Below are 72,089 nucleotides of genomic sequence, written 5' to 3'. Positions count from 1 at the left end.
ATTTCAACCCGAGTATGACTATTTATAAAATCTCAACCCTGGACACACCTGAATACCAAACTTTACTTACCATTCAAACTTGTACAGCTGCCAGATCCTTCTGAATTTTACTACAAACTATGATCGGATGTTTTGTGTACGACTCCTCATGGACTCTTATACCACCAATCCCACTGTTACCAATCCACCCTGGGCATCAGAAACAGCCACGACTCCAGTGGTTTTTGGCAATATGTTTCAACTATACCTTAAGTATCAGAGGGGTAGCCGTGTTAGTCTGGATCTGTAAAAGCAGCAAAGAATCCTGTGGCACCTTATAGACTAACAGACGTTTTACAGCATGAGCTTTCGTGGGTGAATATGAAGAAGTAGAAGAAGAAGTGGGTATTCACCCACGAAAGCTCATGCTGCAAAACGTCTGTTAGTCTATAAGGTGCCACAGGATTCTTTGCAACTATACCTTACAATTCCTCAGAATAAAGCCTGCCTCCTCCAGCCTCTGCTGTTGGTGCCTGACCCCAAAATCTGCTTCCCTAGGCATTTGATACGGTTCCACATGGGGAATTATTAGTTAACTTGGAAAAGATGGGGATCAATATGAAATTTGAAAGGTGGATAAAGAACTGGTTAAAGGGGAGACTACAACGGGTCATACTGAAAGGTGAACTGTCAGGCTGGAGGGAGGTTACTAGTGGAGTTCCTCAGGGACTGGTTTTGGGACCAATGTTATTTAATCTTTTTATTACTGACCTCCACACAAAAAGCGGAAATGTGCTAATAAAGTTTGCGTACGACACAAAGCTGGGAGGTATTTCCAATACAGAGAAGGACCGGGATATCATACAGGAAGATCTGGATGACCTTGTAAATTGGAGTAATAGTAATAGGATGAAATTTAATAGTGAAAAGTGCAAGGTCATGCATTTAGGGATTAATAAAAAGAATTATTATTATAAACTGAGGACGTATCAATTGGAAGTAACAGAGGAGGAGAAGGACCTCGGAGTATTGGTTGATCACAGGATGACTATGAGCCGCCAATGTGAAATGGTCGTGAAAAAAGCTAATGCCATCTTGGGATGCATCAGATGAGGTATTTCCAGTAGAAATAAGGAGATGTTAGTACCGTTATACAAGGCACTGGTGAGACCTCATCTGAAATATTGTGTGCAGTTCTGGTCTCCCATATTTAAGAATCATAGAATCATAGAATCATAGAATCTCAGGGTTGGAAGGGACCTCAGGAGGTCATCTAGTCCAACCCCCTGCTCAAAGCAGGACCAAACCCAACTAAATCATCCCAGCCAGGGCTTTGTCAAGCCTGACCTTAAAAACCTCTAAGGAAGGAGATTCCACTACTTCCCTAGGTAACCCATTCCAGTTCTTTACCACCCTACTAGTGAAAAAGTTTTTCCTAATATCCAGCCTAAACTTCCCCCTCTGCAACTTGAGACCATTACTCCTTGTTCTGTCATCTTCTACCACTGAAAACAGTCTAGATCCATCCTCTTTGGAACCCCCTTTCAGGTAGTTGAAAGCAGCTATCAAATCCCCCCTCATTCTTCTCTTCTGCAGACTAAACAATCCCAGTTCCCTCAGCCTCTCCTCATAAGTCATGTGCTCCAGCCCCCTAATCATTTTTGTTGCCCTCCGCTGGACTCTCTCCAATTTATCCACATCCTTCTTGTAGTGTGGGGCCCAAAACTGGACACAGTACTCCAAATGAGGCCTCACCAGTGCTGAGTAGAGGGGAATGATCACATCCCTCAATCTGCTGGAAATGCCCCTACTTATACAACCCAAAATGCCATTAGCCTTCTTGGCAACAATAAATATGTTGACTCATATTCAGCTTTTCGTCCACCGTAACCCCTAGGTCCTTTTCTGTAGAACTGCTGCCCAGCCATTCGGTCCCTAGTCTGTAGCAGTGCATGGGATTCTTCTGTCCTAAGTGCAGGACTCTGCACTTGTCCTTGTTGAACCTCATCAGATTTCTTTTGGCCCAATCCTCTAATTTGTCTAGGTCCCTCTGTATCCTATCCCTACCCTCCAGCGTATCTACCACTCCTCCCAGTTTAGTGTCATCTGCAAACTTGCTAAGGGTGCAGTCCACACCATCCTCCAGATCGTTAATGAAGATATTGAATAAAACTGGCCCCAGCACTGACCCTTGGGGCACTCCACTTGATTCCTGAATTCAAACTGGAACAGGTACAGAGAAGGGCTACTAGGATGATCCATGGAATGGAAAACCTGTCTTATGAAAGGAGACTCAAAGAGCTTGGCTTGTTTAGCCTAACCAAAATAAGGCTGAAGAGAGAGCTGATTGCTCTCTATAAATATATCAGAGGGATAAATACCAGGAGGGAGAGGAATTATTTAAGTTCAGTACCAATGTGGACACAAGAACAAATGGATATAAACTGGCCATCAGGAAGTTTAGACTTGAAATTAGATGAAGATTTCTAACCATCAGAGGAGTGAAGTTCTGGAACAGCCTTCCAAGGGGAGTAGTGGGGGCAAAAGACATATCTGGCTTCAAGACTAAGCTTGATAAGTTTATGGAGGGGATGATATGATGGCATTTAACTGATCTTTGACTATTAGAGGTAAATAGGCCCAATGGCCTGTGATGGGATGTTAGATGGGGTGGGATCTGAGTTACTACAGAGGATTCTTTCCTGGGTGTCTGGCTGGTGAGTCTTGCCCACATGCTCAGGGGTTAGCTGATTGCCATATTTGGGGTCGGGAAGGACCCTGGGATTTTTTTGCCTTCCTCTGTAGTCTGGTGCACGGGTCACTTGCTGGAAGATTCTCTGCATCCTGAAGTCTTTAAACCATGATTTGAAGACTTCAATGGCTCAGACACAGGTTTGATACAGGAGTGGGTGGGTGAGATTCTGTGGCCTGTGTTGTGCAGGTCAGACTAGGTGATCATAATGGTACCTTCTGACCTTAAAGTCTATGATTCTATGATTCTTCTTCCTTCTAGGTACCTGACTCTGTTTTATGAGTTTATTGGATAAAGTCTGCCTCCCGAGGCTTTCTGCTCCATCCTCAGTGCCTGACCCCAGAACCTGCCTTCCTTAGACCTTAGGCACCCAATTCTGTTTCTTCTTGTCCTTCTTTCAGCCTATTTACCTAGGTTATTTTAATTCAAAACTTCAACAACAATTAATTCTTAACAGGTGCCTTTTAAATAATTAAAAAAAACCCTTTTACTTTATAGCTGCAGAATTATTTTATTGACTGAGCCTTCCACCAGCCCTTAAATGCTTTACCCAGGCTTTCCAATTTTTTTAGGATTAAGGCTCAGTCTATCAGTTTTAACAGTAATTCTTTTAATAAGATCTTATAACTAAAAACTTTTCACTTACCTTCTAGCATGCTTTATGAAAAAGAAACCATGTTTTTAGTGTGTGAGTATATATGCATGTGTGTGTATGTTTTGGGTGTGTATCAGTGTATGGGTGTGTGTAATGTATATGCTGGGCATGTAGATGTTAGGTGTGTGTTTTATGTATATGTGCGGGGTGAGAGTGTTAAGGGATGTGTATATGTATGTGAGGGGTGTGTGTGTATGTATATGTGGCATATGTGGTGTATGTGTGTGGGGTGTATGAGCTATGTATATATGTTGAGGGTGTGTTTGAGTGTGTAGGGTGTGTGTATGAATTGAGTGTGCATGTGTGTGTGTATAGATTTATCAGAGAAAGAAAGAGAAGAAAGGAAGGGGGGAAAGAGGGAAAAAAGAGTAGGAAGAAAAAATGACTGTTTGATGTCAACCATCCTTTTATCTAATAGGGGATGCTAAATAAGGCTTTCAAGCTTCAGGGTTTTAAAATAGCACCGGCTCAAGACCACCAATACAGGCTTGGCGTCAGGCTCTATCAAATAGCACTTAGCCCACCCAGGGACACCAATTTGTTACCCTAAGATTTAGATGACAATTATGTCCCCTACAACTTTGTCTAATATAACAAAAGGGAAACAAGCCTGTGGCCCACCCTAAAGGAATTGCCTGAGGCCTCCCCAGAGTGAGCTACTCTTTCCAACTCCTGAAAAGACACAAATACAGCCTTCTGCTCAAGGATTGACACACACAGAAGCAGCCAGCAATACTTCAAAAATAAAATAATTACTTATTTTAAAAATAATTTATCACAATTTATTTGATAAAGCAAGAAAAAGTATATAGAAAATAGTAAAATACAATAGAATTACAGTTAGAAAGAATCATATAATTAAAGACACAGACTACATAGGATATCTAACACATTCAGGAAATACGGTAGTTTCAATGTAGCATGCACCTTAGAAATAATAATAATAATAATAATAATTATTATTATTATTATGATTATTATTACATAATATCAGGGTTCTATATAATCTCCTTTAATATCATCACATTTCTTTACTAGTATTTATTATCAAATTCACAATTAATGGGTGTTATTCTTAGACAGATGAAATTTTATCCCACTTGAAATTGTCTGTGCTTCGTAAGATTATTTAACAACTTCAGCTGTTTGTTTCTAAAAGCCGAAGGGAGTTTAGCATCCATGTTAACTCCCTGAGGTTCCTTCAGAAATATCCAGCTGACAGCCCAGATATGGTGTGAACTAGAGGGCAAACATTGAAATTTCATTAATTCCAAAAAGAATAAGATATTCTTCATGATGTTTCTATACACATTGTAGTGAGGCGACCTGGCTCCCAGCTGCACCTGAAAGGGCCGAGCCAAAACAGCCGCTGAAGTGGGCGGAGTCACCGCCCCCTGTCCCCGCCCCCCGGAAGTCAAGGGGCGGGACAGGAAGTATAAAGTCCCGGCCCCAACGCTCAGTTGGGCCCCGGCCGCTGGAGAGGACCGATGCGGGTGCCCAAGCTCCTGTTGAACTGAGCCTGCCCCGAGCCTGGTACCCTGAGGAGGACTGTCCGAGCCTGCCCCGAGCCCAGTACCCTGAGGAAGACTGGCCGAGCCTGCCCCGAGCCCGGTACCCTGAGGAGGACTCGCCGAGCCTGCCCCGCTCCCACTACCCAGAGGAGGAGTCGAGCCCTCCCGTGCACCCGTATCCTGAGGAGCCGATGCTGGTGGACCCTCCTGCCGAAGCCACGACAACACAGGTACCAGTGGAGGGGAAGATTGGAAGTGGCCCGGGGATAGCTGACCCCAGTCTGGCTGCAGCAGACTCTGAGCCTATGTCAATGTGTTGCGGCCAGGATCCCCATTGACTGCAGCGGATCCCCACCGCTGCTAGGGCCCCGGGCTGGGACGCGGTGGAGTGGGTGGGCCTGCGTCCCCCCTGCCACCCTCCTCACGGGTGGCAGTCTCCCCCTCACCCCCAACGTTCAGGCTTAGAAGCCTGGACTTACCAGTTCCTGCTCAGCCCTGCCTGAGGGTCTGAGCCCTGTATCTGTTGCTGCCCCGCCCTGAGCTAGGGCTTGGGCTTTGACAAACTGAACTGCTGTGTGTTTCCTCAGCCCCTGCCAGAGGGTCTGAGCCCAGGACTACTGTTTGTTGCCCCGCCCTGACCTAGGGCGTGGACTTTAAGACTGAACAGCTACTCAGCCTCCTGTAGTGGGGCGGCCTGATTCCCAGGCGCCCCGAAGACGAAGAGCGACCCCTCATCTGACAAGGAGACCCATACACGGACCCTTACACGTGGCACCTGACCAGGGACCCTTGCCCAGATATGTTGGCACGGGCCCTCGACCCCTCTGAGAGGGGACCTGGGGGGGAGCGAACCCCACCCCGAGACATGGATCTGTCTCAGCTCTTCGCCTTCCTGACCGAAAGCCAGGAGCAACAGCAGGCGGCCCAGCTCCGGCAACAGCAAGAGCAGCAGGCCGCCCAGCAACAGCAACAGCAGCAGCTGGTTGAACAGCTGGGAGCCCAGCAGCACCAGCTGATGCAAGACCTGGCCACGCAACATCAGGACTTCCAGAGGGAATGCCTCCACCAGTTGGCCGCGGCACTGCCCCGGCCCGCGGAGCCCCAGCTGCGGGGCTCCGAGGGGGCACCGCGGCCGAACCCACCCATCCGGCTGACCAAGATGAGCCCCAGTGACGACCCAGAGGCCTTCCTGGTAACGTTCGAGCGGGTTTCCGTCGTCGCAGGGTGGGCTCTGCACCAGTAGGCGTCCCTCTTGGCCCCTTACCTGACGGGGACCGCCCAGACGGTCTACCGGGGCCTGTCTACGGAGGCCGCCCAAGATTACCACCTAGTAAAAGCGGCAATTCTGAACGCCCTGGACGTGAGCCCGGAGACCTTCCGCCAGCGGTTTAGGGGCTTGACCTACCCCACAGGGGGCCGGCCCCGGATGGTGGCCCAGGAACTAAGGGAGACATGTAAGCGGTGGCTGCAACCCGAGACCCGAACGCCGGAGGAACTCACGGAGCAAATAGTGTTGGAACAGTTCCTCCATATACTCCCACCACGGGGGAGAGCCTCAGTCCTCCGCCATCGGCCCTCGACACTGGCGACTGCCGTCTCCTTAATGGAGAACTTTTTGGCGGCGGAGGCGGCTGTGGCCCCGACCCCGCGAGTCGCCACCCCCGGGGTGGGTCGCCCCAATCCTGAGAAGAGGGCCCCCCTGGCCCGGATGGACTCCCGAGAGTCCCCCCGGGGGCCCGAGCCCCGAGGCCGACCCACAGAGGCCCCGGTGTGACCCGTGCCCACCTCGCCTCCCGTAAAGCGGGGGACCCCCCGGGACTCTCCCGGGGGAGCTGCAGGAAGACGTCCCCAGCCAGGCCGAACTGACCTGGGACCCTGCTTCTCCTGTGGGGAGTATGGACACCTACGCCGGGACTGCCCGACGATGGAGTGCCACTTCGGCCAAGTTTACTCCGGGGAAGGCCGCGCCCGGCGTCCCCAGACCGCCAGAATCACCGTGCCCGTGGTCCTGGAGGGGTCCCCAATGATGGCTCTCATCGACTCTGGCTGCAGTCAGACGCTGGTCCGCCAGAGCTTGGGGCCCCGGGCCGACCCCCACTTGGGAACAATCCAGCTGCAATGCATCCATGGGGATTTTCGGCCGTACCCCAGTGCTCAGGCCCAGCTAACGATAGAAGGAGTCACCCGACTGATGGTAGTGGGCCTTGCCCCACGCCTGGCGTACCCAGTGATCCTGGGCCGCGACTGGCCTGAGTTTTTGGATGTCCTCCACCGCCGCGCTGGGGAATGCCCGAGGATTATGCCGGCCTGGGAAGGAGAGCCGCCGGAGGCCGTAGAGGGCGAGGAGGAAACGTCCGAACCCCCCGAGCAGCTGAACGAGTCAGGGGACTCCGCTTCAGGGACCCTAGAGGGCCCCCCACTCCAGACGGACTTCTGCCGCGACCAGCGGGCAGACCCCAGCCTCAAGCGGGCGTATGAACAGGTGGCCGTCGTCGACGGCACCATCATAGACTCTTGCCAGGCCACCCAATGGCCCCACTTTGAGTTACGGCAGGAACGCCTGTACCGGGTTGAGAAGGACCCCCGGACAGGGGAGCTTCAGACCCAGCTCCTCGTTCCCCAGTGTCACCGACGAGCCGTCATGAAGCTAGCCCATGACGTCCTGGCGGCTGGACACCTCGGCCAGGAGAAAATGTTGTCCCGGATTTTGACGCACTTCTTTTGGCCTGGCGTGCATCAGGAGGTGTGGACTTACTGCCGGTCCTGCCCCAACTGCCAGTTGGCTGCGCCGGCCCAGACCCCGAAGGCACCATTGATTCCCATGCCATTGATCGAAACCTCCTTCGAGTGGGTGGCCATGGACTTGGTGGGCCCACTCCCCAAGAGCGCGGCCAGCTTCCAGTATATACTGGTCCTGCTGGACTATGCTACCCGGTTCCCCGAGGCAGTACCCCTCTGGACTATCATGGCCCGTAGCATCGCCAACAAGCTCGTGAAAATCTTTGCCCGCGTCGGTTTGCCCCGTGAAATCCTGATGGATCAGGGTACCAACTTCACCGCTCGGCTATTACGGCAGGTGTGTGAAGTCCTAGGGATTAAGCAGCTGCATATGTCCGTTTACCATCCGCAGACCAACGGGCTGGTCGAACGCTTTAATCGGACCCTTAAGAGCATGTTACGGAAGTTTTTCCCAGATGACCTTCGACGCTAGGAACAGTTACTCCACCACTGCTCCTGGCGATCCGGGAGGTCCCGCAGTCTTCTACGAAGTTCTCCCCATTCGAGTTACTATACGGCCGACGGCCCCGAGGCCTCCTGGACCTGATGCGAGAGACATGGGAGCAAGCTCCTCCTTCACCTGGAGAACTCCCTTGCGAAACTCCCTGTTAGCAGCCCCTGTTCGCAAAGCTCCCTGGTCGCTTGTGCGCGGCTTTATAAAGCCCTGGCCAGGTTTCTGTGATGCATATTATATCTATATCCTCCTTTATCACAAGGCACTCTAGTTCACCCATCTTATTATTTAGACTTCTGATTCCCAAACCTGAGCTGGCTTTTGTAGGTGACAAATCTGAGGAACTGTCACAGATTGAAGTGTCACTAGAGGAGGTTTTGGAATTAATTGATAAACTCAACATTAACAAGTCACCGGGACCAGATGGCATTCACCCAAGAGTTCTGAAAGAACTCAAATGTGAAGTTGCGGAACTATTAACTAAGGTTTGTAACCTGTCCTTTAAATCGGCTTTGGTACCCAATGACTGGAAGTTAGCTAATGTAACGCCAATATTTAAAAAGGGCTCTAGGGGTGATCCCGGCAATTACAGACCGGTAAGTCTAACGTCGGTACCGGGCAAATTAGTTGAAACAATAGTAAAGAATAAAATTGTCAGACACATAGAAAAACATAAACTCTTGAGCAATAGTCAACATGGTTTCTGTAAAGGGGAATTGTGTCTTACTAATCTATTAGAGTTCTTTGAAGGGGTCAACAAACATGTGGACAAGGGGGATCCGGTGGACATAGTGTACTTAGATTTCCAGAAAGCCTTTGACAAGGTCCCTCACCAAAGGCTCTTACGTAAATTAAGCTGTCATGGGATAAAAGGAAAGGTCCTTTCATGGACTGAGAACTGGTTAAAGGACAGGGAACAAAGGGTAGGAATTAATGGTAAATTCTCAGAATGGAGAGGGGTAACTAGTGGTGTTCCCCAAGGGTCAGTCCTAGGACCAATCCTATTCAATTTATTCATAAATGATCTGGAGAAAGGGGAAAACAGTGAGGTGGCAAAGTTTGCAGATGATACTAAACTACTCAAGATAGTTAAGACCAAAGCAGATTGTGAAGAACTTCAAAAAGATCTCACAAAACTAAGTGATTGGGCAACAAAATGGCAAATGAAATTTAATGTGGATAAATGTAAAGTAATGCACATTGGAAAAAATAACCCCAACTATACATACAACATGATGGGGGCTAATTTAGCTACAACGAGTCAGGAAAAAGATCTTGGAGTTATCGTGGATAGTTCTCTGAAGATGTCCACGCAGTGTGCAGAGGCGGTCAAAAAAGCAAACAGGATGTTAGGAATCATTAAAAAGGGGATAGAGAATAAGACTGAGAATATATATTATTGCCCTTATATAAATCCATGGTACGCCCACATCTCGAATACTGTGTACAGATGAGGTCTCCTCACCTCAAAAAAGATATTCTAGCACTAGAAAAGGTTCAGAAAAGAGCAACTAAAATGATTAGGGGTTTAGAGAGGGTCCCATATGAGGAAAGATTAAAGAGGCTAGGACTCTTCAGTTTGGAAAAGAGAAGACTAAGGGGGGACATGATAGAGGTATATAAAATCATGAGTGATGTTGAGAAAGTGGATAAGGAAAAGTTATTTACTTATTCCCATAATACAAGAACTAGGTGTCACCAAATGAAATTAATAGGCAGCAGGTTTAAAACAAATAAAAGGAAGTTCTTCTTCACGCAGCGCACAGTCAACTTGTGGAACTCCTTACCTGAGGAGGTTGTGAAGGCTAGGACTATAACAATGTTTAAAAGGGGACTGGATAAATTAATGGTGGCTAAGTCCATAAATGGCTATTAGCCAGGATGGGTAAGAATGGTGTCCCTAGCCTCTGTTTGTCAGAGGATGGAGATGGATGGCAGGAGAGAGATCACTTGATCATTGCCTGTTAGGTTCACTCCCTCAGGGGCACCTGGCATTGGCCACTGTCGGTAGACAGATACTGGGCTAGATGGACCTTTGGTCTGACCCGGTACAGCCTTTCTTATGTTCTTATGTTCTTAAGCCCCGTCCCCTAACCAAGGCCTCTTGAAGTACATGTTGCAGCTTCAGGAGCGCCTGGCCCAGGTGGGGGCCCTCGCCCGTGAGAATTTGAAAGACGCCCAGGCGTCTCAGGTGCAAACCTACAATCGCGGGGTGCAGACTCGCAAATTCCAACCCGGGGACCGGGTCCGCCTCCTCCTCCCGTCTAGCGAATCAAAGATCCTGGCCTGGTGGCAAGGGCCATACGAGGTGATCCGACGTGTCGGGCCTGTCACGTATGAGATCTACCAGCCCGACCGGCGAAAAAGGAAACAACACTACCACGTAAACATTCTGAAACCATGGCGAGAGCGAGAGGGGCTGTTGATTACCCCCTACCCGCCAGACCCTGAGCTGGGCCCCCAGGTGGCAGAACCAGTGGACTCCGAAGGCCCCCAGCTCGGACCGACCCTGACGACAGATCAACTCAAACAAACCCAGTCTCTCCTGTTGGCATTCCCCCACACCTTCACAACCCATCCGGGGTGCACCACTCTGGTCCAGCAAACCATCCAGACAGAGCCAGGCATGGTGATCCGAGGTGCAGCCAGGCCTTTGCCCTACCACATGCGGCCGATCGTCGAGGAAGAGGTACGAGCCAGCCCAGAGTGAATGGCGCAGTCCAATTGTCCTAGTCCCCAAGCTGGATGGCAGCAGATGGTTCTGCATTGATTTCAGGCGCCTCAACGCCATCTCGAAGTTCGATGCGTACCCAATGCCCCGAGTAGATGAGTTGCTTGGCCGGTTGGGAGAAGCCCGATACATCACTACTCTGGATCTGAGCAAGGGGTATTGGCAGATCCCCCTCGAACCGGCCTCCCGGGAGAAGACTGCTTTCGCCACCCCCACGGGCCTATACCAATTCACCAGAATGCCCTTTGGCCTCCATGGGGCCCTGGCCACATTTCAGTGGCTGATGGACTGCCTCCTCCAGCCCCATCATGACTACGCCGCCGCATACCTGGATGACGTCGTCATTTATAGCCGTCAATGGGAGGTTCACCTCAACCGGGTGGCCACGATCCTGAGGTCTCTACGGGCTGCTGGGCTGACAGCCAACCCGAAGAAATGTTGAATCGGGTGGCAAGAAACAAACTACCTGGGGTATACCATCGGAAATGGACTGGTAAAACCTCTCATAGGGAAGGTTCAGGCTATTGCAACCTGCCCCCCGCCAACTACCAAGCACCAGGTACGCCAGTTCCTGGGGCTGGCTGGCTACTATTGATGTTTCATCCCTCGGTTCGTGACCATTGCAGCCCCCTTGACCGGATTGCTGGCCAAGGACAGCCCCCGACAGATACGGTGGACCCAGGAGTGCGACGTGGCATTCCAGACCCTCAAGGACAGCCTCTGCCACGAACCCGTCCTCCGCAGCCCTGATTTTGATCGGGCCTTTATCCTCCAGACCGACGCCTCGGAGGCGGGACTCGGCGCGGTCCTCTCCCAAGAGGTCGATGGGGAAGAACACCCGGTCATCTATATCAGCAGGAAGCTGTTCCTCAGGGAGAAGAACTACGCAGTGGTGGAGAAAGAGGCCCTCGCTATAAAATGGGCGTGCGACGCCCTCCGGTATTATCTCCTGGGAGCCCCTTTCACACTGGTTACAGACCACGCCGCGCTCCAATGGTTGGCCCGAATGAAAGACCACAACATGAGGCTGCAGAGGTGGTATCTGGCGCTACAGCCTTACGCCTTTACGGTCCTCCACAGGGCCGGGAAGGACCACGCGAATGCGGACTTTCTTTCCCGGCTGGGAGGCATGGACGGGTCCGGCCCCGCCGCACAGGAGCCGGACTTGCGTGGGGGTGTGTATAGTGAGGCGACCTGGCTCCCAGCTGCACCTGAAAGGGCCGAGCCAGAACAGCCGCCGAAGTGGGCGGAGTCACCGCCACCTGTCCCCGCCCCCCGGAAGTCAAGGGGCGGGACAGGAAGTATAAAGTCCCGGCCCCAACGCTCAGTTGGGCTCCGGCCGCTGGAGAGGACCGATGCGGGTGCCCAAGCTCCTGTTGAACCGAGCCTTCCCCGAGCCCGGTACCCTGAGGAGGACTGTCCTAGCCTGCCCCGAGCCCAGTACCCTGAGGAAGACTGGCCGAGCCTGCCCCGAGCCCGGTACCCTGAGGAGGACTCGCCGAGCCTGCCCCGCTCCCACTACCCAGAGGAGGAGTCGAGCCCTCCCGTGCACCCGTATCCTGAGGAGCCGATGCTGGTGGACCCCCCTGCCGAAGCCATGGCAACACAGGTACCAGTGGAGGGGAAGATTGGAAGTGGCCCAGGGATAGCCGACCCCAGTCTGGCTGCAGCAGACTCTGAGCCTATGTCAGTGCGTTGCGGCCAGGATCCCCATTGACTGCAGCGGATCCCCGCCGCTGCTAGGGCCCCGGGCTGGGACGCGGTGGGGTGGGTGGGCCTGCGTCCCCCCTGCCACCCCCCTCATGGGTGGCAGTCTCACCCTCACCCCCAACGTTCAGGCTTAGAAGCCTGGACTTACCAGTTCCTGCTCAGCCCTGCCTGAGGGTCTGAGCCCTGCACCTGTTGCTGCCCCGCCCTGAGCTAGGGCTTGGGCTTTGACAAACTGAACTGCTGTGTGTTTCCTCAGCCCCTGCCTGAGGTCTGAGCCCCTGAACTGCTGTGTGTGTACTCAGCTCCTGCCTGAGGGTCTGAGCCCAGGACTACTGTTTGTTGCCCCGCCCGGACCTAGGGCTCGTGCTTAAAGTACTGTTTGTTTGCTCAGCCCTGCCTGAGGGTCTGAACCTAGGACTACTGCCTGTTGCCCGCCCTGATCTAGGGCGTGGACTTTAAGACTGAATGGCTACTCAGCCTCCTGTAGTGGGGTGGCCTGGTTCCCAGGCGCCCCGAAGACGAAGAGTGACCCCTCACCTGACAAGGGGACCCGTACACGGACCCTTACAACATCAAATAAAATCAATATAATAATAATTAAAAAAAAATATTAACTGTTTTCAAGCAATATTTCATTTTTATTTTTAAAATGGAAATATATGTGTAACAATAATATAAAGTACGATACATTAAATTTTCAATTTTTGCAGAACAGATGGCAATGTTGAATTTCATACTAGTTCTTATTTCCATCAGTATTGTCAGATTTTTCATCAGATATAGAAGGAAATATTTTGGTAAGAATTGAAGCATGAAATAATATGAATTGTTATGATGAAGATATTCAAAATATATAGGCAATCTTAATTCTGGCTTTACCTAATTTTTGGGTGCTTAATTTCTGAGCCTTAACAAGATTATTTTTATAGAGTTGTTGGTTTTTTTTTTTTTTAAATAAAATCTGTTATTTTCAAATGTAATCTTATCACTTCCACATCATCAGCCTTTGAACTCTGGGCCTTCAGTATGTCAGCACAGACTTCTAGAAAATTAGCTAGAGGATTAACTATAACAGGTGGCATAAGGAACAGATTATAATCTTCTAAAGATCAGCCATGTTATGCAATCTCATTGGGGCGGGGACAAGCTTGTGCCTCCAAGGAAATACAGTTGTAAAATTGGGACAATAGTTTTTTGTCCTTGCAATTGCACCCATTAGGATGCAAAACTACCTGAATTTTGGGTGGTTTTGCATGTGCATTTAATGATGGGATTAAAATTTCTCCTTTGGTATTGGAAAACACATTCAGAGTTGGGTAAAACTCAGGTCCATTAAGTTCTAACTATTCCTCATGGTCATAATAGTAAGAGGTGTCTTGTCTGACTAGCTTGAAAAGAACAACCTCATGTAGTTAATGTTATGTACTTGATCCTGACTAGGATAAGTATCAGAGGGGTAGCCGTGTTAGTCTGGCTCTGTAAAAGCAGCAAAGAATCCTGTGGCACCTTATAGACTAACAGACGTTTTGCAGCATGAGCTTTCGTGGGTGACTTGCAAGTGACTTGCATCCGACGAAGTGGGTATTCACCCACAAAAGCTCATGGTGCAAAACGTCTGTTAGTCTATAAGGTGCCACAGGATTCTTTGCTGCTTTGACTAGGATAACAATTTTGTAATTGAGACAAATTGGAAAGCAATTCTATCCAAACTCCTTGAAAAACACAATAGTTCGCTCAGTCTTCAAGAAGTCACCACTCAGCTTCTGCGAATATAGCCCTGTCTTCCATCTTCCATTTCTGGGCAAAATAGCTGAGAAAGAGCTAAATACCAAGTTCTAACAATATGTAATATTAGCCAACACTCTAAATGCCTCACAATTACAGTTCAGACTGGGGCACAATGTAAGACCCTGCCTGTGGTGTGGGTCAGAGCTCAAGTCCTGCTGTGACTTGTGTGCAAGCCCTGTCATTTTGCAATGTGGATGCAGGTCAAGCCACAAACCCGAGTTAGAAGATCTACATAGTGCAGTATGGACGCATTAGCATGGTGGTGAGACCTGGATCCAGTAAGTGTAAACACAGGTTTAAATACTGTATGGACACTAAAGCACAGGCTGGGAAACAACAATTTCACAAGCCCAGATCCCTCAGACCTCGGCTTGGACTGCAATGTAGACATACCCTTAGCAGTAGCAGTGCAGTGCACATGCTCAAAGGCAGGACTATAGGATCTTAGGGAAAGCCTACTGCAAAAATTTATGTGCCAAGCAAATTACAGGATTAGGCAGCAAATGAGGGGGAGTTTTGTGGATTATAGTGTTGCCTAAAAATGGGATTTAGGCACTAAAATCTGGAGGTTAGCATCTAAGTACCTTTGTGAATCCCCCGCTCCCCGTAATTAGCAAACTCTGCCAAACCTTTGTCTATGAAAAGGCCTTTCAACTATAAAAATGACATTTGACACAGAAACCCCTTTTTACCCCCGCAAAAAACCCAACCAGCCAAAAATAAAAAAAAACTAATACAAATAACTTAACAATAATTAATTAAATCTAATTCTTAAAAAAAATTACCCAAAAAAGAATTTTTATCACATAAAGGGAAAAGTATCAGAGTCCCAGTAAATTCCACCAAAGAGTTTGCTGTTGTTTCTGATTTTATATGCAAGGCACTCAGATATCATAATGATGTGTTGCAGTAAAAAACCTATAGAGGGATATCTAGTATTGCATTTCTGTTTACATTATAGCATCAACAGCAGAAATATTATAATTAAGGTTCAAAAGCTCCATTGTGTTAAACCCCTCATTTCTAGCATTCATGTCTATTTTCAAAAATAAGTAAAATTAGGATTGTATGTAGTATAGAATCATAGAGTCATTGAAGACTAGGGTTGGAAGAGACCTCAGAAGGTCATTTAATCCAATCCCCTGCTCAAAGCAGGACCAACAGCAACTAAATCATCGCAGCCAGGACTTTGTCAAGCTGGGCCTTAAAAACCTGTAGGGATGGAGATTCCACCATCTCACTAGGTAATCCATTCCAGTGTTTCACTGCTCTCCCAGTGAAATAGTGTTTCCTAATATCCAACCTAGACCTCCCCCACTGCAACTTGAGGCCATTGCTCCTTGTTCTGTCATCTGCCACCATTGAGAACAGCCGAGTTCCATCCTCTTTGGAACCCCCTTTCAGGTAGTTGAAGGCTGCTATCAGATCCCCCCTCACTCTTATCTTCTGCAGACTAAACAATCCCAGTTCCCTCAGCCTCTCCTCATAAATCATGTGCCCCAGCCCCCTAATCATTTCTGTTGCCTTCTGCTGGACTCGCTCCAATTTGTCCACATCCTTTTTGTAGTGGCGGGACCAAAACTGGATGCAATACTCCAGATGCGGCCTCACCAGTTACAGTTGTAGTCCTGTTGGTTCCAGGACATTAGAGAGACAAGTTTTGTGAGGTAATACCTTTCCCAGGCCTGAAGAAGAGCTCTGTGTGGCTCGATAGCTTCTCACCAACAGAAGTTGGCCCATTAAAATATATTACCTGACTCTCATTGCATCTCTAAAGTTAGGGTTAGCAGAATTTAATTTTTATTATTTTATAATTTCAACAGATAATGAAATTTTTTTAATTTTAAGCGTTTTTTATTTTTATAAATTTTAATTTTCACAGTTGTGAGAAATTATGGGAAGTCAAACAATAGTGGATGTCAGCAATAAATATTTAATCACAGTAGACACTGAGAGTCAAAAAAGGTTTTGTAGACATTAAAGCACAAAGTCAACATCAGACGTGAAAGTATACAAATTAAATATGCTTAAATCAAATGCTAATAAGTTCCTCAACCAGCATTTTTCTTACTTTGCCTATCTGTACATTTGGATTATTCAAAGGAAATATTTTTGCTTGGGTTTGTGTTAAGGTTTCCAATTTTGATTGGATATATTCCTGGAGGTTTCATCACATGACATAATCTTTAATTAAAAATTAATCTTTAATTCTTGGAGATTCCAGGACAAACCTGAAGAGTTGGAAATCCTAATTTGTGTGTGTCTGGTGAAATTGATATTTGCTGACTTTTGCTGATAAAAGTATAGTATTTTCTTTTGTCAATTTACAGGGACTGCTCCAGTTCTTCAAAAAGGAAAGTCAATAACCTGAACCAGCCATTCAAACTGTCTGGTTATTCTCTTAACTGCTTTTCATCAATAATTGTTTTTGTAAGATCTTCATTACTTGCTAACTTCCTAAATTTGATCTCTTTTGCCCAGATCATTCATTCCTAGGGACAGACCCATGGGATGGGAACTCAGAGGCCTCTGATATATTACTAAAAGCTCTTTTGCATTCACTCCTTTCAGGAGTAGTGGGGAGATAAAATGATACTTTCCCCTTATCCTTTAAAACTGACCAGATACTGCAAAAGCTTTTATCAAGGGTAAGAGCCCCAGCGATGACCTCTTTGAGACAGGTTCCAAAGACAACTTTCCAGTCTCAGCTACAGAAAAAGAAAACTGTCAGCAACACATAAGTCCCTTTTTGGAACCAGACCTAAGACAATAATAAATAACAAACTTTAGCAGTCAGTATTCCTTCTGTAGACCCAGGCTGGCTCACTGACTTTATATGAGTGTGGGACTAGGTGTTGGAGTTAGATGAACAGGATTTAGTTTACAATATTTAATTCTAAACGTTAAGGTGTTTTAAGGTTGCTCAATGATAGCTAGTGCAGTGGTGATTTTTTTCATTTCCATGTATTTCTGTGTCTGTCTGCCTCTGTCTCTGTTCTCATATTTAAGTTGTAAATTCTTCAGGGCAGGGACTGGCTTTTTGTTGTGTGTCTGTACAGCGCCTAGCACTGATCCATGCTATGGGTTTCTAGTTGCTAGATAATAATAATTAATTAAATAATTAATTAATTGAAATTATGATCCTGCAAAGTGCTCTAATTTCATTAGGAGTACTCATGTGCTTCAAGTTACTCACATACTTAAATGCTTTGCTGGAGCAGAGGGCTTGGCATCTTGTAGGGTTCTGTGCTAGGAAGACTAGAAATTCAGCAGGTAAAAAGACAGAATGGCTCATGAACCATAAAAAACACAAGGCAAATGGCACTGTTTTTTATGTGTGTGTGTGTGTGGGGAGGGGAGGAGGATAAGAAACTGTGAGAAGCAAAACAATTACCTGCATTCTTTAAGGGTTTTAGAAACTACAACAAACACATAACTAACTAACTAAATAAATAAATCTACAGAAAAGTACATGACATCATTGAGCAAGTTCTAATCTGAATCAATTAAATTTTTTTAAAATTACTTAGTATATCTTAATCTTTATTTTTCAGGTCATACATTGATGAGAAATATAAATTGGACAAAAATGAAGAACAACATATGTTCTGTGCATCCTGTTAAAGGAGGACTCTGCTTTATTGTTTTACTTTTGATCGTTGGAATATGTTTTCTTTCAGGTTAGCTTTCTTACTGTTTTTTTATCATTATTGGTGACAGGCAATTAAAAAAATTAACAAAAATCTTTATGAATGTTACAATGTAGCTTCCTTGTAATCTTCTACACATACATATCATAGCACTTTCATGCACTGTGAACCTGGAAATCTAGAAAATTCCTCTCAAGTAAAAAACATGGAAAATAAGTGACACCAAATTAGACAGATAGACAGCACCATAACTCCAGCTGCAAAAACTAAATGGGTGAGTATGGTCAGACACACTGATTAGTGACCTGCCCCAGTACATACATATGTCTACAGAAAGTAATGTCGGGATGGAGTAAGACTCTGACAAGGAAAGAAAATGAATGAATCTGCAGCAAAAGAAAGACTCTCTAGGTCTTGCTTGACAGAAGACAAAAATGATAAATAACCTTTCTCCACGCTATCAACTGCAAACCATGGCACATGTAGCCTGTAGGAAGAGGCAATGACCTCCTAGGTGCATAATCTCTCAGAATCCACAGGTGAATGGATAAATCCAGATACTGAAACGTCCCTTTAAGGGGTGACACATAGGGTAGGTCTACACTTACCGCGTGGGTCGACGCGGAGAGTTCGACTTCTCGGAGTTCGAACTATCGCGTCTAATCTAGACGCGATAGTTCGAACTCCCCGCGCGCTCCGGTCGACTCCAGAACTCCACCACTGCAAACGGCGGTGGCGGAGTCGACCTTGGAGCCACGGACTTCGATCCCGCGGCGTCTGGATGGGTTAGTAGTTTGAACTAGGGTACTTCGAATTCAGCTACGCTATTCACGTAGCTGAATTTGCGTACCCTAGTTCGACCCCCCTTCTTAGTGTAGACCAGGCCATAGTGTTTCTTTCCCCTACACCCACTTCCTCAGGGGTAGAACCAGGGTTTGTTCACTTCCTGTCTCTCCCCAGTCCTCATGAGCACTGTTCTGCCCTGGGTAGAAGATAGAAAAGTACAAGAACCACAGGAATTTTTATCCTTCTAGGCCCTTTAGCAGGCCATGCAAGAGAGAAGTTTCTTAGCCCTCTCTCTCCACTGTGCACCTTTGTGAGAGTGAGGCAAAATCTCGCTCTGAATGTGGCTCTGTTCTTATGACCTTAATATTGCAGGAATATGATGTGATTAACTTGTGAACATGCACAATTACTAAAATATATATAATCTACCTTCTGGCTGTATTCTTAAGATGGGGCTGCAACAGGTGAGACCAGCGTTTACTCTGGTAAGTAATCTCAGAATTGCCTTTGTACTATTTGTGTCTTATCTGCATTTTATTGTCACAAACAGATGCATTTAGTTTGGAGAATTAAATCTGCACTGGGGTGAATTGCACCTACAGAGAACAATGTTACTATAAACATGATAATTACTGGTAAGTGAAATTGTAATCTGTGAAGAATATCATAGTTTGTAGGACAAATATCAGAAGCTGGAGGATCAGAACAAAGACAATGATCAATACATTTCACTTGGAGTCCAGGCATTTTAAATCCAGTTTTTTCACACCACAGTTACTTCATAGTTTTATTTTGAAATATACACAGCTAGCAAAAAATGCATCAAAAAGTGTAACTTTGCAGTAAATATAGTGTAAACTTTCTGCCAGATGGCGCCAGCAGCAATGAGGGCTGGGTTCAATATCTAGGGGATCCTTTTCAACATTATGACACAGAACTGGCTTGAGCCTCCACCCAGTAACCTGGGGAAATTACACACCACCTCTAAGAGGTAATACTTTCCCATTTGCAAGTACAGAGTCTGAGTGTAGAAAAGAAACTTTTATTGACATTAATTAGAGAAAATACCAAAAGCAGGATTCATAAACCTAAAACTGTGAGCAGGACACCCATGCCAGTGTGCATGGGGCGGTGTCTTCTGCTTCACGTTCTTGAATTCTACAACCAACAGTTCCTTTTCTGTGCCTCTCTCTGATCTCTGGCTATACCCCATTAATAGTGGTTGTCCTTGGTTAGTGAGGACCCAGGTTTCAGAGGTGCATTTCTGTGAGGTCACCTCTCATGTGGGGAAAAAGGCATCTTGCTTGCTCTAACATCTGAGCACTTGCTGTGACTGGCTGCCCTGCCAGCTGCTGTTTCTCTCTGCTGGGTGCCCCACCAGCCACTTTTTGTGCTTCACTGGCTAGCTTGCTAGCCACTCAGTCTCTTGAGAGTCCACCCAACTCTTAGTGATGCAGGCTGGGTGGAAATGCTGTCCCACCACAAGTGATTTCAGTTCTAGTGAGCACTTAATATAACAAAAGACTCCTAATGGAGCTTATTTAGCTCTGTCTTTGAACAGGTTAAACCAGACTGGGGACTCTTAGAAAGAGGCCACACTGCCTGGCTGGGACACTTATCCCCACCCCTCTTAGTTTCACAGGGATCTGGCATTCAAGCCCCTGGTTTAACGAGTCCCTTTTAACTGAGGGTGACCCCTCAATAAGAATAGGCTCAGCACAGTTCTGCTCCCCTTTATTCACTACCCCTGCATTCAGTACTAAAGTGATTTGTAACCCAACACCAGCCAATGCTGATCACTTTGAGCTACACAGCTCCTGTCTGCTAGCTACCTATGCAGAGTAGGTGTATTCATGTAAATACAGTTTGCTCCTGAAGTCTCTCACTCTCTCCAACTAGCTGTCATTCAGACACTGCTTACAATATTGTAAATGAAACATAATTAATTTATGTTCATTCTAAGAAACCAAAACAATCTCCAGTTTAATCAACAACATACATATAGCTGGAGACTTTCAAGGACACAAAAGGGAGTTAAGTACCCAAGTCTCATTGACTTCCAGTGGGAGCTGGGCTCCTAAAGTCTTTAGTGCTTTTGAAAATTTCCTCCAAAATGAACAAGAAAGTTAATCAGAGTATCAGTGGTGGGAGGAAGAGGTCTGAGACCGAAAGCATGTTTATGCACATGTGCAGAAGATAAGAGGACATTCCAAACATTTCCACACTCAGCATAGCATTGTCCCCCTACAATGTTTTCGCCAAGGTGGTTGGGATTAAAAGGAAGACAGAAGAATGGGGGAAGAACATAATGACCAATGCAGGGTATACATTATTTTGTCCAGTCACAGGAGGTCAGTGAAGAGGATTCAGAAGTGTTGAGCTTATTATTATCTGAAAATAGGAAGTCCTATCCAGCAGAATATTCAGGGCTTCATTTCTAAACTGGGAGAGGGTGTGAACGGAATCACTAGTTAGAAATTGAGAAGGGAAAAAAAGGACCATATATCCACTAAAAATGGAGGGGAGGGGAGAGGAGGGAAGAAGGGGAAGGGCTGGCGCTGCAGGGAAATAAGATGTTACCATACTGCATGACTCCAGTTAGAGGAGGTGGCAGGTGCAAATGTTTCCGCACCTGACACTTCTTCGATTTGGAGGTCTGCAGAGATTGTGATGCTAGATCCTATATAACATGCAGCTATCACATGATGCAGCAACACCCTGAGCACTGCACCTGCTTTGGGAAGAGAGAGGCCATCCTCTACCAGAGGAGGGGGTAATGGGAGGCTCTGGAATGGACTGGACTGTAGAGCACCTACCATAATGGGGTCCTGGTCTGTGACTAGGGCTTCTAAATACTACAGTAACACAAACAAACAGTAGTAAGGGAAATACTAGCATTCAGAGACAACATCTCCCTGAGGAGAAGCAGAGGCAGGAGTGAGTGTGACCCACAGAGATCCCATGTCTTTTGACTGGCACCTATATTCTGCCATGCAGAAACACATGATCCATTCCTCTGCCCAAAGCTGAGGAAGTGAGGAGAGCGTGATGCCCTCTGGAGGACAGGAAGGATCTGAAGAGGGGAGAGGGTTTTCTAAAGGAGAGAAAATTTTTATTTCTTTATCAGAGCCCCCTGTTATCTGCCTCTCTTTCTGTTCCAACTCTGGCCTTGCCACATGCAGGATATTTTGTGTTTTTAATGTCCTAGCAAAGGGATGTCTTCTTAAAGGTGACATAAAAATGGGATGAGGGGAAAGCTGGCTTTTCTGCCCTTTTTAGTTTCTATATAATGGCTGAAGTAGTCCTGCATTTTCATGTATTTATTCTTATGCGTGCATTTTTACATGACAAATTCCTGCCCTGTCTAACCTGGAAGATTCTATGATAACTGATGAAGTAGTGCAATTATGATCTCAAAAGAGCCAAGATTGTGAAAGTCAAGCAGTCAAGAAAGAGAATTTTATTCAGATACTTTAAAATACATTGGTGTTGGTTTGTTATTGTTGATATCTATTTAACTTCAATGACTAAAATTTTAGAGAAAAGACTCTCTTTGTTAAAGAGCCAATACTGTAATTCTCTTGATTACATCATGTGTAGTTAACCACATGCATCTTCTAAGACCCTCAACAAATCTTATAGAAAACTAGAGAGATCAGATGCCTGTTAATCTAATATTTCTAAAATAAAAAGCAAGTAGAAATAAAATAAAATAAAATAAATATACTTTCAGGCCCTGTGTATGCAGCATGAAATGTGTGTGGGAGGAAGATCTATCTATCTTGTTTTCCAAAGTCCTTTCAAGGTCACCCTTAAGTTTTGCCATTTCTCACCTCTGTAACTCTCTGTATCTAAAACATTTTATGAAGCTTTAAACTTCTATAGAATTGATTTTTGTCGGTTATTTTATTTGAATGCTTTTAAATTTAGTTCCATAAACTATTACATGGTTATTACAGAACTATTTAAAATGTATAATAATTGGAGATAGTAAAAAAAATGACTAATTTAAAAATGGTTGCATCCATTTTCATACCCCTCATTTAGAAAAAGAACAGTTTTTTTTCTGAATACTTTTCATTTAAAAAAGTGACAGGACCAGGCTACTGAGTTTCAGCCATTTGGGGAGATGGGGAAGAGCAGAAGATGAAGAAGGGTTGGTGCATCATGGGTGCTCTGTCAGGGAAGATGGGCCCCATGGAGGGAGGAAAGTGTCTGCAGAGAGCTGCAGAAGAAGTGAGCAAGGAGGTGAGGGGATGCGGGGCATGGAGGGTTCTCCCACTGCCTGAAGGGAAGGGCTAAGGCACACTTAGGAGCAGGTTTGACATGTGGTGGCAGTTAGGAAGTCAGCATAAAGCCTAAGCAGGCACTTTGGCCTCTTGGAAGCAACTGATGAACAAGTTAATGGCCAAGGATGCAGCCTATGCTGCAGTTGTGGGTTGCGGTTGGGTATACCAGCAGCCCCAGCTTCCAAAGTGTTGGGGGTGGGGATCTCAGCCTCAGGCCAACCCAGCAGCCAGAAAAGGAGGAGCAGTAGAAGAAGTAATCTCCACCAACAAGTCCTGGCTCATTCTCCAAAGAACAAGACCAAGTGCTGTTTTCTTTAAATGGATACAACTGAGGAGCTGAGAAGAACGAGGAGGAGTGAAACGCCTCTTGAGATCAACATGTTCTGTTGCTGTGTTGTTTAGTCATGGTGACATTTTTTATCTTCTTACTGTTTTTGGGTTTTTGTATTATTTTTTATTTGGGGGGTATACTTTTCATTTGAGCCTCTATAATGGTGTTTTTAAATTGTTTCCTTGCAGTTTACAGGCCTCTAACTCTAGTGATTGTTCCTTTTAATTTCTCTTTAACTAGCTTTCTCCTTCTTGAGTCATTCCTCTTTTTGAAGTTAAATGCTACTGGGGTGGGCTTCTTTGGTATTTTCCTCCCCATGAAGTTGTTAAATTTAGTTACATTATGGTCACTATTACTAAGAAGTTCAGCTATATTCACATTTTGGATCGGATCCTGTGCTCCAGTTAGGACTAAATCAAGAATTGTCTCTCCCCTTGTGGGTTCCAGGGCTAGTTGCTCCAAGAAACAGTCATTTATGGTATCTAGAAATTTTATTCCTGCATCCTGTCCCGAAGTGACCTGTCCACAGTCAATATGGGGATCGTTGAAATCTCCCATTACTATTGGGTTTTCTGTTTTTTTGTAGCCTCTCTAATCTCCCGGATCATTTCACAATCACAATCATTACCCTGGTCAGGTGGTAGGTAATAGAATCCTATGGCTATGCTCTTATTATTGAAGCATGGAATTGCTATCCATTGAGAAATTTAATTTCTCTGTTGGATTCATTTAATATATTTACAGTTTGATTCAAAATATTTACTGTATTTGACTCTATATTTTCCTGCAGATATAATGCCACTCCTGCACCAGAGAGACCTATTCTATTATGCCTATATATTTTGTACCCTGGTTCATTCATCTTAATATTCAGCTTTTCAGCATTTGTTTACAAGCTCTTATCAAATGTGTCAATATTTACTTGTCTACCTACATAGGAACATAAGAATGGCCATACTGGGTTAGACCAAAGGTTCATCTAGCTCAGTCTTCCAACAGTGGCCAATGCCAGGTGCCCCACAGGGAATAAACAGAACTCATAATCATCAAGAGGTCCATTCCCTGTCACCCATTCCCAGCTTCTGGCAAACAGAAGCTAGGGACAGATACCATCCCTGCCCATCCTGGCTAATAGATATTGATGGACCTAACCTCCATGAATTTATCTAGTTCTCTGTCTCTTTTCATGTCATAAAATTCAGTGGGACTCTTTTTCATTTGACTGCCATATGTGTGATTGGTGCCAAAGTAGGGGGTGCATCACTCACTGATATTTCCACATTGTAGTGCTCCAGGATGCTGTATGTATGAAGCAGAGCATGTGGGGAATGAGAGGGTTTTTTTCCCCATCTGCATCAGCAGTGATCCCACCATTCAAAGAAAGCACAATGGGGTGCCATATGGCGTCAGAGCCCACTGGTCAGATTTAGTGTGACATGGAGCCTGCAATTGCTCATGGGACTAGAAACCTGAGATCCTTTTGTTAAGAATAGGTCTCTTAACCTCATCATTCCATGTGATTTTAGAATTTTTAACCCTTAAACCTTTAGCAAGTCAACTGGGGACAAGATGCCAAGTTGAGCTCTTGGGTAATCTTTCTTCTTTTCACATCCTATATGACACTTAGTATGCCACTCAGAGGCACCATGTTCTCCATCATTGGTAGCGATTGAATGTACAGGAATCACTCTGAGTATTTAACCAGTGGGATGTTTTTATCTTTCCCCATTAAAGAAGTAGCTCCAATTCGACTGGTGAATGGCTCAACTCGCTGCTTTGGGAGAGTCAAGGTGCTTCATAACCAGCAGTGGGGAACCGTGTGTGATGGGGGGTTGGTGTTGTGACAGGTCAGGGCAGTTGCACCTGTATTCTCCCTGTGTGGTCCAGAAAGCACCCACACTCTCAGGCTTCTGACTCCACTGCCGTCACCGCTTTTGGGCACAGAGCCACGTCTCTCTTGCGTCTCACTGGGGAGTTTCCAGGTTGCACAGTCTCTCTTCATATCATAAAGGTGGGGCAGGATAGCTCAATGGTTTGAGCATTGGCCTACTAAACCCAGGGTTGTGAGTTCACTCTTTTAGGGGGCCATTTAGGGAACTGGGGCAAAAATCTCTCTGAGGATTGGTCCTGATTTGAGCAGGTGGTTGGACTAGAGGACCTCCTGAGGTCCTTTACAACCCTGGTATTCTATGATTCTATTAATTTTCCCCAGCAAGACAGACTGGCTAAACAGGGCTGCTTGCTTTCCCTTCAGAGACTAATAATAGAATCACTGCCCACAGTTAAGTTATCCCACATCTCTTTCTGAGCAAGCACATTTATTCTTAAGGGGAGACCATTACAGAGGAAACATATTAAAAATAATAAAAGAACCTACTGGAGATCACCCCATCTGCAATGTGAGCTCTGGCAGGAACTGTCCTTCGCCACACCCAGGGGTTTTCCCAGTGTCACACTGTGCCCCAAGCAAGAATTCAGTCCTATGGGATCATAGGAGGCCAAGCACTTCCAAGCCTTCCCTAAGCATTGGAGCCTTCCATGCACTTGAAGTCATGTCCATTTCATGGGTCAGGAAGGAGGTACTGAGTCAGTTTCAACACAGGTTATTTATCCCAAAGTCCTTTCTTGTCTGCTGGTCTCAAGAGAATCCAGTTTTACTCTTTAAAAAGACCGTGGATGGGTGATCAGCTACCCAGTGGGTTCCCTCCCCAGGGCCAAGCTTCAATGGGCTGAGAACCAGAGGGATCAAATTATCTTACTCCCGCCTCCTAGAGAAGTTACAAACAATTTCACAATCTGGAGGAGAGGGAAAGTAAGCTGACCTAGCAGGAGAAGGACCTAACTTCTCATGAGCAGGCCTTCTTCAGCCAGATGAAGGGATTTAAGGCTGCCTCTTCCCTTTCTGAACCTGTTCTGCTGAAAATAATAATAATAAACATATAAGTTAAGAGGGCTTCCTGGGGCAGTGTGCCAGGGGAGGGATTTGTCTAGTCCTGTGTCTCCCTACTGAGTAGTTGGGGAGACTGAGAGCACTGCATTTATGTGAGCTCTCACACAATACACACAATGTCGCTTTCCCCAGCCCTTTCCTCTTTGGGCCACTGTTGCGGGGCCTTCTCCAAGCCCAGGCACTGTTGGTGGCCCTTCCTGTGGCTACTATTTCCTCCATCTCATTGGCCTCCTCCATTTCTTTTTTTTCTGAGGGTCACACAGTACCAAAGGCAAGTAAAATCCAAAATAAAGTAAAGACCCTAAGCATGGAACAGACATTTCTAAAGCACAGCTGGAGTCAAAATGGCATGTCAGATCTAGGCCTGGATCTCACTTCTGCTTTGTGGTCCTGAGATGGGCCAGGCACTATTCTGGTTTGTATTAAAACAGTGTATTACTGCTGGAATGGCATCAGCCCTGGAAAGGAGACAACCCTTCTTTAGATATGTGGTAAATTCTATGCAACTGTGGTAAATGCTAGATATTGAAGTTTAATTTCTATGGTAAACCCGTATTCACAGTATAAACACAAATATGCTCTGATATAAATGATCAATTGTAATATGACTCACCCATCAAAGAGAGAGGAGAATCCATCAACAACAACAACTGTAAAATATTAGTACAAAACAATGCACATCATTTACATTTTGTTCAACTTCCTAATCCATTTGTTTTCCAGATCCTCTTCCCCATCTTACAAATTGCAATGCTAATGGTAAGTGAAACTACAATCTGTGAAAAATATCATGGTTTTTGCCATAAGTATCAGAACGTGGAGGGTCTGAATAGAGATATAATTAATACGTTTCCTATTACAATTCAGGCAAATTCACACATTGTATTCATACTGCATAACAACCACTAAAATCTTTAGCAAAAATGAAAATCTTTATTTTTTCATAACAGTCTACTTTCTCATTTTTCATCCCCTCACTACTTTAAAATCAGAAAGTTTCACTCTGGAATGGAAGAAGAAACAGAAAATATGATATTTTAAAAATTCTGATAGTGGGAGAATTTGGACTGGAGGAGAGGTGGAGTACTGAGGCAAGGAGAGGAGAAATAGTGTCTCTGGAAGAGATGGGGAGGAAATACAAAGATATTTGGAGGAGGCTGAATAGGGGATGAGGGAAGAAGAAGAAGGAGGAAAAGGGGATGTTACTGCATTGCACATCTCCAATTGTTTCCTTATATGGCACCTTCTCCATATGGAGGTCTGCAGAGGTTACTATGATGGATTATATGCAACATGCAGCTACCACATGATATACTAACACCGTGAGCACCCTGCCTGAGTCGGGGAGAGAGGCCAACCTCTGCTGGAGGAAGAACAATGTCAGGAACTGCACTGGAGTGGAGATGGCAAATACCAGCAGCCTCCCTGGAGAAGCAGAGGCAGGAGTGGGTGTGCTTAGCAGAGATCCCTTCTCTTTGAAGGGGAACATGTATTCTCTGCCATGCAGCACCAGAGAGTCCATGTCTCAGTCCATAGCTGAGTGATGAGGGGGAGAGGGATGCCCTCTGGGGGAAAGGAGGGCCCTAGAGAAGGGAATGGCTGTCCTTAAGGATAGACAGAAGTTTTTTTCTTCCTGTCCTCATGCTGCTGAGAACTGTAGCCCCATTTTAGTGTCTGTCAAATGTGATCTGGAAAGGGACACAGCTAGGCTTACTTCCTTTTCAGCTTTTTCATGATAGAGAAGGTTGGTTTGAAATGGTTTGTTTTCTTCTTCTCCCTTCTTTTGCTTATACTTTTACATTAAATCCTCTTCCAGCCATGGCAGGACACTCGGTGTTGTAGAGGGAACTGGTGAAATAACTACATCACAAAAGCTAAGAAAGCAAATACTGAGTTGTTGAAAAGGAAATAGATTTTTTTTTATTTTGAATGTTTAAAACTTATTTCAGAGTGGTGGCCATGTTAGTCTGTATCAGCAAAAAGATTGAGGAGTACTTTCGGCTCCTTAGAAACTAACAAATTTATTTGAACATAAGCTTTCATGGGCTAAAGCCCACTTCATCAGATGCATGCAGTGGAAAATACAGTAGGAAAATATATATCTATCTATATCTATAGATAGATAGATATCCCACGAAAGCTTATGCTGAAATAAATTTGTTAGTCTCTAAGGTGCCACAAGTACTCCTGTTCTTTTTGCTAAATCTTATTTGTTTTTTAAACAGCTGTTTAAGTTAAATGACTAGACAAACTTTGGGAGAAAGAAAATCTTAGTAAAAGGCTTTAGAAGCTCATTAAATGCATCCTATGAGACCATGGTAAATACATTAGCAAACACAAGGGAGGCCAGAGATGACTTTATGATTTATTATTATTTAATATAACATGTTTATTGTGGTCATGCCTAATGGCCAGCCAGGAATGGGGCCTCATTGTTCTCCCCAACGCAGAAACACACAGCAGCAGACATTACTTGCCCCAAGGAACCGACAATCTAACTAGTCCAGACAAACACATGGAGGGGAAAGGGCTATTACAAAAAACAGTGTGATGGCAACAAATGGTATGTTAGTGCCACAATTTGTTTTCCTTTTCTTTTTCTCTTCTTAGGAGGTGATTAGCTAAAAGTAAAGGGATGGGGGGATGTTAAAAGGAGGGGATTGAGGGAGACAAGGCCAGGGAGAAGAAGAGGATAAAGGTGGACACGGGGTCAGTGAGTCTTAGGGGGAGAACAAAGATGTGAGGGAGGGGATAGGAGGGGGTTGAAATGAACAGCCAGTCAGCACAAGACACATTGTCTTCTTCTTCCTCCTCCTCTCCCTTTTGGTGTAGAATTAGGCAGTCTTTGAGAACACCTACACATTGGACCCACAGAACATTAGGCAGAGCAACATCTTGTCCATGGCTTGCTTTGGGGTTTAGGAAGGAGGAAGGCATCTGGGAACATCAAGTGAGGCAGCCATGCACACACCCAGAGATAGAAACAAAAACATTTGGGGAACTTTTACAGCAATAATATGAGTATTGGGTGAATTTAGGCACCTATAGGGTTCAGCAGCAGCCATACATTAAGTTCATGGATCTTAGTATCCCCTGAGAGCAGGACTTAGGCATCTAAGTCTAGGGAGAGGTGCCAAAGTCCAGTACTAGTAAACATGTTCGTTAGTATGTTAGCTAGCATATTTTAAGAAACACTGTCATTCTAAAGCTCCTGGCCCTGCGAGCAGATGATTAACTTTATTACTCTGAGTACTCCCATTGAAAGCAATTGAAGTTGAGCATACGCTTAAGTGTTTGCAGGATTGAGACTGTACACAGATAAAATAGGGTGTTTTATTTATTTATTTATTTTAATGTTTGTGTTGCTCTATAAAGTGCTATTACAGCTTCTTGTCTGGTATAAATCTAATATGAGCTGCTTGAGCAATGTTTTATAACTGAAATGGTATTATATATCTTACAATATTGTATAAGTACTGGAGTTTGTAATATTTCTTGGATGATTTTTCTACCACAGATTGGATTCAGATATTTATTCTGACAGTAGTTGTCCTGATCTTCATAATCTTTGCCATCTACCTGTCCATCAATTATAAACGTGAGTATTGTGGTAAGAATTTTCACCTTAAAAAACTATTGATTGGTATAATATATTTTGAATACATTTAGGAACTGAGTGGAAATTTTTTCTTAAAATTGTTACTGTTGCTGGGATCACACATTCCTATAATGACAAATGGATTTTGATTACTAAATACCGGTGACATGGCTTTGACAGTCATTCTTCTTTGAGTGGCCTCTGCTTATTCCCACTCGTATGATCAAGGCACCTGTGCTGGGGGAGCTACCATAATGTTCCAGAAGGCAGCGTCTGTTGGGGTCACTCATACTTCTCTCCCCTCCCCTTCCAGTGATGTAAAAGAGGAGAAGCTCCAACTACCCTTCAGCTCCTTCCTACCATGTAAAGTGCAGCAAGCTCCAATCAATCACACACGGGATCCTCCATCCTGCTCTCGTCGTGTTTCTTTCTTTCTGCCCTGCGGAGGCAAATGTTATTTAGAACAATTGAACAAGTAGAACAATTGTTGTTTGGTCTGATTTCCTGTAGAAAAAGAAGAGAAAAGCAGATGCCCATTCAGGATGGGCTTTGTCTGGATCCTTGGAAGTGGGAGAGCTACCTCGCACACCCCTCAGGTCCAATCCATTGAAGTCTGGTCACCTGTAAATCCAGCATCCATATAAAGATCCACTCACCAGCAAGGTCCCTGGGTTGCAGGCCTGGCTGTGAGGCAAACTCTCAGCCAATCTAGGGCTGGTCACTCAGCTGTTGTCCTGACCATGCAATCAGCAGGGCTGGTGGTGAATCACCCTTCAGACATGCAGCAGCAACCTATCACAAAGCAAAGACGGGATCAGATGATCCCAGGCTCAATTATTTCCACAATGCCAGCAGAGCTGTATATGAGTCTGAGCATCAGCACTACCCAGCCAGGAACCCTCCTGCTGCCTAGCAGTGCAATAGACTATAGCAACTCCCAACCCTTGTGCCTGCTCCTGCCACAGAGATGCTCGAGCCCTTGCCTTGCCCTGGACTAGTCTTTTTCCAGTCTCATCACTGACCTGCTCCAGCCTGGTCTCTGTCTTCTTATCCCCTCTAAATCCTGACATCTGGCTCTGGTCCTGACACTCATTTGGCTGCAGACTCTGATCTTGGTTTTGACCCTTGTCCTACCTTATATCATGATTCCAGTACAACAACCAGCCCTGGCCTAACATTAAACCGAGCTGTGACTCATGATCCAACCACTAGGTAAAATTGTTGGAGGCAAGGCCTGATATACCAGTCTAGCTTCTCATTTTTCATTCCCTCCCCTTACAGCTAAAACTGAATTTTCCTCTTTAAAATCAGAAAACTCCTTTCTGGAATGGAAGCAGAAACAGAGTCTGATATTTAAAAATTCGGATAGTGAGAGAATTTGGAGAGGAGGAGAGGCGGAGTAAAGAGGCAAGGAGATGAGAGATGGTGTCTCTGGGAGGGATAGGAAGAAAATACACTGATACTGGAGGATGATGAAGAGGGGAGAGAAGGAGGAGGCAAAAGAGATAAAACTAGATTTATCTGGATTTATCACCTGCCAATTCATGGAGGTGGCAGGTGCAAATATTTTTATCAGGCCCCTTTTCCATATGGAGGTGGGCTGAGGTTTCATGATGGATTATATGCCACATGCAGCTACCACATGATATTGTAACACCCTGAATACCCCTGTGTGGGGAGAGGCCATCAACTGCTGGAAGAGGAACAATGGCAGGTATTGGACTGGGGTGGAGATAGCAAATACCAGCAGCTCCCCCAGCAGAAGCAGAGGAAGGAGTAGGTGTGCCTTTTCTTTGATTGGGAGCACGTATTTTGTAGTATGCAGTACCATGCCTTAGCCCATGTCTTTGTGATGAGGGGGAGAGGGATGTTCTCTAAGGGCACAGGATGGCTTTGAAAGAAGGAGACGGTGTCCTTATGGATAGAGAAAAGTTTTATTCTTCCTATTGTAAGACTGTTGAGAGCTGTCATTCCATCTCTTCCAAATCTGACCTTGTCACATATAGAATCATAGAATATTAGGGTTGGAAGAGACCTCAGGAGGTCATCTAGTCCGATCCCCTGCTCAGAGCAGGACCAACACCAACTAAATCATGAGATACTTTGTCATTTTAGTATCTGAAAAAAAAAGACTGCCTGTTAAAGGTGACATGCAAAGAGATAAATCATAGAATTATAGAGTCAATGGATTGAAAGGGACCTCAAGAGGTCATCCAGTCCCCAGCCCTAAAGGCTGGACTAAGCAGTAACTAGACCATCCCTGACAGGTGTTTGTCTAACCAGCTCTGACAAATCACCAATGATGGAGATTCCACAACCTCCATGAAAAATTGCTTAACAATGCTCCCTGACAATTAGGAAGATTTTCCTGATGTCTAACCTAAACTGCCCTTGCTGCAATTTAAGACCATTGCTTCCTGTCCTATTCTCAGAGGTTAAGGATAATAATTTTTCTCCCTTCTTCTTGTAACAACGCTTTATGTACTTCAAAACTATAATCATGTCCCCTTTCAGCCTTCTCTTCTCCGGACTAAACAAATTATCATGAACTGTAAAATATTATGGTAAAACAATGCACTTCATTTACATTTTGCTCAACTTCTTATCCATTTATTTTACAGATCCTCCTCCACATCCTACAAATGCAAGTTGCAATGCTACTGGTAAGTGAAACTATGATCTATGAAAAATATCATGTTTTGTGCCACAAATATCAGAACTTGGAAGGTTTGAATAGAGGTATAATTAATACATTTTCTATTACAATTCAGGCAAATTCATACACTTTAGTACTCAGGAACTCAAGTACCCACAGAAAAAAATACTGGCTGCTCAGCACCCAGGAGTTTAAAAGTGTGTAAAAGTCTGTGCTGTTAACATTGCCCTTGGAGCAGGGAGTTTGTTTGTAAAAAAAACCAGCAAGGAGTCCAGTGGCACCTTAAAGACTAACAGATTCCTTGTTGTTTTTGTGGATACAGACTAACAGGTCTGATACTTGTTTTAAACAGAAGCAGGGTGATTAAGATGACAGAAGGCTTGTCATTAAATTAAATTAAGGATTCTTAGATGATCCTGAAAGGATTCCCAGGCACTCAAGTTAAAAGATAAGGAAACAAAGGGTAGGAATAAACGGTCCATTTTCAGAATGGTGAGAAGTAAATAGAGAACAGGAGTACTTGTGGCACCTTAAAGACTAACAAATTTATTTAAGGTGCCACAAGTATGCCTGTTCTTTTTGCGGATACAGACTAACACGGCTGCTACTCTGAAACAAGTAAATAGAGGTGTCCCCTGAGGGCCTTGTACTGGTTTGGTATCAGTCCTGTTCAACATATTCATAAAAGGTCTGCAAAAAGGGATAAACAGTGAGGTGGCAAAGTTTGTAGATGATACAAAATTACTCAAGATAGTTAAGTCCAAAACAGACTGGAAAGAGTTACAAAGGGATCTCACAAAACGGAGTGACTTGGCAACAAAATGACAGATGAAATTCAAGGTTAAATGCAAAGTTATGCACATGGCAAAATATAATCCCAATTTTACATACAAAATGATGGTGCCTAAATTAGCTGTTAGCCATCAAGAAAGAGATCTTGGAGTCATTTGCATTTGGAAGCACTATGTTTCCAGCGTACTACAAGTTCATAAAAATCCTTCTCACTGTGCCTGTATTATCCTGAATTGTGGAATTCTTATTCTCCTGCTTCAGAAGACTTAAAAAATATCTCTAGTCATCAATGGGACAGATCCAACTGCATAATGTAGCAATCCTTAATAATAATACCATAGAACCTGGATGTAAATAAGATTGCTGATAGTTTCACCCAGAAAGCTACAGTGAGACACTGTCTTTAAACTGGGATGTTAGTGAAGATAGCTTGCAGGTGATTTTAATGATTTTAATATACTGTAATTCATGATAATGCAATTATGTAGTTCATAAAAATTGAATCATTTTTAAAATAGTAAAGATACCAAACATAGACACATTCAGTAACTAGAATATGAAATAATAGTGTATAAATATGCTGAAAATAGCCTCCACACGAAACTGGCAGAGTGCACCCCCAAACACACACACCTCTTCAAAAACACCTATTGGCAAAAACAAAAGTCAGCGCCTATGCACTGTAGTAATCTTGCATAAAAACCACAGAAATCTTTGGCAAAACTCAAAATCTTTATTTTTAATACCACTCTACTTTCTTATTTTTCATCCCAACCCCTCAGAGCTAAAACTGAATTTTCTACTTTAAAATCAGAAAAATCCCAGTCTGGAATGGAAGCAGAAACAGAGAATCTGATATTTAACAATTCTGATAGTGGGAGAATTTGGAGTGGAGGAGAGGTGGAGTACTGAGGCAAGGAGAGTAGAGATAGTGTCTCTGGAAGGGATGGGGAGGAAATACACTGGTATTTGGAGGATGATGAAGAGGGGATGAGGGAAGAAGAAGAAGGAGGACAAGGGGATGTTACTGCATTGCATGTCTCCAATTCTTGGAGGTGGCAGGTGCAATTGTTTCCTTATATCGCACCTTCTCCGTATGGAGGTCTGCAGAGGTTATTATGATGGATTATATGCAACATACAGCTACCACATGATATACTAACACCCCATGAGCACCCTGCCTGAGTTGGGGATAGAGGCCAACCTCTGCTGGAGAAGGAACAATGTTAGGCACTGCACTGGAGTGGAGATGGCAAATACCAAGAGTTCCCCAGGAGAAACAAAGGCAGGGGAGGGTGTGCCCAGAGACTGGAATCATGTATTCTCTGCAATGCAGCACCACAGGGTCCATGCCACAGCCCATAGCTGTGTGACGAGGGGGACAGGGATGCTGTTTAGGGAAAAAGGAGGGCTCTAGAGAAGGGAGAGGCTGTCTTTAAGGATAGACAAAAGTTTTTTGTTACTATCCTCAGACTGTTGCGAACTGTAGCTCCATATGTTCCAAATCTGACCTTGTCACATGTAGGATTCTTTGAAGTGTTAGTATTATAGAAAAAATATGGCCTGTTAAAGGTGACCTGCAGAGGGACAAAACTAGGCTTGTTTTTGTTTCAGTTTTTTCATGATGGAGAAAGTAGGTTCAAAATGGTTTGTTTTCTTCTTTTCCCTTCTTCTGCTTATACTTTTACATTAAAATATCTTCCAGCCAAGGCAGGACATTCTTTGTTGTATGGGGAATTGGTGAAATAACTACATCACAAAAGCTATGAAAGCAAACACCGAGTTGTTGAAAGGGAAAGAGATTTTTTATTTTGAATGTTCAAAAATTGATTTTTTTTTCAACATCTGTTTAACTTCAATGACTAGGTAAACTTTGGGAGAAAGGAAATCTTAGTAAAGGGGTTTTCAGCCTCATTAAATGCATCCTTTGAGTCGCAACAAATCCATTAGAAAACACCAGAGAGGCCAGAGATGACATTATGATTAATTTAATATTTAATATTAACCATAGTTAATGTGGTCAGGCCTAATGGACAGCCAAGAATGGGGCCTCACTGTGTTCGGCACTGCACAAACACAGAGGAGAAGATGGTCCCTGCCTCAAAGGACTGACAATCTAACTAGTCCAGACAGATATATGGTGGGGAAAGGACTATGACAACCAATGGTGAGATGCCAGCAAATGGCATTTAAATGCCACAATGTTTGTTTTGTTCTTTCTTTCTTTCTTTCTTTCTTTCTTTCTTTCTTTCTTTCTTTCTTTAGGGGACTAGCAATAGCAAAGGGATGGGGGATGTTAAAAGGAGGGGATCGAGGGAGACAAGGTGGCGGAGTAGAAGAGGATAAAGGTGGACAGAGTGGCAGTGAGTCTGAAGGGCAGAGGATGTGAGGGAGGGGACAGGAGGGGGTTGGAATGAATAGCCAGTCAGCACAAGACATGTCCTCTTCCTCCTCCTCCCCCATTTAGCGTAAAGTTAGGCAGCCTTTGAGCAGACCTACAACATTGGACCCACAGCACATTAGGCTGAGCAATGCTTTGTCCATTGCTCGCTCTGGGGTTTAGGAAGGAGGAAGGCATCTGGGAATATCAAGTGAGACAGCCATGCACACATCCAGAGGCAGAAATATAAGTAATTGGGGAATTTTAACAGCAATAAGGTGGGTATTGGGTGCATTTATTCGGCAGCAGCCAAATAGTAGGTAAGTGGATCATAGTGTCCCCTGATAGGGAGGCACTTAAGTCTACAGAGAAGTGTCTAAGTCTAGTAGTGGCAAAACATGTTAGTTAGTATGTTATCTGGCATATTTTAAAGACCACTTTTTAAACTGATTAATATACACCTTTAGGCTACTACTGTCATTCTGAAGCTCTTGCTCCTGTGAGCAGATGTGTAACGTTATTATCATGAGTACTCCCATTGGAAGCAATTGAAGTTAAGCACATGCATACGGGTTTCCATGACTGAGACCTTGGGCAGATGAAATAGTTTAGTGCTGCATAAAATGATGTTATAACTTCTGGTTTGGTGTGAATAGGGGACTAAACCCAAGATGTTCACTATGAATTATTTCCTTTTTCTCCAAAAGAGTAACAAGAGATTCTCCATGTTGTATTTTTTGTCTTGCTTCAAACAAAATCACAGAAATAAATCTAATGTGAGCTGCTTGAGCAATTTTTTTTTATATCTGAAATGGAAATGTATTTCGAATAACATAGTACAATCACAGGAGTTTGTAATAATTCTTGGATGATTGTTCTACTATAGATTGGATCCATATACTAATTCTGATACAAGTTGGCCCAACTTTCATCATTTCTGCCATCAACTCATACATCAATTATAGACGTGAGTATTGTGCTCAGAAATTGCACCTTAAAAAACATTGATTGGTATAATATATATTTGGGAAGTGGGAGAATTTGGAGTGGAGGAGAGGTGGAGTACTGAGGGAAGGAGAGGGGAGACAGTGACTTTAGAAGGGATAAGGAGAAAATACACTGATTTTTGGAGGATAATGGAGAGGGGATGAAGGAAGGAAAAGGAGGTGTTAAAGCATTGTACATCTCCAGTTCTTGGAGGTGGCAGGTGCAATTGTTAATTTATATGGCGCCTTTCCCATATGGAGTTGTGTTGAGGTTGTGGTGATGGATTATGTACAAAATGAAGCTACCGTGTGATATAGTAAACCCTGAGCACCCTGCCTGAATCATCAGACACCTTGCTGGGTGAAGATGGCACATACCAGGAGTTCCCCCAAGGAGAAGCAGAGGCAGAAGTGGGTGTACCCTGCAGAGATCCCTTCTCTTTGACTGGGATGAGGTATTCTCTGCCATTGAGTACCACAGGGTTCATGTGTCAGACCATATGGCTTGGACTGTTTGTTGGGTAGCCAGTGGTTCTCTGTACTGGAACTTCGAAGTGGATACTACCAGATCCCTCTGGGGGAAGAAGATAAGGAGAAGATGGCCTTCATCTGCCTGTTAGGGTTTTATCAATTTGAATGTATGCCCCAAGGGATTTCTGGAGCATCTGCTACGTTTCAGCATCTTATGGAGAAAGTTGTGGGAGACATGAATGTACTGCAAGTGTTGGTTTATTTGGATGACCTGACTGTGTTTGGAAGAACCTTGGAGGAGCATCAAGAAAGACTTCTTAAAGTTCTAGATCAGTTGGAAGCCTATGGGCTGAAGCATTCAGTTGACAAATGCCAGTTCTGCAAAACCCTGGTGAAGTCTGCGAAACACATTGTGTCTCAAGAGGGTGTGAGTACTGAACCTGATAAAATAGATGCTCTCACTAATGGCCACATCCAAGTAATTACAGAGAGCTTAAGACCTTTCTATCCACCTTATAGTCCATTCATCCAGCCCATACTTCTTTAACTTGCTGGCAAGAATACCTGCTGCTCCATGATTTTTCCAGGGACTGAGGTGAGGCTGACTGGCCTGTAGTTCCCCAGATCCTCCTTCTTCCCTTTTTTAAAGATGGGCACTGCATTAGCCTTTTTCCTTTAGGACCTCCCCTGATCACCATGGGTTTTCAAAAATAATGGCTGATGGGTCAGCAATCACATCCACCAACTCCTTTAGCACCCTTGGATGCAGTGCATCTGGCCCCATGGACTTGTGCTTGTCCAGCTTTTCTAAATAGTCCAGCAGGAACAAATCTAAGACCAAGAATAAGGGAGGTCCCAAGAGCATCCCAAGCAGAGACAGTATTGGACGATTTGAAAAAGGCAAACATAGTGCCCATATTTTAAAAAAGGGAAGAAAGAGAACACGGGGAACTACAGACTTGCCAGCCTCACTTCAGTCCCTGGTAAAATCATGAAGCAGATCCTCAAGGAATCCATTTTGAAGCACCTGGAGGAGAGGAAGGTGATCAGAAATAGTCAACACGGATTCACCAAGGGCAAGTCATGCCTAACCGACCTGATTGCCTTCTATGATGGGATAACTGGCTCCATGGATATGGGGAAAGTGGTGGATGTGATATATCTTGACTTTAGCAAAGCTTTTGATACGGTCTCCCACAGTATTCTTGCCAGCAAGTTAAAAAAGTATGGATTGGATGAATGGACTATAAGGTAAATAGAAAGCTGGCTAGATTGTCGGGCTCAATGGGAGTGATCAATGGCTTGATGTCTAGTAGGCAGCCAGTATCAAGCGGAGTGCCCCAAGGGTCGGTCCTGGGACTGGTTTTGTTCAACACCTTTATCAATGATCTAGGTGATGGGATTAATTGCACCCTCAGCAAGTTTGCAGATGACACTAAGATGAGGTAGATATGCTGGAGGGTCCAGAGTGACCTAGACAAATTGGAGGATTGGACCAAAAGAAATCTGATGAGGTTCAACAAGGACAAGTGCAGAGTCCTGCACTTAGGACGGAAGAATCCCATGCAGCACTACAGGCTGGGGATTGACTGGCTAAGCAGCAGCTCTGCAGAAAAGGACCTGGGGATTAGAGTAGATGAGAAGCTGGATATGAGTCAGCAGTGTGCCCTCATTGCCAAGAAGGCTAATGGCATATTGGGCTGTATTAGTAGGAACATTGCCAGCAGATCGAGGGAAGTGATTTTTCCCCTCTATTCAGCACTGGTGAATCCACACCTGGAATATTGCATCCAGTCAGGGGCGGCTCTAGACATTTTGCCGCCCCAAGCACGGAGGGTCCGCTGGTCCTGCGGTTTTGGCGGACCCACGGCTTCGGCGGACCCTCCGCAGGTGTGCCTGTGGGAGGTCCGCCGAAGCCGTGGGACCAGCGGACCCTCCGCAGACACGCCTGCGGGAGGTCCACCGAAGCCGCGGGACCAGTGGACCCTCCGCAGCAAGCCGTGGAAGGCAGCCTGCCTGCCGCCCTCACGGCGACTGGCAGAGCGCCCCCTGTGGCTTGCCGCCCCAGGCACGCGCTTGGAGCGCTGGTGTCTGGAGCCGCCCCTGCATCCAGTTTTGGTCCCCCCACTACAGAAGGGATGTGGACAAATTGGAAAGAGTCTAGCAGAGGGCAACAATGATTAGGGGGCTGGGGCACATGACTTAATGAGGAGATGCTGAGGGAACTGGGGTTTTTTAGTGTGCAGAAGAGAAGAGTGAGGGGGGATTTGATAGCAGCCTTCAGCTATCTGAAGGGAGGTTCCAAAGAGGATGGAGCCAGGCTGTTCTCAGTGGTGGCAAATGACAGAACAAGAAGCAATGTTCTCAAGTTGCAGTGGAGGAGGTCTAGTTTGGATATTAGGAAACACTAATTCACTAGGAGGGTTGTGAAGCACTGGAATGGGTTACCATCTTCAGCCCTAAAACCATTGCAGAATTATTTAGGCCCATTGATGGCACATCCGTGCCACCAATTGGGCTGCCCTGCAATGACACATCTAGCTTATTTGACAGTGGAGACATACAGGTGGAAGGTGTCCTGGGTGCTGCAAAAGCAGACTTGCATCCGAAGAAGTGGGTATTCACCCACGAAAGCTCATGCTGCAAAACGTCTGTTAGTCTATAAGGTGCCACAGGATTCTTTGCTGCTTCTACAGAACCAGACTAACACGGCTACCTCTCTGATACTTGACAGATAATAAAAGCTAATTCTAATCTATTTATAGAATATTTTCTTGTTTCTCTAGGTAGATTAATTTCATTTTGTGCCTTAGCCTTAATAATTTTTTCACTACATACCTGTGTTATTTCTTGATATTTATCCTAAAGCTGGGCTTGTTATATTTTTAGTTTTTTCATGATGGAGAAAGTAAGTTGGAAATGATTTCTTTTCTTCTTTTCCCTTCTTCTGCTTATGTTTTACATTAAAATCTCTTCCAGACAAGGCAGGCCACTCTGAGATGTATGGAGACTGGGTGAAATAAATACATGACAAAAGCTAAGAAAGTAAACACTGGGTTCTTGAAAGGGAAAAGAACTTATTATTTAAAACTTTTTTTGATTTTATTTTACGACCTGTTTAACTTCAATGACTGGGTAAACTTTAGGAGAAAGGAAATCTTAGTGAAAGGGTTTAGAAGCTCATTTAATGTATCCTCTGAGACCCCAGCAAATCCATTAGCAAACACCAGGGAAACCAGAAATGACATTATCATTTATTATGTTTAATATTACTTAGGTTTATTGTGGTCATGCGTATTGGCCAGCCAAGGATAGGGCCTCACTGACTTGGCACTGCACTAACACAGAGTAGCAGACAGTCCCAGCCCAAAAGAACTGACAATCTAACTAGTCCAGACAGATATATGGTGTGGGAAGGGTTATTACAACGAACAATGAGATGGCAGCAAATGGTATGTTACTGCCACAATTTGTTTTCCTTTTCTTTCTTTCTTTCTTTTTCTTTCTTTCTTTTCAGGAGAGGATTAGCTAAAAGTAAAGGGATGGGGGATGTTAAAAGGAGAGGATCGAGGGAGACAAGGTGGTGGAGTAGAAGAGGATAATGGTGGGTAGAGGGGCAGTGAGGGTGTGGATGTGAGGGAGGGGATGGGAGGAGGTTGGAATGAGCAGCTCGTCATCAGACATGCTCTCTTTCCTCACCTCCTCCCCCATTTGGTGTGGAGTTAGGTGGCCTTTGAGCATACTAACTGCCTTGGGTCCAACAGCACATTAGGCGGAGCAATGCTTTGTCCAAGGATCGCTCTGGGGTTTAGGAAGGAGGAAGTTGTTTGGGAATGTCATGTCAGGCCGTCGTGCACACATCCTGGGGGATGGGGGCGGGGGGCTGGCCTTACCATGAGGAGAACTGACATGACCACCTCAGGTGCCAGATATGGGGAGGGGGAGGAGGGGGCACCATTAGTGCTCAGAGTGTAGAAAATTATGTCTGCTGCTGGTGCATATATATTCTCACTGCTCTAGATGCACAGAGATGGTGGAGTGCTGTGCTGGAGGAAGGAGGACACGAGAGACATAACAGGCAGGTAGGAGAAAAGGTGAGAGGGAATAACAGAAGGCAGCAGGAGCTGCAGGGAGAGAGAGGAGGGGGAGGATCCTCTTATGTACCTTCCTAGCACCCCCAGGAGCCTGGACTGATTAACACCAGCTTCTCAGGGAGCTTCCTGTTTTCTGCTGCTTCCCTGAACCCACTTGAGGCGAACAGGCAGTCAACTGAAGTAGTAGGAGCCAGTTAGGCCCTTAAGATGCTGCTATCTTCCCTCACTCAGGCCCTGCTACCAAACTGCTTATTTGTCCCCTTCAATTGAGTGTTGAGAGCCACTATAGCTGGCACAGAACAGCAGTCATGAGTGAAAGAAGAAAATGCCCCTCTGGGGCAGCATTCAGAAAAAGAAAGAAAGCAAAGGAAGCTTTTCTATCTAAGCGGGAAGGAGCTCTCCTGAGATACATGGACACAAATGTTCATGGTGAGCCTTCCGGCCCCACTGAGGATGTGAGTGGTGAAGAGATGCCTGATCTTCCAGTTAGTCAGAGTGCAGGTGACCTGGCAGCTACTGCAGCATCCATCTCAAATGGATGTAACGATGAACATTCCTGAAGAAATGTGTAGATCAGAGAAGAGTGTGGTGGAGGCGCAAGAAACAGCTGCTGCTGAGTTTAGTTCTTTAAGTCTAGATGATCCAGGACTGTGGACCCACTTGAGCAGTAGCCTGAGGGACTTCCTTGTACCGCATGGGCCACAGCAAATTAAAAAAACTTCATGTTCCCCAAAGAAAATGAAAATAGAAGTTTTCATCCAACACATTACTGGCGTGAAATCCCCAATGGTGATAAAGTGGAGAGGCCATGGGTTATGTACTCAAAAACCCAGAATGCTGCATACTGTTTTTGTTGCAAACTCTTCCAGTCTAATGTTCCAGCCACATTGGGTTCTACAGGAAAAATCTGGCATGCCATGAGAAGGCAGCAAATCACCAGAGAGCATTCAATAGGTGGAAAGAGCTTGAGATGAGACTAAGGTTAAAGGCCACCATAGATGATCAGCATCAAGAGAAGATTGCATCAGACTCTCTTAACTGGCAAAATGTTCTGAAAAGGCTCATTGACATTGTGAGAATGCTTGCTATCCAAAACCTAGCACTGTGTGGCACTTCAGATCAGCTATATGTGCCAGACAATGGAAATTTCCTTAAAATTGCAGAGCTGATGGCTGAGTTTGATGCTGTACTCCAGGAACATCTAAAAAGAGTCACCATCCAAGAAATGTACACACACCACTACCTTGGAAAAACCTTTCAAAGTTTTGGCCCAAGCGAGCGGGCATGGGGGCATCAATTTAGCTCCCTGTCTCAGGTGCCTAAATGTTGTGGCCAGGCTCGGGGCAGAAAAATAAGCAATTGGGGAATCTTTACTGCCTTAATGTGGTTATTGGGTAAATTTAGGAACCTACAGGCAGCAGCCAAACTGGAACTTAGTGGATTGCAGTGTCCCTGATTGCAGGATTTAGGCACCTAAGTATAGAGAGAGATGCCTAAGTCCTGTAGTGGCAAAACATGTTAGTTAGTATGTTAGCTGGCATATTTTAAGGAACACCTTTTAAGTTGGTCAACATACACCTTAGGCTACTGTGAAAATATCAGCTGTTGTACTGAAGCCCCTGGTGCTGTGAACATATGTTTAACATTATTAACATGAGTACTCCCATTGGGTACAACTGAGGTTAAGCACATGTATATGTGTTTGCAGGACTGAGACCTAGACTGATGAAATAGGTTTTTAATTTTTCTTATGTTTTTGTGTTGTTCCATAAAGTGATATTACAGCTTCCTGTTTGGTGTAAATCGGGGACTAAGCTAAAAGCTTTTAACGTGAATTGTTTCCTTTTTCTCCAAAAAAATAAAAAGAGATCCATGTTTTTCTATTTTGCATCAAAGAAAATCACAGAAATAAATCAAATGTGAGCTGTTTGAACAGTTTTTATATCTGTAATAATTCTTGGATGATTGTACTACCATAGATTGGATGCAGATACTAATTCTGATACCAATTGGCCTGATTTTTATCATCTCCACTATCATCCTGTTCATCCGTTATAAACATGAGCATTGTGGTAAGAACTTGTTCCTTAAAAAAACTATTCATTTATATCATGTATTTTCAATATATTTGGGAACTGAGTGGAAACTTTATATTAAAATTGTTTCTGTTGCTGAGATCACATATTCCCACAATGATAAATGGATTTGGATTACTAAATACCAATGACATGACTTTGACAGTCATTCTTCTTCAAGTGGCCTTTGCATATTCCCAATTGTAGGAATCTGCTGGGAGCTACCATAATATTCCGGAAGGCAGTGTCTGTTGGGGTCACTCAAGCTTCTCTCCCCTCCCATCCCAGATGACTAAAAGGGGAGCAGCCCCAACCACCCTTCACCTCCTTCCTACTATGTAAAAAGAAGTAAGCTCTGATCAATCACAGACAGAATCCCCCATACTCCTCTCATCCTCTTTCTTTATTTCTGCCCTTCGGAGGCAAATGTTATTTCCAGTAGATCAGTTGTTACTGGGTCTGATTTCCTATAGAAAAAGAAGAGAAAAGCGGAGACCCATCCAGGATGGGCTTTGTCTGGACCCTTGGAAGTGGGAGGGCTACCTCGCACACCCCTCAGGTCCAGTCGATTGAAGTCTGGTCACCTGTAAGTCCAGCATCCATATAAGGATCCACTCACCAGAAAGATTCCTGGGTTGCTTCAGCTTGATCTAGCAGGCCTGGCTTTGAGGCATAATTTCAGCCAAAGTAGGGCTGCTCACTCAGCAGTTGCCCTGAGTCTGCACTCAGCAGAGCTGGTGGTGAGTCACCCCTCAGGCATGTGGTAGCAACCTATCACAAAGCAGATATGGGGTCAGATGTCCCAAGGCTCAATTATTTCCACAGTGGCAGCAGAGCTGCAGATGAGTCTGAGCAACAGCACTCCCCAGCCAGGGACCCTCCTGGTGCCTCGCAGTGCAACAAACTATAGCAACTCCCAACCCTTGCACCTGCCCCTCCTCCTCTGCCTGCTCCTACTCCTACTCCTTCCATGGACTTGCCCAGCCATTGTCCTGAACTAACCTTACTCCAGACTCATATGCAACCCACCCCAGGCTACCGTCCATCTTCTGAACCTCTCTGAGCCCTGATCACCTGGCTATGTCCCTGATCCCCATTTGACTGCAGACTCTGATGTTGGTTTTGACCCTGGTCTGTCCCTATATAATGATTCCAGGACTAGCCTTGCCTAGGCCCAACCTTAAACCCAGTTGTGACCAAACCAACCACTGGGCAAGATTATTGGAGGCAGGACCTGACATACCAGTCTAGTTTCTCATTTTTCATTCTGTCCCGTCAGAACAAACTGAATTTTCCATTTAAAAATAAAAAACTCCACTTTGGAATGGAAGGAGAAACAGTCTGATATTTACAAATTCTGACAGTGGGAGAGTTTGGAGTGTAGGAGAGGTGGAGTACTGAGGCAAGGAAAGCAGAGATAGTGTCTCTGGAAGGGATAGGAAGAAAATTCACTGCTATTTGGAGGACGATGAAGAGGAGATGAGAGGAGGAGGCGGCAAAGGAAATATACCTGGACTGTATGTCTGCAATTAATGGAGGTGACAGGTACACTTATTTTTATCAGGCCCCTTTTCCATATGAAGGTCTCCTGAGGTTCTGATGATGGATTATCTGCAACATGTAGTTACCAGATGATATATTAACACTCAGAGCATGCTGCTGATTAAAGGAGAAAGCCCACCCTCTGCTGGAGGAGGGACAATGGCAGGCACAGGACTGGGGTGCAGATAGCAGATACAAGCAGCTTGCTGTGGAAAAGCAGAGGCAAGGGAGAATGTGCCCATCAGAGTTCCCTTCTCTGTGATTGGGAGGATGTATTGTCTGCCTTTCAGTACCACAGGGTCTATACCTTAGCCCACAGCTGTGTGATGAGGGGGAGAGAGATGCTCTCAAGGGGGACAGGAGGGCCCTGGAAGAGGGAGAGTGTGTCCTTATGGCTAGAGAGGTTATTTCCCCCCGTCCTCAAACTGTTCAGAACTCTCTCCATCTGTTTCAAAACTGACCTTATCACATATGGGATAGTTTTTATTTTAGTGTCCAAGGAAAAAGGACTACCTGTTAAAGATGATGTGCAAAGGAATAAATCATAGAATCATAGAGTTATAGGATTGGAAGGGACCTCAAGAAGGCATCTAGTCCAGTCCTCTGCACACATGGCAGGACTAAATAGTGTACAGATCATCTTTGAAAGGTGTTTCTCTAACCTGCCCTCACAAATCTCCAGTGATGGATATTCAAGAACCTTAATGTACAACTTACTCCAGTGTTTAACCACCCTAACATTTAGGAATTTTTCCCTAAAGTCCAACTTAAACTGCCCTTGCTGCCTGTCCTATCCTCAGAGGTTAAGGAGAACAAATTTTCTCCCTCCTTCTTGAAACAACATTTTATTACTTGCAATCCATTATCATATCCCCCACTCAGACTTCTCTTCTCCAGACACAAAAAAATCCATCATAAACTGTAAAAGATTAGTGAAAACAATGTACTTCGTTTACATTTTGCCCACCTTCTTATCTATTTGTTTTCCAGATCCTGTTCCAAAACCTAGAAATGCAAATTCAAAAGTTAATGGTAAGTGAAACTACAATCTATGAAAAATATCAGAACTTGGAGGGTCTGAATAAAGACATAAATAATAATTTCCTACTAAAATTCAGGCAAATTCATACACTGTAGTCAAGCTGCATAACAACCACTGAAATCTGTGGAAAAACCGAAAGTCTTTATTTTTCATACCAGTCTAATTTCTCATTTTTCATCCCTCCCCTCAAAGCTAAAACTGAATTTTCTACTTTAAAATCAGAAAATTCCACTTTGGAATGGAAGCAGAAACAGAGAATCAGATACTTAACAATTTTGATAGTGGGAGAATTTGGAGTGAAGGAGAGATGGAATATTGAGACAAGGAGAGGAGAGATAGTGCCTCTGGAAGAGATGGGGAGGAAATATACTGATATTTGGAGGATGAAGAAGGATGAAAAGGGGATGTTACTGTATTGCACGTCTCCAATTCTTAGAGGTAGCAGGTACAACTGTTTCCTTATATGACACCTTTTCCGTAAGGAGGTCTTCAGAGGTTACTATGATGGATTATATGTAACATGCACATACCACATAATGCAGTAGCACCCTGCCTGAATTGGGGAGAGAGGCCAACCTCTGCTGGAGGAGGAGCAAAGGCAGACACTGGACTGAGGTAGAGATGGCAAATACCAGCAGCTCCCCAGGAGAAGCAAAGGCAGGGGAGGGTGTGCCCAACAGAGATCGCTACTCTTTGACTGGGATCCTGTATTCGCTGTCATGCAGCACCAGAGAGTCCATGCCTCACCCAATAGCTGTGTGATAAGGGGCAGAGGGATGCCTTCTCGGGGGAAAAGAGAGCCCTAGAGACTGTCCTTAAGAATAGAGATATATTTTTTCTTCCTGTCCTCATGCTGCTGAGAACTGTAGCTCAATATATTCCAAATCTGACCTTTTCACATGTGGGATTTTTTGTAGTGTCAGTATCATAGAAAAAGGGCTACCTGATAAAGGTAACCTGCAAAAGGAGAAAGCTAGGCTTGTTTCCTTTTCAGCTTTTTCAAGATGGAGAAAGTAGGTTTGAAATGGCTTGTTTTCTTCTTCTCCCTTCTCCTTATGCTTGTACCTTCCAGCCAAGGCAGGACACTCTGTCTTGTATGGACAACTGGTGAAATAACTACATCACAAAAGCAAAGAAAACAAACACTGAGTTCTTGAAAGAAAAATGGACTTTTTATTTTGAATGTTCAAAACTTTTTTTTAAAACCACTATTTAATTTCAATGACTAGGTGAATTTTGGGAGAAAGGAAACCTTAGTAAAAGTCTTTAGAAGCTCATTCAATGTATCCTTTGAGACCCCAGCAAATCATTAGCAAACACTAGGGAGACCAGAAAAGATATTACCATTTATTATGTTTAATATTACTTATGTTTATTGTGGTTATGCCTAACAGCCAGCCAAGAATGGGGCCTCACTTGGCACTGCACAGACACAGAGTAACCCCAAAGCCCCAAGCCCCAAAAAACTGACAATCTCACTAGTCCAGACAGACATATGGTGAGATAGCAGCAAATGGCATGTTATTGCCACAATTTGTTTTCCTTTTCTTTATTTCTTTTCAGGAGGGGATTAGCTAATAGTAAAGGGATGGGGGATGTTAAAAGGAAGAGATTGAGGGAGACAAGGTGGTGGAGTAGAAGAGGATAAAGGTGGGTAGAGATGCAGTGAGGGTGTGGATGTGAGGGAGCAGACAGGAGGAGGTTGGAAAGAGCAGCCAGTCATCACCAGACATGCTCTCTTTCCCCGCCTCCTCCTCCATTTGGTGTGGAGTTAGGTGGCTTTTGGGCACACCAATTGCCTTGGGCCCCACATCACATTAGGCAGAGCAATGCCTTGTCCAAGGATCACTCTGGGGTTTAGGAAGGAGGAAGTTGTCTGGCAATGTCATGTCAGGCAGTCGTGCACACATCCAGAGGCAAAAAAATAAGCAATTGGGGAATTTTCACTGCATTAATGTGGGTATTGGGTGAATTTAGGCACCTACGGGGTTTGGCAGCAGCCAAACTGGAATTTAGTGGATTACAGTGTCCCCTGATAGCAGGAGTTAAGCACCTAAGTATAGAGAGAGATGCCTAAGTCCTGTAGTGGTAAAGCATGTTAGTTAGTACGTTAGCTGGCATATTTTAAGAAACACTTTTTAAGCTGGTCAACATACACATTTAGGCTACTATGAAAACATCAGCTGTTATACTGAAGCTCCTGGTCCTGTGAACATATGTTTAATGTTATTACCATGAGTATGCCATTGGAAACAACTGATGTTAAGCACATGCATCAGTGTTTTCAGGATTGAGACCTTAGACTGAAGAAATAGGTTTTCAGGTTTTTTTATGTTTGTGTTGCTCCATAAAGTGATATTACAGCTTCCTGTCCAGTGTGAATCGGGGATTAAGCCAAAGGTTTTTAGTGTGAATTATTTCCTTTTTCTCCAAAAAAAGAATAAGAGATACTCCATGTTGTTTTTCTATTTTGCATCAAAGAAAATCACAGAAATAAATCTGTGAGCTGCTTGAGCAATTTTTGTATCTGAAATGAAAATATTTTTCTATCAATTCGTACAATAAATAGAGTTTGTAATAATTCTTGGATGATTGTTCTATCACAGATTGGATGAAGTTACTAATTCTGATACCAATTGGCTCGACTTTCATCATCTCCACTATCAACCTGTTCATCAGTTATAAACATGAGCATTGTGGTAAGAATTTGCTCCTTAAACTATTCATTTATATAATGTATTTTCAATATATTTGGGAGCCGAGTGGAAATTTTATATTAAAATTGTTTCTGTTGCTGAGATCACACATTCCTATAATGGTTTTGGATTACTGAATACCAATGACTGACCATCAAAGCCATTTCTCCTTCAAGTGGACTCTTCATATTCCCCATTGTAGGAATCTGCCCAGAGCTACCGTAATGTTTTGGAGTCAATGTCTGTTGGGGTCAATCACGTTTCTCTCCCCTCCCATCCCATCCCAGCAGCCCCAACCACCCTTCACCTCCGTCCTAACATCTGAAGTTCAGTGAGCTCTGATCAGTCGCAGACAGAATCCTCCATACTTCTCTCATCAGCTTTCTTTCTGCCTGTCATAGGTCTCACCCCCACTCTGAACTTTAGGGTACAGATGTGGGGACCTGCATGAACACTTCTAAGCTTAATTACCAGCTTAGAGCTGGTCTCGCTGCCACCATCCAGATTTCTGAGTACCTGGAAAACTCTTTCCCCCAAAAACCTTCCCCTCCCTGGGTAGCCTTGAGAGACTCCTCCACCAATTCCCTGGTGAGTCCAGATCCAATTCCCTTGGATCTAAAAAACAGGTTAAAAATCAATCAGGTTCTTAAAAAGAAGGCTTTTAATTAAGAAAAGAAAAGTAAAAGAAAAAAAAAACCCTCTGGGAGACAGCATACCAGCTAAGCTCACAGACAATAGATTGAAAACACAGGATGTTCCCCTGGGCAAAAACCTTAATACACTCAAGAATACCCAATTTGATAATTCCCCTAATTGCACAAAGACAAGTTATAAAAGAAAAATAAACATAAACCTATTTATTCCCTTCTAAAACTTACTATTCTGATAAGAGACTGGTTCCTTGATCTTTTTCACTCCGGCTGAAATTGAAATTGACTCTAAACAAAGGAAACTTCCCTCCTTCCTTTTGAAACATCTTGTTCCCTCATTGGTTCCTCTGGTCAGGTGTCAGCTAGGCTAGGTGAACTTTTTAACCCTTCACAGGTGAAAGAGGCATTAACCCTTAACTATCTGTTTATGACACTGCCCTTTGGAGGCAAATGTTATTTCCAGTAGATTAGTTGTTACTGGGTCTGATTTGCTATAGAAAAAGAAGTGAAAAGCAGATGCCCATCCAGCATGGGCTTTGTCTGACCCCTTGGAAGTGGGAGGGCTACCTCGCACATCCCTCAGGTCCAGTTGATTGAAGTCTGGTCACCTGTAAGTCCAGCATCCATATAAGGATCCACTCACCAGAAAGATTCCTGGGTTGCTCCAGCTTGATCTAGCAGGCCTGGCTGTGAAGCAAAATTTCAGTCAAAGTAGGGCTGCTCACTCAGCTGTTGCCCTGAGTCTGCACTCAGCAGGGCTGGTGGTGAGTCACCCTTCAGGCATGCGGCAGGAACCTATCACAAAGCGGATATGGGTTCAGATGACCAGAGGCTCAATTATTTCCACAATGCCGGCAGAGCTGCAGATGAGTCTGAGCACAGCACTCCCCAGCCAGGGACCCACCTGCTGCCTAGCAGTGCAACAAACTATAGCAACTCCCAACCCTTGCACTTGTCCCTGCTGCTCCTCCTCCTGCTCCTGCAACAAACTTGCCTGGGCCCTGCCGTTGCCCTGGACTAGCCTTACTCCAGTCTCATCACTTACCCACTCCAGCCTGTCATTTGCATTCTGATCCCCCTAAACCCTGATCCCCTGGATCTGGTCCTGATCCTCATTTGGCTGCAGGCTTTTTTCTTGGTTTTCACCCTGGCCTGTCTCTGGATCATGATTCCTGGAAAACTCTTGGCCCTCATCCAACCTTATGCCTTGCTGTGACTCACAGTCCAACAACTAGGCAAGATTATTGAAGACAGTGCCTGACATACCTGTCTTATTTCTCATTTTTCATTCTCTTCCCTCACAGCTAAACCAATTTTCCATTTCAAAATCAGAAAACTCCATTCTGGAATGAAAGCAGAAACACAGAACCTGATATTTAAAAAATGTCACAGTGAAAGAATTTGAAGTGGAGGATAGGTGTTGTACTCAGGCAAGGAGAGAAGGTGGCAAAATTTGCAGATGATACAAAACTACTCAAGATAGTTAAGTCCCAAGAAGACTGCGAAGAGCTACAAAAGGATTTCACAAAATTGGGTCACTGGGCAACAAAATGGCCAATGAAATTCAGTGTTGATAAATGCAAATTAATGCACATTGGAAAACATACTCCCAACTATACATATAAAATGATGGGATCTAAATTAGCTGTTACTACTCAAGAAGAGTTCTTGGTGTCAATGTGGATAGTTCTCTGAAAAAATCCACTCAATGTGCAGTGGCAGTCGAACAAGCTAACAATATGTTGGGAATCATTAAGAAAAGGATAGATAATAAGATAGAAAATATCATATTGCCTCTATATAAATCCCTGGTCTGCTCACATCTTGAATATTGTATGCAGATGTGGTCACCTGAGCTCTAAAAAGATATATTGGAAATAATTCAGAAAAGGGTAACAAAAATTATTAGGGTTATGGAATGGCTGCCTTATGAGGAAAGATTAAGAAGACTGGGACTTTTCAGCTTGGAAAAGCGACAACTCAGGGGGGATATGACTGGTGTGGAGAAAGTAAAAAAGGAAGTGTTATTTATGCCTTATCATAATACCAGAACTGGGGGGAGGGTGTAACCAAATGAAATTAATAGGCAGCAGGTTTAAAAGAAACAAAAGGAAGTATTTTTTAACACAATGCACAGTCAATCTCTGGACCTCCTTGCCAGAGGATGTTATGAAGGCCAAGACTATAACAGGGTTTAAAAAAAACTGGATAAGTTCATGGAGTCCATCAATGGATATTAGCCAGGATAGGCAGGGATGTTGTCTTTAGCCTCTGTTTGCCAGAAGCTGGTAATGCGTATCAGAGGATGGATCACTTGATGATTACCTGTTCTGTTCATTTCCTCTGGGGTACCTGCCATTCGACACTGTCAGAAGACAGGATGCTGGACTAGATGGACCTCTGGTCTGACCCAGTATGTCCAAACTTATTTTCTTATCTTATGACTGCCGGATCCCTGTCTGCAGTACTCCTTTCTAGGCAGTCATTTCCCATTTTGTATGTGTGCAACTGACTGTTCCTTCCTAAGTGGACAACTTTGCATTTGTTTTTATTGAATTTCATCATACTTTCTTTAGACCATTTCTCCAGTTTGTCCAGATAATTTTGAATGTTAAGCCTATCCTCCAATGCACTTGGAACCCTCTCAGCTTGGTATCATCCACAAACTTTATAAGTGTACTGTATACCATTATCTAAATCATTAATGAAGATATTGAACAGAATATCCATAACTGATGCCCTTCCAGCCAGCATGACTGTGAACCACTGATAACTGCTGTCTGGGAATGGTTTTCCAACCAGTTATGCACCCACCTTATTGTAGCTCCATCTATGTGGTATTTTCCTAGTTAGTTTATAAGAAGGTCATACAAGACAGTGTGAAAAGCCTTACTAAAGTCAAGATATACCATGTCTACTGCTTCACCATCCAGAAGTCTCATTACCCTGTCAAAGAAAGCTATTAGGTTGGTTTGACACAATTTGTTCTTGACAAACCCATGCTGATTGTTACTTATCACCTTATTATCTTCAAGGTGTTTGAAAACTGATTGCTTAATTATTTGCTCCATTATCTTTCCGAGTGCTGAAGTTAAGTTGACTGGTCTGTAATTCCCTCGGTTTTCCTTATTTCCCTTTTTATAGATGGCCACTATATTTGCACTTTTCCAGTATTCTGGAATCTCTTCCGCTTTCCATGACTTTTGAAAGATAATTCCTAATGGCTCAGATACCTCCCAAGTCTGCTTCTTAAGTATTCTAGGATGTATTTAATCAGGCCCTGGTGACATGTTGACATTTAACTTGTCTAAATAATTTTTAACTTGTTCTTTCCCTATTTTAGCCTTTGAATCTACCTCACCTTTACTGGCATTCAATATGCTAGGTGTTCAATCGCTACTGACCTTTTTGGTGGAAACTGAAACAAAAAAGTTATTCAACACCACTGCCATTTCCACATTTTCCATTATTGTTTGTCCCCCCTAATTGAGTAACAGGCCTACCCTGTCCTTCACATTCTTCTTGCTTCTCATTTAATTATTCTTTGTTTTCTTGTTACCCTTCGTGTTTCTAGCTAGATTCATCTTGTTTTATGCCCTGGCCTTTCTAATTGTATCTCTAAATACACCCATTATTTCTTAATATTTATCCGAACTCTGGGCTTGTTGTCTTTTTAGATGCAGAAAGTAATTTGATTTATTCTTTTCCCTTCTTGTGCTTATTTTTTTACATTTAAACCCTCTTCCAACCAAGGCAGGACATTCACTGGTGTATGGAGGACTGGTGAAATAACTACATGAGAAAAACTAAGAAAGCAAACGCTGAGTTGTTGAAAGGAAATGCTTATTTTTAATGTTTCAAACTTTTTTCTTTTTATTTTAGCACCTGTTTAAGATCAATGACGTGTTAAACTTTGGGAGAAAGGAAATCTTAGTGAAAGGGGTTAGAAGCTCATTAAATATATCATCTGAGACTCCCAGCAAATCTGTTAGCAAACATCAGGGAGACCAGAGATGACATTATCATTTATTATGTTTAATATTACTCATTTTTAATGTGGTCATGCCTAACAGCCAGCCAAGAATGGGGCCTCACTGTGCTTGGCACTGCACAAACACAGAGTAGCAGACAGTCCCCAAAGAACTGACAATCTTACTAGTCAAGACAGATACAAGGTGGGGAAAGGGCTATTACAAACAAAAATGAGATGGCAGCAAATGGCACGTTAGTGCTACAATATGTTTTCTTTTTCTTTCTTTTGTTTTCGGAGGGGATTAGCTAAAAGTAAAGGGATGGGGGATGTTAAAAGGAGGGGATCGAGGGAGACAAGGCATGGGAGTAGAAAAGAATAAATATGGACAGAGGGGCAGTGAGTCTGAGAGGCAGAGACTTGAGGGATGGCACAGAAGGGGGTTGAAATGAGCAGCCAGTCAGCACAAGACACTTCCTTTTCCTTCTCCTCCTCCCCCAGTTGGTATCAAATTAGTTGGCCTTTGAGGACACCTACTGCCTTGGGTATCTGTCATTCTGAAGATCCTGGTCCTGTGAACATTTTTTTTTTTAAATTACCATGAGTACTCCCATTGGAAGCAATTGAAGTTAAGCACATGCACAAATGTTTGCAGGATTAAGACCTTAGACAGATGTTGTTTTTTTTAACAAAATGGTTGTGGTGCACCATAAAGTGATGTTTTAGCTTTCAGTCTTGTGTAAATCAAAGATAAAGCCTAATGTGTTCATAGTGAATTATTTCCTTTTTCCCGCCAAAGAAGAACAAGAGGTTCCATGTTGTTTTTCTACCTTGCATCAAACAAAATCACAGGAAATAAAATTGAATTGAGCTGCTTGAGCAATTTTTTTTATCTGAAATAGAAATATATTTCTATAAGTCAGTACAATAATTTTAGTTTCTTATAATGTTTGGTTGATTCTTCCACCACAGATTTGAGCCAGATGCTAATTGTGATACTAGTTGGCCAGAATTACATCATCTTCACCATCAAGCCATTCATTAGTTATAAAGGTGAGTATCGTGGTCAAAATTTGCACCTTAAAAAACTATTGATTGGTATAATATATTTTGAATATATTTGGGAACTGAATGGAAATTTTATCTTAAAATTGTTTCTGTTCCTGTGAAAACATATTCATATAATGACAAATGGATTTGGATTACTAAATATCAATGACATGACTTTGACAGTCATTCTTCTTCGAGTGGCCTTTGCATATTCCCAATTGTAGGAATCTGCCGGGATCTACCGTAATGTTCCGGAAGGCAGTGCCTGTTGGGGTCACTCACATTTTTCTCCCATCCCATCCCATCCCAGATGCATAAAAGGGGAGCAACCTACCTTCCTTCCTACCATGTAAAATGAAGCAATCTCTGATCAATTGCAGACAGAATCCCCCCTACTCCTCTCATCAGCTTTTATTTCTGCCCTGTGGAGGCAAATGTTATTTCCAGTAGATCAGTTGTTACTGGGTCTGATTTCCTATAGAAAAAGAAGAGAAAAGCAGAGGTCCATCCAGGATAGGATTTGTCTGGACTCTTGGAAGTGGGAGAGCTACCTCACACACTTCTCAGGTCCAGTCGATTGAAGTCTGGTCATCTGTAAGTCCAGCATCCATATAAGGATCCACTCACCAGTAAGGTTGGTGGGTTGCTGCAGCTTGATCTAGCAGGCCTGTCTGTGAGGCAAAATTTCAGCCAAAGTAGGGCTGCTCACTTAGCTGTTGCCCTGATTCTGCACTCAGCAGGGCTGGAGCTGAGTCACCTCTCAGGCATGCGGCAGAGATAGGGTCAGATGACCCAAGCTCAATTATTTCCACAATGGTAGAAGAGTCTGAGCAACAGCACTACCCAGTCAGGGACCCTCCTGCTGCCTCACAGTGCAACAGACTATAGCAACTCCCAACCCTTGTGCCTCCCAACCCTTGTGCCTGCCCTTGCTCCTCTGTCTGCTCCTCCTCCTGCTCCTTCCACAGACTTGCCTGAGCCCTTCCATTGCCTTGAAGTGACCTTACTCCAGTTTCATCTCCAACCCATTCCAGGCTAGCCTCCGTCTTCTGAGCCCTGACCATCTGATTGTCATTTGGCTGCAGACTCTGATGTCAGTTTTGACCCTGGTCTGTCCCTAGATCATGATTCCTGTACAAATGTTAGCCCAGGCCCAACCTTACACCTAGCTGTGACTCATGGTGCAACTGCTAGATAAGATTATTGGAGGCAGGGCTGGACATAACAGTCTAGTTTCTCATTTGTCATCCCCTCCCATCACAGCTAAAACTACTTTAAAATCAGAAAATTCCACTCTGGAGTGGAATCAGTGACAGAATCTGATATTTAAACATTCTGATAATGTAAGAATTTGGAGTGGAGAAGAGGTGGATGACTGAAGCAAGGAGAGGAGAGATATTGGCTCAGGAAGGGATGGGGAGAAAATACACTGGTATTTGGATGATGTGAATGGGGATATGGGAAGGAGGAGGAAAAGGAGGCAAAGCAGATATAACTGGATTGCATGTCTCCAATTCATGGAGGTGGCAGGTGCAATTTTGTTTATCATCCCCCTTTTCCATATGGAGTTGTGTAGAGGTTCTGATGATGGATTATATGCAACATGCAACTATTACATGATATCATTACACCTGAGCAGCTTGCGTGATTAAAGGAGATATCCAATTCTCAGCTGTGGGAGGAACAATGGCACCGGACTGAGGTGGAGATGGCACATAACAGCAGCTTGCTGTGGAGAAGCAGACGCAGCAGAGAGTATGCCCAGCAGAGTTCCCTTCTATGTGATTGGTAGGATATAGTCTCAGCCAAGCAGCACCACTGGCAGGGCCGTCCTTAGCCATAGGCAGAACAGGCAGCCGTCTAAGGCACCACTAGGTCTGGGGGCACTGCTCTGCTGGGAGCCCGGACAGATGGGAAGCAGTGGAGCATGTAAGAGAAGGGCTGCTGGGTCCTAGAGAGAGCCGAATGCAGCACAGTCTGACGGAGAGGATTGGCTGCTGGGAAGGGGTGGGGGAAGGAACTCATCTGTGAGTGTGACTCTTTCCCCTGGTGTGAGGTGAGGCAGGCTCGGCGGCTCTGGCAGTATCCTTTGTTGTCCCCTATAACATCCATTCTTCTCCCCCCTGCCCCACGGAGCACCCCTTTCTCCACCCTCCCCTCCATCAGGGCTGGGTTGGGTGAGGTGCTGTGGGGGAGGGGAGGCTGGCTGGCTTCCTGCTGAGGCATGAAAGTGAAAGTAACTCACTTCCTCGCAGGCAGCCAGGATTGGAATGGTCGCACAGGGATGGGCTGGGAATAGCCAGATAGCATGTGCGAAAAATCAGGACAGAGGGTTGGGGTAGGGTGAGCAGATGTCCCACTTTTATAGGGACAGTCCCAATTTTTGGGTCTTTTTCTTATATAGGCTCCAATTCCCCCCAACCCCCCATCCTGATTTTTCACACTTGCTGTCTGGTCACCCTAGGTGGGGGTAATTGGTGCCTATATAAGACAAAGCTCCAAATATCAGGACTGGCTCTATAAAATCAGGACATCTGGTCACCCTAGCTGGGGAGCGCATCTCTCCCCCAGGCTGGCAGTGATCCATCTCATCTGGAGGGAGCTGCTGTGGCTCCATGGATGCTCCGTCCCTGAGATCAGATGCTCTGCTAACTTCACCATGTTCCGCTGGGCTGGTGGTGGTGCCCATTGGCATGTGATCAGACCTGAGGGTTTGATGCTGCTGTTGCCACTCTGCACCCCAAGAGGTGGATTTTGGGGTCCTGCAGTTTTCCACCTATCTCCTCCTCTCCTGCAGCTGTTGGACCAGCAGGCTGGGGGGTGAGCCAAGCATGAAAGCAGTGCCGTGTTGCCATTTAGACTGTCATTTAACAAATTTTGCCAAAAATGCTTGCTAACAATCCTGAATTGAATTTCAATATTTTTTTAAAAAAATCAATATCTTAGCCAAAAACAGAAAATTAAGTTGTTGACAATTATTTGTGACAAGTTTGGTATGGGGAAGGGAGCGGGCCAGTTTTCATCAGAGAAACAAAAAGTGTTGACTGACTTTCCTATAGCCCTGTTACTGTTAAATAGAGCCCTCCAACAACTGTAATATGCTCATCTCCTTACTAATGTATAGAGCAGGGGTCGGCAACCTATGGCACATGTGTGTAGCCTGATTTGGGGTGGGTTAGTAGGGTCAGTGGAATTTATCCACTTAATTTAGTATTATTTAATAATTAATTTTCTAATTAATTAGTAATATTAGTAATAATTAATAGATATTGATAATATGGGTATGGTTAGCCAATATGTGTGATCAAAAGATAAGAGTTCATCTTAAATCAGGCTTTGCAGAATTTATACAAGAAGATTGGGGTATATGACAGGAACTTACACTGAGACAAAATTAGTCAATCAAGACCTTTTATTTAAAATAAATGAAACAATAAGTAAATGTAAAATGTTAAAAGCAGTTTGAGATTACAAAGTTACAAAATATCACAGTTCTTTAAGAGAGATACCTATGATAATAAACAGTTCTAAATACAGTAGTGCAGTAGCACTAGGGTGTTATTCACACCTCTGATAGATAGAGGAAGTGATGAAAATGGTTATGAGTTAAACCCTCTATAAACTAGATGCTTTACCTTTAAAGCAGAAATTAGATTCCTTGATACTTACAGCTTTGAAAAGAAATAATACCACGACTTATCAGTAGTTTGACAGCCTTCACAGGGGAGACAGGGTGAGATGATGGAAGATAGAAAGATGGATGTATTGCCTGCCTAATGGTGGATTGTCACCCTTTTTATAGGGAGAAATCCTTCCTCCTATGCCCAAATTTGTCTTTCCCCCATGGAAAGGTTAGGGTACCTATTCTTATAGGCTAACCTTTTATGTGCGTATGAGTGACAGATATGTACGCATCTGTGGTGTATGTGTTAGATTTGTGGGCAAAAATCCCCACTTTTCACCCTAACTAGGTGAAAGGTTTTCAGACATTCAAAAGGTCCCCAGACATTTACGTAGGTTTGTATTCTATTATTACTTTTTTGAGTAAGGGTCTTAAAGGTTGCCTTCAGCGTCATGCAGGAAATTGGCCAGGGTGTCTGGCCTGGATGTCTATAGGTATCTTGCATTACAGCTTATTGTAAATAATTCTATAATCTATGCAGCCTACACACTTTTATCAAAAAGACATTTTATACAGACCAACAGATTAATCCTCAGGGCTACATGTGCCAAAGGTGGCACGCAAGCTGATTTTTGATGGCACGCAGTGGCGGGCTGAGCGGCTCAGCCCGCCACTGCTCTGGTGTTCCGGCTGCTGGCCCATTGCCACCCGGGGTCCTGGCCACCAGCCCCACTCAGCACCCGCTGCTGGCCTGGGGACCCCCAAGGAACCCGAGGCTGGCAACAGGCTGAGCAGGTTGGCGGCTGAGACCCCGGCTGAGCCACTCAACCCTCTGTCAGCCTGGAGTTCCATTCACTCAGCTGGCAGTGGGCTGAGCGGGACTAAATTCAACAAAATAGGAAAACAGGACCATGGTGGCAGACGAGCATCTGCCGAAATGCTGCCGAAATTTGGTGACATTTCGGCAGCAATGCCTCTGGGTGACGCTGCTTGTCGGTGGCAAAGCGGTGTCATCCAGAGGCCTCGGTGCCGAAATGCCACTGAATTTTGGTGGCATTTTCGCAGATGCTTGTCCTCCGGCCAGTACGTGGGTGCACTGAGAGGCCCCTGGGGGTGCCATGGCACCCGCGGGCACTGCATTGGGGACTCCGACCTAGAGAGCCTCCTGAAGCATGGTGATTGTTTTGATTTAAATGGACTTGAACTGTACAAAGAATTGAGTTGTTGCCACATGCAAAATTGATGATGGACATTGTATAGTTTATTCATTCCAGCAAACTTGTTGAAATATATCCTAATGTGTACATTGCCACTCGTATTCTACTGACAATTCCTGTAACAGTAGCATCAGGAGAATGGAGTTTCTCAAAACTAAAGCTCATTAAAAACTATCTCCACTCTACAATGAATCAGGAACACTTGACTCATCTTGCTATTCTTGCAATTGAACAAGACATCACTTTGTCTTTGTCATACGATGACATTATTACTGATTTTGCAGCCAAAAAAGCCAGAAAGATTGCTTTTAATTAAAAACTAATCCTTGTTTCAATACCTCTTCATATAAATTTCCAATAAAATGTTGACAAATTAAAAAAATTATATTATTTGCATCATTCTGTCAAATCAGAATTTTTTCTATAGTGCTACTCTAGTGCTAGTCCATCAGCATTACAGTGTGCTTAATTAAGTTAAACTGGTTTTAATAATATGCATGTGGCAAGTTTTCCAATACTGTAAGCTTATGTTTGTGTTGCTAAGAGCAAGACAGGCACAGGGGCACCAGTTTAATAATCTCGTGTAGAGCACCATAAATCCTAAGGATGGCCCTGACCACAAGGTCCATGTCTCAGCACATAGCTGTGTGCAGGGCCGCCCGAGGGGGCGGGGAAAGTGGGGCAATTTGCCCCAGTCCCCACAGGGACCCCCAAGAGAATGGCTGAGGCTCTCACCCCGCCATCCCTACGGCGCCTCAGCGCGTCCTGGACAGCGCTGCAGCCACGTGACTCGGGGGGCTGAGCTCCGCCCCCCTCATAGCCACGTGGTAAGGGGGCGGGGCTGCGAGGTCCGGGCCGAGCGGCTCCTCCCCTTACCACGTGGCTCTGAGCAGGGAGGAGCTCAGCGCCCCTGCCCCCAGCCACGCAGCTGCAGTGCTGTTCAGGGCGGTTCCTCGATGTGCGTGGTGAGGCGCCGGGAGGCGGGGGTAAGAGTCCGGGGCCGAGGGGGGGGGGGTTGGATAAGGGGCAGGGAGTCCCGGGGACAGTCAGGGGCAGCTTTTAGAGTGTCATAAACATACAGTTAAGGGTGAATTCCTCTTTTGCCTGTAAATGGTTAAGAAGATCACATAACCTAGCTGACACCTGACCAACAGAACCAATAAGGAGACCAGATACTTTCAAATCTGGGAGGGAGGAAAGTCTTTGTCTTTCTGTTGTTGTGTGTGCTTTTGCCGGAGAAGATCAAGGAGGCAAGCCATCTAACTCCATTAAAATTCAAAAGTTTTGGATGTTTTAAAGCAGATTTTTATTGTTTCTTTAAACAATCAAACACAGGAAGCAGCAAATATTTGGCCACACACTTCTGAAACCCCAAATCATGTTCAGGTTTTGGCAGACTTATTTCAGCTTTTCAGTTAAAAAAAAAACACACAAATTTTGAAGGAAAGCAGACATTGTCCGTGATTTTTTCTGCTTTTTAAAAACCCCTAGTTTTCGATCCAAAAAACGTTTTGACGGAAAATATCTGTCCAACCTTTTTAATGAGCTTTAGTGCCTTTTAGCATTAGCTGATGCTGAGAACCAGTGATACCTTGTAACGGTGACTTGAAAAGAAAATTTCTCAAAACTGGGTTTGTGCTGAGATGCAGAAGGTTTTTAAATGTTTATTTTTCCCAGGGCCACCTGAGGGGGGGGGGGGGGCTAGTGGGACAATTTTCCCCAGGCCCCATAGGGGCCCCCACAAGAATATAGTATTCTATAGCATTGCAACTTATGGAAGGGGCCCCCAAAATTGCTTTGCCGCAGGCCCCCTGAATCCTCTGGGTGGCCCTGGCTGTGTGATGAGGGGGAGACGGATGCTCTCAAGGGGGATAGGAGGGCCCTGGAAGTGGGCTAGGGTGTCCTTATAGACAGAGAATTTTTTTTCTTGTCCTGAGACTGTTCAGAACTATCTTTCCATCTGTTCAATATCTGACTTGTCACATACGGAATTCTTTGTAGTTTCAGTATCATAGAAAAAGGGCTGCCTGTTAAAGATGACCTGCAAAGGGACAAAGCTAGACTTGTTTCCTTTTCAGCTTTTTTCATAATGGAGAAAGTAGGTTTGAAATGGCTGGTTTTATTTTTCTTCTTTTCCCTTCTTTCGCTTATACTTTTACTTTCAAATATGTTCCAGCCAAGGCAGGACACCCTGTGTTGCATGGAGAACTGGTGAAATAACTACTTCACAAAAGTTAAGAAAGCAAACACTGAGTTGTTGAAAGGGAAAGGGGATTTTTATTTTTAATGTTTAAAAATGTTTGGTATATTTGTCCTTTTAGCACGTGCTTAAATTCAATGACTAGGTAAACTTTGGAAGAAAGGAAATCTTAGTAAAAGTGTTTAAAAGCTGATTAAATGCATCCTCTGAGACCCCAGCATACCCTTTAGCAAACACCAGGGAGGCCAGTGATGTCTTTATGATTTATTATTATTTAATATTACTCATGTTTATTGTGGTCATGCCTAATGGCCAGCCAAGAAAGGGGCCTCACTGTGTTATGCTTATAAGCACATGGGATCTTTTTCAGGGGAAAAGGCAATACGCTGCATTTATTAAAAATACAACAGTTAGCATATGCATTCAGTCACACACACATAGGTCTTGCGGATGGTCTTCTAGTTACCAGTCTGTCCTAGCTCGAGTCAATCTAATGGCCAGTTAGATTGAGCACAAGTGAGGAGCTGGGCTCTGTTGGTCACAATCAGGGGGAGGTTTAGGTTGGACATTAGGAAAAACTTTTTCACTAGTAGGGTGGTGAAGCACTGGAATGGGTTACCTAGGGAGGTGGTGGAATCTCCTTCCTTAGAGGTTTTTAAGGTCAGGCTTGACAAAGTGCTGGCTGGGATGATTTAGTTGGGGATTGGTCCTGCTTTGAGCAGGGGGTTGGACTAGATGACCTCCTGAGATTCTATGATTCTATGCTCCGAGGCTTTGCATGACTGAACCCAGAGTTCTATGGCAAAACAACCAGCTTTATACTTGTAAATCCTCACTTTAGTCTATGGATTCTGCAATGTCATTCTGTAATCATTTGTCCTTAGGTGATGTTAATCTTGGGAGTTTTCGCTGTTATCTCTTATTTGTTGTCTCGCTTTGGAGGGTGTTTGTCTTACTTCTGAGGTTGTCAATCCTGCTAACTCATTTAGCATCAGATACAATGGATTGTTTCCTGCTGTCTCTCCAAGTCTCTCACTTCTTCTTGACCATATGGACATTTCTGATGGCTTTCACATTCATCCTTAACTATGTACATATTCTTTATTCACACCAAACAATTTTACAGAGATTTTCAGAAAGGATTACATTTTAGAAAGGGTTATATGGTTACTAAAGGGATTACAAAGGAACCTTGCACAACTTTATTTGCAATGCGGGTAAGAAACAAGACTTTATAGCAAATACTGTAATGAAAACTTATCTTAAAACAAAAAGATGACCAGAATCGGCCATAAGGATTGTTCTGGTCTGTTCCTGCCTTAACATCAGTTCAGACACAGGCAGCCTGTCTGATGTGTTTCTACCAAAGGCCCGTTAGGCCGTTCCTTTCTGCTATTCAAAAAGGGTGGCTGGCAGGATATGGTTAAATCATACATCAATACATTTAATACATGCTACATTATTATATCCTTCATTCTAAATTATCTAAAATACAGACATAAAATCTTACTACAACTGTGTTTGTGCAGTGCGGAACACAGAGCAGCAGACGGTCACTGTCCAAAGAAACCGACAATCTAACTAGTCCAAACAGACACATGGTGGGGGAAGGGCAATTACAGCAAAACTTGTGATGGCAACAAATGGCATGTTAGTGCCACAATTTGTTTTCCCTTTCTTTCTTCTGGGAGGGGATTAGCCTTGTCCATGGCTCGCTCTGCAGTTTAGGAAGGAGGAAGTCATCTGGGAACATCAAGTGAGGCAGCCGTGCACACATCCAGAGGCACAAACATACACGTTTGGGGAACTTTTATGGAAATGTGGGTATTTGGTGAATTTAGGCACCTACAGGGTTTGGCAGCAGTCAAACAGGAACTTAGTGGATCGCAGTGTCCCCTGATAGCGGGACTTATGACCTAAGTCTAGGGAGAGGTGCTTAAGTTCTGTAGTGGCAAAACATGTTAGTTAGTATGTTAGCTAGCATATTTTATGGAAAACTTTTTTAAGCTGGTCAACATATACCTTTTTAGTTACTATGAATATATCAGCTGTCATTCTGAAGCTCCTGGTCCTACAAGCAGATGTTTAACTTTATTACCATGAGTACTCCCTTTGGAAGCAATTGAAGTTCAGCACATTCATAAGTGTTTGCAGGATCGAGACCTTAGACAGATTTTTTTTTAAATTGTTTGTGGTACAACATAAAGTGATGTTATAGCTTCCAGTCTGATGTGAATCAGGGACTAAGCCTAAAATATTCACTGTGAATTATTTCCTATTTCTCCAAAAAAGAACAAGAGATTCTCCATGTTTTTCTATCTTGCATCAAACAAGGGGATGTTAAAAAGAGGGGATTGAGGGAGACAAGGTGGTGGAGTAGAAGAGGATAAAGGTGGGTAGAGAACAGGAGAAATAGAGTCAGGATGTTTGGGTATGCCCAGCAGAGATCACTTCTCTTTGAGTGGCTGCATGTATTCTCCACCATGCAGCACCACAGCTAAACCTAAACTAATAGCTCTGTGATGAGGAGGAGAGGGGCACTGTAGTGGGGCAGTCACCCTGCTCCAGTCAGAAAGGGGTTAAAACCAGCTCTGCGAAAGCGCTGCCCCGAGGAGCCAATCAGGGAAAGGCAGGTACCAGGCCTAGATTGGCTGCTAGGGCCGGTATAAAAAGGGCTGTGAGCTAGGAGGCAGGCAGTCTCACTCCAGCCTTGGGGTGGGAAGGACATGGCTGCCTGGGAGCAGAGGGTACCTTGGACAGAGCAGTGCTGGGGAAAGAGCAGGCTGAGCTGAGGAGCTCAGGCCTGGTGATCTCCCAGGCTGAAGTCTGACAGGACGGCCTAAGAATGAATCAGGTCCAACCCCCTAGCCAATGATGAGACTGCAGTTTGCCCCTGAGTAAAGGGGGTAGATGAGGACTGGCAGTGGGTCACTGAGGCAAGGTGGGCTCAGGGGAGTGGGGTTCCCTGGGTGAGGGGCAGCATCCCAAGCTAAGGGGCACCGTGGTCCGGAAGGGATGCGGGGCCTGAACGAGGTGGAGATAAAGGGACTGCAGAGGAGCAGGTAGACACCGACCAGAGCAGGGCACTCCTCAGCTGAATGAGCTAATTCCCAGCCTGACCAGTAGGAGACAACGAGCCCCACTTTGTTAGAGGTGCCCTCTAGCAGGACAGGAGGACCCTTGAGGAGGGAGACAGTGTCCTTAAGGGTAGAATTTTTTTTTCTTCTTCCTGTTCTCAGGCTGCTGAGAACTGTCTCTCCATCTGTTTCAAACCTGACCTTTTTGCATGTCAGATACTTTGTTGTTTTAGTATAGAAAAAGGATGGTCTGTGAAAGATGACATGCACAGGAATAGATCATAGAATCATAGGACAGTAAAGGGACCTCATGAGCTCATCTAGTCCCATCCCCTGCACTCATGGGAGGACTGCATATTATCTAGATGATCTTTGGCAGCTGTTTGTTAAACCTTCTCTTAAAAGCCCATAATGATAGCGATTGCAGCATGATGAGCTAACACCTTTGAGAGGGACAGGTCACTTGTCTAGTGTTTTGAGAATAGTGAAGCCCCTGGATATGCCTATGTCAGTGGAGTCTGGTACTGCAGTCTCCACTCTGCGATATTTGGAGAGCTGCTGATTCTGTGTCTAACATACTGGTGTGACAAACTGACCTAGCTTGCACGTCCTCATAACACTGGAAGGGGGAAAAACACATTATAGGTGTCTGATCAAATCTGGGATGGGGGAATCACTGAGTTATACAATAGTTGTCTTCACATGGTACTTCCTGTTTGACCATTTTGAGATGCAAAGGCTTGGTGTCTTGCTTGTGAGGGGGATTGCTTTCCTTTCTGATCTTCCTTCTAAGAGACCCTCATCCTGAAAGTGAAAGGAGAGAGAGAGAAATCCATTCTTAGATTCTCTTACTTTCAGCATCTTCCCAGCCAATTTATTCAGTTCTAGATCTTTCAGTTCCCTGGATTCTAAGCGGTTTTCCAGTCCATCCCTAAGGACTTAGTCAGATTGTCAAAGGTTTAGGTGCTTAATGATGCAAATAAGCACCTAGTGGGACTTTCAAAAGTTCCCATGCACCTAACTTCGGGAATATGGGGCAAATCTCAATAAGTGCTTTAATACTGCAGTTCCTGGTCAAAGGGAGCTGTGGGGGCAGCGCTTGGGGCCGGGGCAGTGTGCAGACCAGAGCCCCCTGGCTGCCCTTATGCATAGGAACCAGAGGGGGCCCATGCCCCTGCTTCCAGGAGCCACATGGAGCGGCCCCCAACCCTGCTCTCTGGCTGGAGTGCTGGAGCGGGGCCATGCCGCTGCTTCCGGGAGCCATGTGGTGCGGCCCCTGACTTTGCTCCCTGGCTGGAGTGCTGGAGTGGGGCAAGCCCCAGACCCCACTCCCCAGTGGGAGCTCAAGGGCCAGACTAAAATGGCTGGTGGGCAACATCTGGCCTGTGGGCCATAGTTTGCCCACCCCTGACTTATTGATTTCAAAGACGTGCCTGGAACCATCTTCTTTTCTGCAAAGTGCATTTCCATGGATCCACAGAGAAGATACAGAGTGCTGTAGGTCTGCTTTAGATTTATTGCTGCACATGAAGGGTGATAGAAACACCTAGCGACGCTCATCCTTAAATGGAACAGTCAGGCCCAACATCGACAGGGCCTCAGTAACCCAGCTTCAGTTCCTCCCATCTTGGAGGGAATCAGAGGCCTGCATCAAGTCTTTGAAAAATAACTAAGCTGGAGCTCTTGTGGTCACGACTAAAGGCGGAGACCTTCATCACCTACACTTACTGGTGTGTGAGGTTTGTGTCATGGACACAATATAAATGATGTTCACCAGAGTAGGCAATAGGGGTAGCTAGCATGGGACAAAATACTGTCTGGCTGTTCTAACACCCTGAGGGATGCTGTACTCAACTCTGGGGTCCAGGGACAGAGCTTTGTCTGATTTCCAGAAGTGTTCCTGAGGCACACTCCTCTCTGCCCCAAAACTACAAGCAGCAAGCACAATGAAAGTATAATCATTTTCATATATAGATCTGCCTCTCTGTACATGCTTCTGACTGGAGTCCCAGACTGGAGACCTCTACGCAAAACAGTATCCTCAGTTGGCCACTTGAAGAAAAAATACAGAGTACTTACTGTAAGGCAGTTGCAGCTGTCCCGCTGTCTGTCTGGGAGGGAGGCCATGCCCGCTCGCTAGAAGTCATAGAATCATAGAATATCAGGGTTGAAAGGGACCCTAGGAGGTCATCTAGTCCAACCCCCTGCTCAAAGCAGGACCAATTCCCAACTAAATCATCCCAGCCAGGGCTTTATCAAGCCTGACCTTAAAAACCTCTAAGGAAGGAGATTCCACCACCTCCCTAGATAACCCATTCCAGTGCTTCACCACCCTCCTAGTGAAAAAGTTTTTCCTAATATCCAACCTAAACCTCCCGCACTGCAACTTGAGACCATTACTCCTTGTTCTGTCCTCTGCTACCACTGAGAACAGTCTAGACCCATCCTATTTGGAATCCCCTTTCAGGTAGCTGAAAGCAGCTATCAAATCCCGCCTCATTCTTCTCTTCTGCAAACTAAACAATCCCAGTTCCCTCAGCCTCTCCTCATAAGTCATGTGCTCCAGCCCCCTAATCATTTTTGTTGCCCTCCGCTTGACCTTCTTTCCAATTTTTCCACGTCCTTCTTGTAGTGTGGGGCCCAAATCTGGACACAGTACTGCAGATGGGGCCTCATCAATGTCGAATAAAGGGGAATGATCACATCCCTCACTCTTCGATCTGCTGGAAATGCCCCTACTTATACAGCCCAAAAGCCCTCTGGAAGGGGACTGTTCAGGGGGGAATTAGCACTGGGGCTCCTGCCGCTCTTCAAGATAGCACAATACTGTGCCTAGGGGCCCTGGTCCTCCAACCAGGTGGGGCATCAAACAGAGGGTTCTAGCCTACAATCAGGGTAGAGCAGCACTTTCTATAAGACCCAACCCTCAGGAAGGGTTGGGCTGCAAACAGTTAGGAGGCTCTGGCCGTTATTCAGGACAGTGCAGTAACAAGTCTATTAGCTCAGGCCTTCAAAAAGCATGGGGCAGCAAAGTCTAGGAGGCCAGGCCTTCGGACAGGGCAGGGCAGAGAAGTCAGGAGTCTCTGGACTGTAGTCAGGACAATGCAGTAGTGAGTCTATACGCCAGGCCCTCAAACAGGGCCGGGTAGCAAACAATCGGGGGTCTTGGCTATGGCAGACCACTGACATACACAGGTCTCTTGGCCTATGGTAAGGAGGCAACCACTCCAAGGCTCTTGGTCTGATATGTGGTGGAGTTGGGTGGGCCCATGTCCTTCTACCTCTGCCACTCCACCACATCCCAGCCCAGGACCCTAACAGTGGTGGAGTGGTCCACTACTGGGTCAGTGGGGAAATCCAGCCAAAACATGCTGGCCAGCAGTCAGTCAGCAACACAACCAAATTATATTAGGCTCCCCTAGGCTACTTCCTACACTCCTGTTCAAGAGGGGTACCTGGTGTCATCATCCATCTTGCTGGGATAAACAGCTAATGGCAGCCACAGCAAATCCTCCATGTCTCTGGAGATCAGCAGCTCTGGCAGTACCTCCAAAATTTGGGTGCTGCAGCGGTTGCTGTAAGGTTCAAGCTCCAGCAACGGGAAAGAGACATCCTTCTCTTCCAGTGACTCCTCTCCGACTGAACTGGAAGGCCTGCCCTTTATACTTCTTGTTCCTATCCCACCCCTCTGCTTCTGGTGGGGAAGGCAGAGGTGTCCCAGCTCTGCCCACCAGGGGGTGGTTGAAGCTGTCCCTCGGTCCATGTGGAAAGGAGTCCATGCCCCCTTGCTTCAGTTGTGCTCCAAGATGAGCCTCTGCGTATTCACACTCTCCTACCACCTTCCCCGCTTCTTTGGAGTCTCAGTCTAGGAATTCTCAAATTAGAGGAAGGAACTGAAGGGAGGTTGAGGCTATTTCCCCTTTGACACCATCAGAACCTTCCAGGATGGGAGGAAGAGATGGGGGCGAGTAACCCCAATAGATGCCGCTCTCCAGAATATCCTGGTGGCTCATGATGCACCTGCCGTGATGAGTGTGAACATGCAGAGGCTCACTGAAAAGTACTCCAGTTATAAGTAAGTAATCCTAGTTCCTGAAATGCCGTATTTTAATGCTAAAACTTAAAAACCTGAGTGATGATAAAACAGTGCAACTTCTCAGTGTCCCACACTACATTGCCCAGTGGAGTACTTGGGCTGCAGGAGGAATGCAACACCAGTCCATGAGGTTCAGTACACTACTCCGCTGCATCAGTCCCACTCACAGGCTGGTGAGGTGCGAGGGGATGGCCCAAAGCCTGAAGTTTTATCTGGTCCTTATAATATGGTGTCAGAGGGAGATGGTTTGTTGAATCCTTTATGCCCACATAAGGGTAAGACAATGTGGCCTTTATTTTGTTTTGTGGAGTGGGTGGTTGGGTGTGTGAGTGAAGGAGGCAGGGCTGGAGATTAAAAGAAAAGGGAGGAAGAGACATCTTGCCAGACATTGTCAGTTTCAGTTGGGAAAAGTTGGCAAGATGCTATTCAAAGCAGATTCTGAATTCAGTAAAGACAAGTGCAAAGTTCTAGACTTAGGAAGGAAAAATCAAATGCACAACTACAAAATGGGGAATAACTGGCCTAGTGGTAGTGCTGCTGAAAAGGATCTAGGGATTATAATGGATGCCAAATTGAATATGAGTCAATAATGTGGTGCAGCTGTGGAAAAAGGCTAATATTAGTTTGGAGTGTATTAGCAACAGTGTTATACGTAAGACATGAGAAGCAATTCTTCCACTCTACTCGGCACACAGTACTTTACTGAAGCAAGATAATAGTGCTCAGTGTCTTGAAAGACTGAGTTCTTAGTGATTTGCATGACATTCCAAAGAACGCTGAAACTATTAATTTGGGAGTAACAAACTTGCTCTTTAGGAGGAGGATGACATTGCCATGAAATGTGGTGTGTTCTTGTTATGGACTGTAGAAATTACTTTAGGCTGAAGAAAAAGGGAAACCTTTACTGACTGGCAGATTATGCTTTTTTTCTGAATCTTGTGTTTGGTAAATTGGATAAGAAGATCTTACATGGTACATGTGCTGAACAGTAAATGGAAATTTATCTTCATGCCTAGATTAAATGCCTTATATCTTTTTTCTATTTCAGGAAATCACAGGGAACAGCATGATCCTGAAGCAGGTATAAAACATTGTCTAAAATATTAGCAAGTGTTAACTGCCATGCATATAATTTTTGTTTGATATAGTGTGTATTGTCAAAAAAGGGTAAGCCTAATGACACAGGGCTGCCCAGACTGACACCCCCTGCAATATAACTGGCCACTGTCAGAAGACAGGATACTGGGCTAGATAGATCATTGGTCTGACCCAGTATGGTCATTCTTATGTTCTTAACTGGAGTTATATATATTAAGGTCAACTGGGTTGCACAGGGAGTAAATCAGGGTAGAATTTATGCATACACATTGAAATCAATGGGATTATTCATGTACTTAAAGTTTAGCCCAGGAATCTCAAACTCAAATCACCATGAGGGCCACATGAGGACTAGTACATTGGCCCGAGGGCCACATCACCGAAACCTTAGATATGTTATAATAGCCCTACAGAATAGAAATGCTGGGGCAGATCCTCACCTGGTGTAAATTGCCATAGCGCCACTGACTTCTACTGAACTCAGACAATTTACACCAGCCGATGATGTGCCCAGCTGTATGCAGTGTTCATATTTAGCCCTAAGGTCTAAAATTGTCCCCCTCTCTCACTTGAGGCCTTGTTGGAAATAGCCTTGAGAATCAGACCACAGGATCTGAAAAGTAAGTGACTGGAAGAGTAATCAAAAAGCAGAATGAAAGTGACTGGAAGAATGGGAAGAGACAGAATGAGGGAAACTCACTGACATGGGGGAAGAAAAGAATTGAGTCATACATAAAGAAGAAAGCGCCTGTCCTGTTCCACAGAACAGATGGATTTAAAGTAACTAACATCATTCACAAGAATGAGTCCATTTACCTCCTTCAGACTGCTGCCCAAGAATCTCCTTCCCCAATAAGTAGCTCAAAGACATCAGTGCAAATTATATTCTTTATGTCCCCCGCTAAATTATTGTTGAAGAAACACTAAATGTAGCTATGCTGCAAGGAACCATTAATTTATATTTTACCTCTCTTCCCCTTCCCCGCCCCCATTCCAACCCCTTCCCCAAAGTCCCCCGTCCCCGCCTCTTCTCTGCCTCCTTCCCTGAGCATGCCGCATACCCTGTCCTGCCGCCTCCCTCCTGGAAAGTCCTAAGCACCACCAAAGAGCTATTTGGTGGCGGGAAGCACTGAGACGTAGGTGGAGGAGCAGAAACGTGGTGCATTGGGGGGTGGGGGAGGAGGAGGTGGGGTGGGGGATGAGAGGAACTTGACAGCCAGTGGTTGCTCTTGGACGACCTCTGAGATGGCCTACCTGCTCTGGCCCCACAGGAAAGATAGTGGGGGATCCCCTAGCTTGAGCATCCTGCTAGGACTTTGGTTTGAACTAGGCAACTGGTCTTAGGCTGCTTTGTACAGGCCCACTGACCAAAATTTAGGCACCTACAGGTTCAGGCACAAGGCCTCAAATTCTTTGTGTGTATGTGTGTGTGCGGGAGGGTCAGGAGGGTGGGTGGAGGGAAGGGGGAGGAGTTGTGCCAGCATACAGAACATTGTATTTTATTATATTATATCCTGGAAAGTCTGGGGAGGGCAAAAAGTGAAAGACAGCCTGGGGCATAAAGTCCTGCAAAACCTGGGCAGGGGCAAACCAAAGTCTTAGGGGGGCACAATTGTCCCTTTATGCCATAGCAAATGATGCCCCTGGATAGACAGCAGCTGAGTAGAAGTTTTGAGGATCCAAATATTGGACTGAGGTGTTTAAAGGGGCAGTTAGGCACCTAAATCCCTTTGTGGATCTAGCCTCTCGGCTTGTTTTTCAACCTTTTTGGGGACAACCTGACAGCAAAAAAGAACCACAGGTATAGGAGTCAGGGTTCCCTCCCCACTCTTAACTTTAGGGTACAGATGTGGGGACCCGCATGAAAGACCCCCTAAGCTTATTTCTACCAGCTTAGGTTAAAACTTCCCCAAGGCACAAATTCTCCCTTGTACCTTGGATTAGGTAAATGCTGCCACCACCAAGTGATTTAAACAAACATTTAGGGAGGGCCACTTGGAGCCCTATCTCCCCCCTAATATCTCCCCAAGCCCTACACCTCCTTTCCTAGGGAGGCTTCAGAATAAACAAGATGAGCACAGACCAACCTTGGGTTTTTTAGGACACTAAAAAACCCCAGAACTTTATCAGAAAGAAAAAAGGTAAAAGAAGCACCTCTGTAAAGTTAGAATGGAAGATCATCTCACAGGGCAATCACATTCAAAACACATAGGATTTCCCTCTAGGCAAAACCTTAAAGTTACAAAAAGAAAAAAAGAAAAGCGGGAATACACCTTCCTCTCAGCACAGAGAAAATCACATGCCAAAACAAATGATAATCTAACACATTCCCTTGCTAGTACTTACTAATTCTATAGGCGTTGGATTGCTTGCTTTCTTGATCTGTCTCTGGCAAGAGCCACATGTAACAGAC

At 44.7% G+C, this 72,089-nt stretch overlaps 2 long non-coding RNA genes across 2 annotated transcripts; one reads left to right on the top strand and one right to left on the bottom strand.

Moving 5' to 3' along the window:
* Window positions 1-28,890: 28,890 nt before the first annotated feature.
* On the bottom strand, window positions 28,891-44,732 carry LOC123350402. The gene is made up of 4 exons (XR_006573753.1): window positions 44,660-44,732; window positions 44,036-44,187; window positions 30,619-30,754; window positions 28,891-30,401 (listed from the first exon to the last, which is right to left on the bottom strand). It is a non-coding gene; the product is annotated as an uncharacterized LOC123350402 (long non-coding RNA).
* LOC123350404 lies at window positions 32,596-43,413 on the top strand. The gene is made up of 3 exons (XR_006573755.1): window positions 32,596-32,625; window positions 36,677-36,757; window positions 43,321-43,413. It is a non-coding gene; the product is annotated as an uncharacterized LOC123350404 (long non-coding RNA).
* Window positions 44,733-72,089: the final 27,357 nt, after the last annotated feature.

Source organism: Mauremys mutica, chromosome 15 (genome assembly GCF_020497125.1).
Source record: "Mauremys mutica isolate MM-2020 ecotype Southern chromosome 15, ASM2049712v1, whole genome shotgun sequence".
Lineage (NCBI taxonomy): Eukaryota > Metazoa > Chordata > Testudines > Geoemydidae > Mauremys > Mauremys mutica.
This window is presented reverse-complemented; position numbering and strand designations above follow the sequence as displayed.